Source organism: Chenopodium quinoa, unplaced genomic scaffold, assembly GCF_001683475.1.
Source record: "Chenopodium quinoa cultivar QQ74 unplaced genomic scaffold, ASM168347v1, whole genome shotgun sequence".
In the NCBI taxonomy this organism is placed as follows: domain Eukaryota; kingdom Viridiplantae; phylum Streptophyta; class Magnoliopsida; order Caryophyllales; family Amaranthaceae; genus Chenopodium; species Chenopodium quinoa.
In genome coordinates, this window is record NW_018745323.1 from 1,019,862 (window position 1) to 1,090,708 (window position 70,847).

At 38.2% G+C, this 70,847-nt stretch overlaps 7 protein-coding genes across 11 annotated transcripts; all 7 read right to left on the bottom strand.

The window, feature by feature from the left end:
- Positions 1-1,470: 1,470 nt before the first annotated feature.
- Positions 1,471-4,955, bottom strand: LOC110712577. Its single transcript, XM_021891045.1, has 2 exons — positions 4,084-4,955; positions 1,471-3,446 (listed from the first exon to the last, which is right to left on the bottom strand). The coding sequence occupies exons 1-2, from the start codon at positions 4,786-4,788 to the stop codon at positions 2,151-2,153; spliced, it is 2,001 nt and encodes a 666-aa protein (XP_021746737.1). The 5' UTR covers positions 4,789-4,955; the 3' UTR covers positions 1,471-2,150.
- A 12,367-nt stretch (positions 4,956-17,322) lies between these two features.
- On the bottom strand, positions 17,323-23,098 carry LOC110712384 (pentatricopeptide repeat-containing protein At3g04130, mitochondrial-like). Of its 5 annotated transcripts, none has more exons than XR_002509572.1 (3): positions 20,526-22,610; positions 17,830-18,104; positions 17,323-17,698 (listed from the first exon to the last, which is right to left on the bottom strand). XR_002509572.1 is itself a non-coding variant. In XM_021890842.1 (3 exons), exons 2-3 carry the CDS (start codon positions 22,096-22,098, stop codon positions 18,073-18,075), a joined length of 1,605 nt encoding a protein of 534 aa, XP_021746534.1. In that variant the 5' UTR covers positions 22,099-22,329; positions 22,673-23,098; the 3' UTR covers positions 17,323-18,072. The 5 variants fall into 5 exon arrangements, 3 of the variants coding, with proteins under 3 accessions (XP_021746534.1, XP_021746533.1, XP_021746536.1); XR_002509573.1 differs by having other exon boundaries at positions 17,323-17,743; XM_021890842.1 differs by adding an exon at positions 22,673-23,098 and having other exon boundaries at positions 17,323-18,104; positions 20,526-22,329.
- Positions 23,099-24,556: 1,458 nt separating this feature from the next.
- LOC110712403 (UDP-glycosyltransferase 89A2-like) lies at positions 24,557-26,200 on the bottom strand. Its single transcript, XM_021890863.1, has one exon. It carries the CDS (start codon positions 25,714-25,716, stop codon positions 24,703-24,705), a length of 1,014 nt encoding a protein of 337 aa, XP_021746555.1. The 5' UTR covers positions 25,717-26,200; the 3' UTR covers positions 24,557-24,702.
- Positions 26,201-29,244: 3,044 nt separating this feature from the next.
- Positions 29,245-32,182, bottom strand: LOC110712474. The gene is made up of 2 exons (XM_021890939.1): positions 31,901-32,182; positions 29,245-31,806 (listed from the first exon to the last, which is right to left on the bottom strand). The coding sequence occupies exons 1-2, from the start codon at positions 32,180-32,182 to the stop codon at positions 29,245-29,247; spliced, it is 2,844 nt and encodes a 947-aa protein (XP_021746631.1).
- Positions 32,183-33,671: 1,489 nt separating this feature from the next.
- Positions 33,672-36,991, bottom strand: LOC110712417 (glyceraldehyde-3-phosphate dehydrogenase, cytosolic-like). Its single transcript, XM_021890879.1, has 12 exons — positions 36,879-36,991; positions 36,731-36,760; positions 36,289-36,389; positions 36,069-36,184; positions 35,807-35,906; positions 35,446-35,592; positions 35,277-35,337; positions 34,982-35,079; positions 34,718-34,860; positions 34,539-34,622; positions 34,331-34,420; positions 33,672-34,235 (listed from the first exon to the last, which is right to left on the bottom strand). Exons 1-12 carry the CDS (start codon positions 36,880-36,882, stop codon positions 34,187-34,189), a joined length of 1,023 nt encoding a protein of 340 aa, XP_021746571.1. The 5' UTR covers positions 36,883-36,991; the 3' UTR covers positions 33,672-34,186.
- A 1,274-nt stretch (positions 36,992-38,265) lies between these two features.
- Positions 38,266-40,420, bottom strand: LOC110712416 (probable mannitol dehydrogenase). Its single transcript, XM_021890878.1, has 5 exons — positions 40,264-40,420; positions 39,724-39,852; positions 39,116-39,629; positions 38,820-38,973; positions 38,266-38,734 (listed from the first exon to the last, which is right to left on the bottom strand). Exons 1-5 carry the CDS (start codon positions 40,359-40,361, stop codon positions 38,532-38,534), a joined length of 1,098 nt encoding a protein of 365 aa, XP_021746570.1. The 5' UTR covers positions 40,362-40,420; the 3' UTR covers positions 38,266-38,531.
- A 22,968-nt stretch (positions 40,421-63,388) lies between these two features.
- On the bottom strand, positions 63,389-65,233 carry LOC110712475. Its single transcript, XM_021890940.1, has 4 exons — positions 64,643-65,233; positions 63,900-64,559; positions 63,606-63,749; positions 63,389-63,520 (listed from the first exon to the last, which is right to left on the bottom strand). The coding sequence occupies exons 1-4, from the start codon at positions 65,231-65,233 to the stop codon at positions 63,389-63,391; spliced, it is 1,527 nt and encodes a 508-aa protein (XP_021746632.1).
- Between the last annotated feature and the right edge of the window lie 5,614 nt (positions 65,234-70,847).

A 70,847-nucleotide genomic window follows, 5' to 3' on the forward strand; every position in this document is an offset into this window, starting at 1 on the left:
ATAGATCAGATGATCCATACTCTGATTCATATGTACATCAAAACAAATGGACCATACCAAAAACCTAGGAATGCCTATATAGCTTGTGCAAGAGATCGAAGGCATAGCAAAATAAACTTATTTGTTTGATTATATTCATATATTTTTAGTAATAAAAAAATCTTGTTTGTTTGATATAAATTATAAATAACGAATTATATATACATAAAAGGAAATTGTAAATAACCACCCCTCAAATCACCCAAAATTGATTTTACCACCCCTTTTTTTCTTTATTATAAATAACCACCTCTGAAAGTGAAAAACATTAAAAATCACCACTTTTAGCCAAATTTTAATTCAACTACGACAAAAAGTGGAGAAAGTACACTAAAGAAGGAAGAAGAACCTTCAAAAATTAGCTTATAAATAGTCGAAAACATGATCGGACCAATGCTAAAAGGTGTTGATTTCTAATGTTTTTCACTTTTAGAGGTGGTTATTTAAAATAAAGAAAAAAATAGGTGGTAAAATCAATTTTTGGTGATTTAAGGGGTGGTTATTTACAATTTTTCTGTATTCATAGTCCAACAAATTCAACTAATTTTCAATAAAAATTAAGAAATTGTCCATCTCTTGCGTGGACCTGGTTCACAATAAAATTATTGTGGACCTAAGGTTAATTCACTCGTAACTGACATTATATTCAATATAGTGACCCTTATTTTTAACATAGTAACCTTATTTTTAACATAGTAACATTTTTTAAAAATTTGAGTGACCTTTAATGTATTATGAACTTAAAATACGACATTATGTTAATTAGTAACCTAATTTTAACATAGTGATCTTTATTATTCATATTGACTATTATATTAAAAATTTCATTAAAAAAAATTAACCTTTTATAGCTTTTATAATGTCACACTAACTTTTATTTCAACATAATAACCTTTATTTTAATATAGTGACCCTTTTTTTAATTAATAAAACAATCATATTGTCTCTAATGTTAATAGTCTACAATCATAACTATATACTAAAGGCGAATAAAAAATGACACGTGGCAAAATCTGGTTAAATAATTTCCCTCCACTTTTTTTTTTTTTTTCCTTTTTTTTTTGTTAGATTATCTTAGGTAATTTTAATACACTATAATATTTTCTTTCCTACTTAAACACAATCTTTTCGTCCCAAATTCAATAAAACATTTTTGTAACAACTTATAGAAACTTTAAGCAAAATAATATTATTTAAAAAGATTTGCATAATTTTTAATATAATTAGTAGAATATCGAATTTTTTCATACTTATTACTGAGTATAAAAAAAATCATAAAAAATTTGTTGAAATAAAAATATTTATAAATTTTGGTAAATCCGTGCATTGCACGGGACCATAAGCTAGTAAATTAATATGAACTATGTCCATTTAAGAATTTGTACCATCTCTTTGGTAAATATATATTCCATCCATTTCATCAGCTTTATCCAATCTTTTAGATGTATGATCATAGGCGGATCTATGAAGGGGCCTGGGTGGCACCGGCCCCCCCAAATTTTTTATTTTTTATTTTTTTATTTAAGTAAATATATAAATTTATAGGTTAAATACATTTTTTATGCAATAAATAACATCAAATTAGCTTTGTCATAGTGGTAATGCATTGAGTTTGGACTAAAAGTCTTAGGTTCAAGCCCAATGATAGAATTGAGAAGATGGATACCCCATATTAATTTTATTGGATTTCACCACAAAAAAAAAAAAAAAAAAAATAATTTTATTGAAGCAATGAAGTTCTCCGCATACATATATTACAGGCAGGGTGTTGAGTATACTTCTTTTTTTTTTAATAATGATTTTTACTACGAATTGGCAAACGTGACAAAACATGTCAAAAAAGAATTTTAGTTAACTATGAATTGACAAACTTGATAAAACATGTCAAGTTAAAAAAGGAAAAAAGAAGTGAAAGTAATCAAAGTATTATGATGAACTAACGATTAATTAACCACAATTTCAAGGAAATTGGATCAAGGGAAAGGTAAAGGTTTCCAAATTTAACTTCATCCTTTTTAACTCTATTAAAAATTTTACAGGAAAAGTGTAAAGTAGGAAGAATTTCCCAACCTAAAATCATGACATCACTTAACCCTAATGTAGCTCAGAAGTCAGAAGACAAGCCTTCTGCAACTGCTGTTTGTTCTTTTGACTGTAAGTGAATCTTCCACAGCCAACCCTTGAGCCCCAAAGCAGAAGTACTGATTCATCAAACTCTTGTTGAAAGAGCTTACCCTTCTATGCTTCTCACCCATTAATGGCTTTCCACCACTTAAAGGCCCGCTAAAAAATGAGGATCTTTCAGGACTTTTTCTGTCATAGTCGCCTCTCAGCTTATCTACTGCAGTAGGGGAAGATGTCAATGATTCAGTGATTGAGCTTGAAGGAGAATATCGAGCCAACGATAAACAAGATCTGGGCGGTGTTGCTTGCACCACTCCTTGCATTAGGCTTGCTGTGAATTTCTCCCGGGCAGAAGGGCTTGGAACTGCCCTTGAGAATTTTTGCCTGAGTGGAGTTATACTTTCATCTACATTTCTGCACACCTTAAACATTCCAACATCATTGTGCTCCTCCACCTTAGTACTTGCTAATTTATGGTGTGGGTTGGGTGATTCAATTTGTGTAATCGAGCACATGGCAGTTTTGTCGGGTCTTCGAAGAAACTTTAGCCATCTTGAAGCTTTCTCGTTGCTCTCTAAGCCAAAATGGCTTGTTACTTCGCTAGAGCAAGAGCTGAGCCTACTACTAGGCGGTTCACAATTAACCTCAGAGTCATTCCCATCTCCTGCATATGGGAATAACTCGGCATCTGGTAATCTGAAAGAAGTCCCAGGACTAGTTCCAATGCCCTGAATTCTCAACTGTCTAGCCAGAGCACTTCTTGTAGAATAATCTTGACAATCAGAAATCCCTCCAGCTGATGTAAATTGCTTGATTAGAATATTAGATGATGCTGTATTAGGGCATTGCTTGAGGAGATCCAGAGGGGTTAATTCATCAATATCACGAATATTCAAATCGATTGAAGGTACCCTCATTAGGAGCTCCACAACACTGCACTGAATGTTCTCAGCAACAGCTACATGCATTGCAGTTCTACCTTCTTTGTTTCTAATATTGATGATGTCTTCCAAGCTGACAATTTCTCCACTTGCTAGGCATTTGATGAGCTGAAGCTGCTGGTCGATTCGATGGAAACCAGGGGACCGGAACCCAGCCACTGCCATGTGTAGAAATGTGTTACCATCATTGTTTCTCGATGTGGTTAATGAGGGTGCCTCTAGGACTAAAACCTCCACTATAGCAGTGTATCCTCTGTATGCAGCAGTATGTAATGCTGTATTCCCTTGATTATCAGTGGAGCTAATGATACTACTATATGTTGCTATTAAATCCTTAACCACCTGCATCCCAGAACAACAGGTTAGCGAGATAATTAACCACAAGCAATGCAGCAATTATTAAGTGTAAAAAACTACTTTATACTCCGTATTTGTTTTTGATGTGGAGAGAAAATTTTACAAGAAAAGCTCCATGGATTTTGTTTTTTTTTTTAATAACCACAGTATAATACTTTCTCTAACTCACTATTTTCCACGTTTTCCTTTATTGAATTTCTCAAATCATTTGCACACTCGCCTTTTCAAGTAAACTCTTGTACTTTTCTCTCTAAGGTCCCCCCCCCAACACTCCCCCCTCTCTGTCTATCCACAATTCTTAATCTTCATGCCATGGATAAGATACAATATGATGTGAGACTTCATAAAAATGCTCTAAGAGGATTTTCGAAAAAAACCGTTCTACTAAAAAAAGGTTAGACAAAGGTAAGATTATACAAGACAACATGAGAGATTTATACTAGGCGGTGGTTGTAAATGGGAATGCAGTAAACAAAAGGCAACATGTAAGTTATTAGATCTATGACAAAATTCTTGACATATTCAAGAACCAAAGATAAGCCAATAAATCTAAATCTAGTAAAACATAGAATAATCATGATCAATCAGACTAATTATTTAGAATTAAACAAAAAGTTCTCACCTCAAGTTGGCCTCTTCCAGAAGCAGAATGCAAAATGGTGGATCCTTGACCATCTCTATAACCCGAAACATCAGAACAATCCAACAAAAGTTCCTTAAGAATCTCTAAGTTCCCTCCTCTAGCAGCAGCATGAACTGCCCTATTCATCATCTCCCCTACAAAATCCTCTCCTAATTCGCCACTACCTTTATTCACATTCATAGCAGATTCAAGCAAGAGCCTAAAAACCTCGGAATTCTTGCTCCGAGCAGCAGCGTAAAGAATATCAGTGACACCATACTCACCTTCTCCAACAACAAGAAGCGGATCTCTCTCAAGCAAGTCCTTAACAAACTCCATATCTCCTGCTGACGCTGCGGTGTAGAGGAGCCATCCACCATAGCCAGCCCTCATCAGAGAGTTACGCTGCAGCCCTTCACCATGACTGGGTTCACAGTCCATGAGGAGAGCCCGGGCCACACGAGCCCTACAATGGGAAACCTCATCATGTGGGCTGGCTTCTGCTTCGAGGCTGTCCTCCCAGACAGTCTCAAGGAGGCGTGTTCGGCGGAGGGAGGTTAGCTTGATGAGAAGGTTAGGGTCAATGCGGAGGAGTTCTTTAACTAAGTCACAAAGGCCATTGGCTGCTGCCCAATCTATGGGGGTTGCATACCACCATTGGTCTCCTGTGCTCTCCCAACTAAGAGGGAAGTATGGGGTGGACATTTTTTTTATCTACCAAGAAAGAGCTAAAATTTAGAGATAAAACACCAACAAGAAATGGAGGGAGTTACAACTAGAAATCTAAGCAATATATAAAACGAGAAAAACAGGTACATTGTACAGGCATTTTCTTGCAGAAACTTTATTCCAAAAACAGAACAAGGATAGTATTAAAGATTCTCTAATGCCTGTAAATAGTGCACAAAGGGTCCAACTATGTATGAAAATGACAGTAAACTGTGAGAGTAAAAGAAAATGAAATTTAGTTGGTCCCACTAATATGACTCTAATCTCTATTAGATCACGAGGAAAAAATTATAAAGGGTAGGTGTGTCATTTATCAACATTATTTATTTTTAAAGTGAAAAGTGGCATGAGAAATACTGGAATACTATTCCAAAGAAGTACTATAATTTAAACATTACCTGTACATTCAGAGAATAGCAGAACTGAAATCTCATTTACAAAGGTTTCTGGCTTCATCTTGTTTATTAAAAAGGGAGGGGGCAAGAGGCAGATCTTAATTTTCTCCCTTTATCATCAGACATTTTCCTTTCATTAAAAATTGATTATGGAGTACTAATCTGTTTAAGGATAAGACTAACAAAAATTTACCATTTCCCATTTCAAATTTACAAAATTACAAACATTCCAATAAATTTAGTCTGATAAAATTCTCCAGCTTCATTTTCTCCTTGGTGATATTCCGCTTAGCACAAAATCACATACTAACATTTTTAGGCGAAAAAGTTTAACATATCAAATAGTAGGCAATTCAATCTACCACCAGTAAAAATAAGTAAAAATAATAATAATAAAAATAAATAAAAAGTAAGTGAAATACACGTCAAGGGTCAACAAATGCGGCAGATCCACACTAATTGCAATATGATATAAATCTGATGATAAATTAATAATACTACTTGTATTATAAATCTAGCGGAAACTGTTAAAACTTTTATCTGACATAACGAGAATCTAATATGGAAGAGCAATTATTTTGGTAGGAAAAAGTAATAATTAAAGGATTTTAATTATCATTATGCTCATCCAAAAAAAGACCCCATCTTGGATCAACTACGTTGGGCCCACACTGCACATGGCAGCTTGGTAGAAGAGAGAGAAAATGAATTTTCATGGTGACAGAACAATGTATACTACAAGAGGGGGGGTGAATTGTAGTATATGTAGACTATGGTAAATTTTGCGGAATTAAATCTACTACTAAGAGAAAAGACACTGAGATAGGCAATGAATAAATTCACTATGTAAAAATGATTTACAATCACTAATACGTTGCCTAGACTCAAGTTCCGTGAGAAACTCAAGTTACCCAACTGTGATTCCTCAATCACAGTTTCTCACACTTTGTGATTCTACTCCGAATCACTTGTACAGTGTAAACAACTCTCTCAAGTCTCACACTTTACAACTCTCACAACCCAAACCCAATTACACAATGATTACAAGTATTTCCTAAAGAACTTAAGAGACTAAGGATGGAAGGAACTTCTCTTTTAAACACTTTAAAACTCTATGTTCTGAATACTTAAGATTGTTTTTCCACGCTTTCAAAACTTAACGTTGATCTGTTTTTATAAGGAGAATATTCAAGCTTCCATCAAATTCCCACTTCCCCCTTAATCCCACGTTCTCTTTGGCTGAGAAGTTGGGATGTAGGCAGAGGAAATTTAGGAACATGATTTCCTTAGCTTGACTCCCAAGTTCAACGTTCTCCTTAATACTAGGAGCCAGTATTTACCAAGTCAAAAAAATCAGTTATTCAAAAAGATAATTATTTAATAAAAAAGATAATTATTTATTTATTAATTAAAAGATAAATAATTAATTAATTTAAAACTTATCTTTTTAAATTAATGAATTATTTATTTATTTATAAAATCTTTTTAAATCTTTTTCAAAACTGATTTTTATCACTTCCTTAAATTAAGGGATATGAAAACTGTTTTAAAACTTTCGTTTAAAACTTTCTGAGTCAATCGTCAAGTTCCTTCGGGAACTACAGGTTCCTTCAGGAACTTCGAGTTTCTTCTTAATTCCTTCCATTCCTTCCAACACTTTTGTTTCTTAAGCTCGTACACTGAGTAACTAAGTATATAGAGTTGTGAGGACATCTTGAAAGCTTGCATTCATCATCAAGTCTTCCAAACTCTGTTGTTCCTACTCCGGAACATGTATTTGAGTACCTGAATTTTTCTGTTCAACCAAGACTCATAAACATCATTAGTCAGAGTTTGTTTTATGTAAGTCAATCATCACAATATTAAGGTAGTCAATTCAACAATATTCCCCCTTTTTGACGATGACAAACAAAAACAAACTCGGTTAAACAAAACAAACATCCAAGCAATCAGAGTAACCAATACTTAAATAAAACAGTTAAATTATTTAAAGCAATAAAATAAACTAAGGATAAAGAAGTCTGCATCATTCATGAAATTTATAAATTGTGAAATTTATACCTTTACTTAAATGATGAAGACTTGAAGGGAATCGGTTTGAGTCCAGCTTTCTGAGTTTGTTCTTCTCTTCCCCCTTTTGACATTATCAAAATGATAGAAAGAGCATGCTATATATAGTACTAAACCACGGAGGGAGTAGTAAATCTGAATTCATGAACGATTAAGCATGCGCACACAGTTCATATGCAACCAAAATGAAAACATCAATTTCAAAGACAAACTTAGCCAGTTTAATACAAACCGAAATAAAAACAAAATAAAGTGTTCAAAACAAGCCAAACAAAATAAAATTGAAGGACAATATCACTGTTTAATAAATCACAAGAAAGAGTGGGGTAGGTTTGTTTTGCAAAGGGCTAGGAAATGGTAGCAGCTTCATGGTAAGGTAACATCCTTGATCGCATCGAGAATGGTCTTGTAACAACTTTGCTTCACTTTAGCTTTGAGTTCCTGAGCCGAGGAGTCCATATGAGCATTTACTTTATCTTCCAGAGAAAGCATCTGAGTTTGCAGCCCCTCAACTTTAGTAGCCAGGTTATCCACTTTAGAAGAAAGGTTAGTTATACTCTGTGTAAGTGTAGTGGACAAAAGCTGAAGTTCCTCCTGGATTTGCAAGGAACTTGGACCAGAGCTAAAAGCACTGAAGCCGAAACCAGAAGTACGAGGCTGTGAAGCAGGTGGAGAAGGTGTGGTTTGGTGAATAGAGGAAGGAATAGGGGGTGGTGATGGAGTTCCTTCAGAAACAAGGGAAGACGGACCCTGAGGAACTTGGGTGGAAGTTCCTTCAGAAACTTTAGATGTATCATCATCCAATTGAACAATGATAACAGGCTGAGATCTCAGTGTTCTGGGTTTAGAAGAAGCAAGTTTAACGCTTCTCCTTTTTCTACCTGTTACAGGGACAGTTTGTTTAACAGAGCCTCCAATTTCCTTGAGTAGCTCTTTCACTAACTCCTCTTTGTCATCTTTTTCCTCCTTCTCACTCTCTATTTCTTTCTCTTCTTCTGTTTCCCTCTCTACTACACTTTTTCTCTCTTTTTCACTCTCTTTTTCCTCTTCCTTTTCACTCTCTGTTTCCTCTTCTTTTTCATCATTTTTCTCACTGTCTTTCTCTTTCTTTTCTTTTTCTTTCTCACTGTTTTCTTCCTCTTTTACTTCTTCCTTCTCACTGTCTTCCTCTTTTACTTCTTCCTTCTCACTGTCTTCCTCCTCATCAATGCTTTCCCTCTCATTCAGTTCCCCCTCACGTTGATCTCCCTCTTCCTCAGATTCCGAGTGTACATCGGTAATAAAACAAACTTTTCCACGAACAACTTTAAGGCTTAATTTTGAGAGGGATTTTTCATGGAGTATGTTTTCTGGTTTCAAGGGGTGGGTTTCTTCCTTGGTTAGAGGAACTTTGAAGGTTGGAAGTGGCGGTTGGTGTTTTGGGGTTTTTTGAGGTGAGTGGGTGCGTGTGGTAAGTGAGGTGAGAAGATAGGTGACGGTTGAGAGTTTAGTGGGATAGAGAAAAGGTTGTGATTTATTTTGACAATGATAAAAATTAAAAAAAAATAAGATAAAATCTAATTGAGAAAAAAATCTTTTTGTTGTTTTTAAATTTATAAGATAACAAAAATAATAAAAAGATAAAAATAAAAATTGAAAAATAAAGAAAAATAAAAATTACGAAAGAAATTTTTTTTCCAGTAAGTTAGTTCAAAGTAAAATACTGGTTAACATGTACAGAGCTTTACAAAAAGGAACTTGGAAAATAATATGGCTTAATTTGTCTTCTTCATCAACATAATCACATGATCACATACTCATTAGAATTACACACTCTTTCATTGCAAGATTCGAGATTATGTTTTTCACACCAAGGTTATATATAGCAATTGCTCAGTCGTTTCAGTAAGACATACCTTGGGGTTCCAAGAAGAACTGCTCAATTCAGCTTTATCATTCCGAGTTCCAATCGCATCTTTTCGAATTTTTCTCTACTCAAAGGCTTTGTTAGAATGTCAGCAATTTGATATTCAGTTTGTACAAATTCTAGTTTAATAGAGCCTTTTTCCACATTGTCTTTTAGAAAATGATGCCTAACATGAATATGCTTTACACGTGAATGATGTACTGGATCTTTTGATATGCAAATAGCACTTGTATTATCACAGTATATTGGAACACATTCAAGAACTATGCCAAAATCACGTAATTGTTGTTTTATCCACAACAGTTGTGAGCAACATGCAACAGTTGCTACGTATTCTGCTTCTGCTGTGGATAGAGCAACTGTATTCTGTTTCTTGGAACTCCAAGAAACTAAACAAGATCCTAGGAATTGGACCATACCTGATGTACTTTTTCTATTCACCAAATCCCCAGCATAGTCGGCATCGGCAAATCCAGTAAGATCATATGTGTCACTTCTTGGGTAGAATAAACTCAAGTCGTCAGTTCCTTTGAGATATCTCAGTATTCTCTTGACGACTGTTAGATGCAATTCTTTGGGGTTTGATTGGAACCTAGCACACAGACCAACACTAAAAGAAATGTCAGGTCTACTTGCAGTTAAGTATAGTAAGGAACCAATCATACCTCTGTACTTTGTCTGGTCCACACAAGTTCCTGAGGGATCTTTGTCTAACCTAGAGTTAGTTCCCACAGGAGTGTGGTTAGTCTTTGCGCTGTCAAGGTTATACTTTTTCAGGAGTTCCTTGACATATTTTTTCTGATGTATAAATATTCCTAATTCTGTTTGTTTGATCTGCAGTCCTAAAAAGAAATTGAGTTCCCCCATCATGCTCATTTGGAACTCACTGCACATCAAGTCAACAAAGTACTTGCACAAAGATTCGTTAGTTGCACCAAATATAATATCATCAACATAGATCTGCACAACTAAGAGATGAGTTCCTTTAGATTTTAAAAACAAAGTTTTATCAATTTTTCCTCGTTTAAAATCATTTTCCAAAAGTAACTTGGACAGTCTTTCGTACCATGCTCTTGGAGCCTGTTTTAGCCCGTAGAGAGCCTTATCAAGTTTAAAAACATGGTTTGGAAAATTTGGATTCTCGAATCCAGGGGGTTGATCGACGTAAACTGTTTCTTTTAATAAACCATTCAAAAACGCACACTTTACGTCCATCTGATACAGTTTAAAACCCATAAAAGCAGCAAAAGATATTAAAATTCTAATAGCCTCAAGTCTAGCAGCAGGAGCAAATGTTTCCTCAAAATCAATACCTTCCTGTTGGTTATATCCCTTTACAACCAACCTAGCCTTATTTCTTACAATTGTACCATATTCATCAAGTTTGTTTCGAAAGACCCATTTTAAACCTATGACCTTTTTATCTAGTGGCTTAGGTTCAAGATGCCATACCTGATTTCTTTTGAATTCATTAAGTTCCTCTTGCATGGCTATAATCCAGTCAGGGTCTTCTAAGGCTTCTTTATGGTTGCGAGGTTCCAAAGTAGATAGAAAATCATTGAAGGCACAGAAGTTCCTCATTTGCGATCTAGTCTGAGTTCCTTTGCATAAGTCACTAATAATTTTGTCTAGTGGGTGTGACTTTTGGTGCTTCCAAGGTTTGGGCTGGAAGGTTTGGATAGTAACTCGACTATTCTTATTTTCTGAGCCAGTTGCTTCTTCTTCAGTGATTTCCTCTTGTGTTATTAGTTCCTCGGCAGGTTCTTCAATCTGAGGTTGTTCTGTCGAAGGAACTTCAGTCAGTATGTCGAGTTCCTTCTCCGGATTTTCATGATTTTCATTTACTCGAGTTGGCTGCTTATTTGGAATTATTGCATCTTCTTCTTGTTCTTGAGAACGTACTAGACCAATTTCAAAGTCATAGTCCTCATGTTCCTGTGTACATGGAAGTGGATTAGTTTCATCAAATATAACATGCGCACTTTCCTCAACACACATAGTACGTTTATTGTAAACTCTATACGCTTTATTGTTAGTAGCATATCCAAGAAATACGGCTTCATCACTTCTTTCATCAAATTTCCCTATGTTTCTTTTACCATTATTATGCACAAAACATTTACAACCGAATGCTCTAAGATGAGATATGTTCGGTTTTCTGCCTTTCATCAGTTCATAGGGTGTCTTATTTAATATAGGCCTTAGCATGACACGATTTATAATATAACAGGCTGTATTCACGGCTTCTGCCCAGAAGTTCCTTGGAAGATCGCTGGCTATTAACATGGTTCGAGCCATGTCTTCTAAGGTTCTGTTCTTCCTTTCCACAACTCCATTTTGCTGTGGAGTTCTTGGAGCTGAGAAATTATGACTTAAGCCTTGTTCCCTGCATAAATCATCAAATTTAAAATTCTCAAATTCAGTGCCATGATCGGATCTAAGGTGTATCAGTTGATAACCTGTGGACTTTTGAATTCTCCTGGAAAATGTAACAAACTCGTCAAAAGTCTCATCCTTACTAGACATAAAAATAACCCATGTAAATCTAGAATAATCATCAACAATTACTAAGACGTACTTCTTTCCACTTCTACTTTGAATTCTCATAGGACCACATAAATCCATATGAATTAACTCTAAGGGTTTCGTGGAACTCACCATCTTCTTGGATTTAAAGGATGTCCTGACCTGCTTTCCTTTCACACAAGCGTCACAAATTTTGTCACATAGGAACTTGATTGAAGGAAGTCCCTCTACCAAGTTCCTTGTTCTTAACTTATCAATCAAAGAGAAACTTGCATGACCAAAACGTTTATGCCACAGTAAAGGATCATCCTCAATGACACTGAGGCAAGTTAAGTTGTTCCTCGGAACTGTATTGAGATCCACTGTATAAGTGTTTCCTTTCCGAGTTCCTTCCAGCAAAACTTTCCCAGTGTCATTCTGAATGATGCTACATTTTTCAGAATCAAAACTTACAGAGTTTCCTTTATCACAAAATTGTGATATGCTTAATAAGCTGTGTTTGAGGCCCTCGACTAAAAAAACGTTATCAATAGCTTGGGAACTTGACCTTCCAACCTTTCCTACGGCAACAATGCTGCCTTTCTTGTTATCACCAAAGGTCACAGTTCCTCCTGTATAGGCCGTCAGTGAGAGAAATCTAGTTTTGTCTCCTGTCATGTGCTTAGAACAACCACTATCGAGGTACCATTGGTTGTTCCCCCTCACTTCGACCTGCAAAAGAAACTAAGGGTTAGATTCAGGAACCCCATCTTTCATGGGTTCCTTTGTTGATACAGCAAACTCATTTTTCTTTTGCCATACATAAGCTATATTTTTAGTGGACTTAAGTTCCTTTCTTTTGCAATCAGTATCTTTGTGTCCTGACTTGCCACAGAAGGAACACACAGTCTCACTAGGGAGTTCCACGTACTTTTTCTTTTTATCATTGTTCTTCTTTTTGTGGTTGAAACCCAAACCCTCTGTCCTTCTGGTTTGAGCTTCAGATATCCACTTTGGAACTCCCATGTGGATTGCACTTTTGTTGTTTCTAGCTCTTTCTAAATCCTTTTCAAGGGATTCATTTTTGTCTTTAGTAACCTGCAATTCTTTTTTCAAATTTTCAAGATCATCATTAAAGGTTACTAAAGGCAATTGAAGAGCATTATTAGAATCAATGTTAGTGCATAACAATTTATACTGAGTCAATTCAACATTTAACATGATATTTTCATTTTTGACTCTTTCCAATGTTTCCTTTAGCATAGAGTTTCTATCTAGCAAATCAAAGAATCTTCCCTGAACATCTGTTCTTGAACTATTCAAATATTTCATATGATCCTTATAGATTTCTAGAGATTTTTCATTTTGTCCAAGTTTAAGACATGTTTCTTTATATTCATCCAAAGTTTCTATGAGCAAAGAAATTAATTTGTCTTTTGACAGGGATTTCAGAAATTTAGGTTTGAGATTTACCTCCTCTGACTTTTTAGCAGACTCACTGTGTTTAGCCATCAAACACAGGTTTGCCGTCTCTTCTTCTGTGGATTCTTCTTCATCCTCGGAACTTGTGTCTCCCCACGCAGCTATCATGGCTTTCCTGTAATCAGATTTTGAAAAGTTTGGAGTATTAGATTTTCCGTGTTCCTTCATTTTTCCTTTTCCTTTTTCTGATTCCCAGAGAGGGCATTCCTTGATGAAGTGATCTGTGTTCCCACATTTGTGGCATCCTCCAGTTTCCTTGGAATATTGGTTTTTCTTGAAGTTCCTTTTCTTTTGGTCACCAAACCTTTTGTTGCGGTACAACTTTTTTTGCTTCCTGACTAGCATGGCAGCTTCTTCCTCTCCAGATTCGGAATCCTCTTCACTTGGTTGGACAACCTTTAGAGCAATTCCTCGGCTCTTTGAACTTTCTTGGCTTTTGTTTGATAGGTGAAGCTCATGAGTTATTAAGGAACCTGCAAGTTATTCAAGGTTGAAAGTTGTAAAGTCCTTTGATTCCTGCAAAGCTGCCACTTTGGATCTCCACCGTTCATCTTCAGGAAGACTCCTTAGAATTTTGCGTACCTGTTCATCCATAGGAATAACTCTACCAAGAGAAACTAATTCATTAGTAATATTTTTAAAACGAGTAAACATTTATTGAATAGTTTCTTTTGAACCCATTTCAAAACGTTCATATTTAGAAAGCAGTATATCAATTTTAGAACGTTTAACTTCATGAGTTCCTTCGTGGGTTATTTCTAGTAAATCCCATATTTCTTTTGCTGTTTTACATCCCATAACACGAGTGTGTTCATCTGGCCCTAAACCCCAAACTAAGAGTTTTTTAGCAGTAGCATTAATCTCTTTCTTCTCAAAGTCGCTTCTATCGTATTCAGAAATAGGTTTAGGAATTACCTCGTTTTCTGCATTGGTCTTTGTTACCTCGTAATCTCCTACCTCGATAGCTCGCCAGACTTGATAATTCTCGGACTGTATGAACATCTCCATCCTCGTCTTCCAATAGGCGTAGTACTTCCCATTGAAGAGTTGAGGTCTTTGTGTAGAATAACCTTCAGCTAGTCTCTCGTCCTTCGACATTGTTCCTCCAGGAACTTGACTCGACAGGGCTTCCTGCTTTTACGAGTTCCTTGCTCTGATACCAATTGATAGAACAATGTATACTACAAGAGGGGGGGTGAATTGTAGTATATGTAGACTATGGTAAATTTTGCGGAATTAAATCTACTACTAAGAGAAAAGACACTGAGATAGGCAATGAATAAATTCACTATGTAAAAATGATTTACAATCACTAATACGTTGCCTAGACTCAAGTTCCGTGAGAAACTCAAGTTACCCAACTGTGATTCCTCAATCACAGTTTCTCACACTTTGTGATTCTACTCCGAATCACTTGTACAGTGTAAACAACTCTCTCAAGTCTCACACTTTACAACTCTCACAACCCAAACCCAATTACACAATGATTACAAGTATTTCCTAAAGAACTTAAGAGACTAAGGATGGAAGGAACTTCTCTTTTAAACACTTTAAAACTCTATGCTCTGAATACTTAAGATTGTTTTTCCACGCTTTCAAAACTTAACGTTGATCTGTTTTTATAAGGAGAATATTCAAGCTTCCATCAAATTCCCACTTCCCCCTTAATCCCACGTTCTCTTTGGCTGAGAAGTTGGGATGTAGGCAGAGGAAATTTAGGAACATGATTTCCTTAGCTTGACTCCCAAGTTCAACGTTCTCCTTAATACTAGGAGCCAGTATTTACCAAGTCAAAAAAATCAGTTATTCAAAAAGATAATTATTTAATAAAAAAGATAATTATTTATTTATTAATTAAAAGATAAATAATTAATTAATTTAAAACTTATCTTTTTAAATTAATGAATTATTTATTTATTTATAAAATCTTTTAAAATCTTTTTCAAAACTGATTTTTATCACTTCCTTAAATTAAGGGATATGAAAACTGTTTTAAAACTTTCGTTTAAAACTTTCTGAGTCAATCGTCAAGTTCCTTCGGGAACTACAGGTTTCTTCAGGAACTTCGAGTTTCTTCTTAATTCCTTCCATTCCTTCCAACACTTTTGTTTCTTAAACTCGTACACTGAGTAACTAAGTATATAGAGTTGTGAGGACATCTTGAAAGCTTGCATTCATCATCAAGTCTTCCAAACTCTGTTGTTCCTACTCCGGAACATGTATTTGTGTACCTGAATCTTTCTGTTCAACCAAGACTCATAAACATCATTAGTCAGAGTTTATTTTATGTAAGTCAATCATCAAAATATTAAGGTAGTCAATTCAACACATGGAACTAAGCTAATTTCAACAATCCCTTTGTCTCTACCTTAGTGTCCTATCATTTGGTAGATTATGAAGTGCCCTTAAATCAGATTAAGAGAATTGATTCTTCATCTTTTTCTTTTTCTTTGTTTGAAAACCTTACCAAACAAGCCTCATGTCATGTGACAAAAGAAGCCCTGAACAATATGAAAAAAAATGCAGGTATCCTAATCCTATGCAAAAAAAAAAAAAAAAAAAAAAAAAAAAAACGAAAAACCACAACATTAAACAAAAAGATATCTGAGTATGACAACACTTGCTTTAAGTTCCATCCAAAGTAATAGATTCGGTTGCATCACAGCGATTTAAAGAATCTTGGGCTTACAACATTGATCGCGATTGCATCCGAGATATAAAACCCTGGTTTAGTCATGCCAAAGTTTAGGCAGGTCAAAATAAATGTAACTGTATATTTGTAACTAAAATCACTTTGGGAAGAAAAAGGAAATAATAGAAAATCAGAAGTCTGACAATAAGCCACCGACTAAAATCAAAATTTTCAGGCCACACCTAGAAATTTAATGGAAAAAATGTAGTACTAGAAAAGAAGAATGACAGATGTCCAGATACTCCACACCACAAATCCTTTGACTCTGCCGAAAATTTAGTCATTTGGCCTACATATATTTTTTAGAAGAAAAATGAGAAAGATCAGAAGCTGAATGTGTTAAGAATAGAAACAAGATAATAATCCTGCATTGAGTATGAAGAGCTGTTTAAATCTACTAAATCTACTTCGTAAAATTATTTATCATAACCAATATCATATCATGATATGAGATGAGGATGATGATAATTAGTAGCAAACACTTAGGAATTAACAACCGATGTTATAAATCAAACTAATACTTTTTTTTTTTTAGGATGCCCACCCGGTTTACCAAAGCTTAGCTCCGACTATATCCGGTTTCGACTCGGGTAGCAAACCTGGCTTATGGTGGGTGAGTCTCCTGACAAGAGTTTCTGCATACGGCGAGACTCAAACCCGAGATCTCCCTTAAGCGACATCAAGTAAGTTGCTTACCACTTGAGCCAACTCTTGTTGGTAAATCAAACTAATACTGTATATAGACTTGTGATCTTGAGAGTTGAAAGAATCACTGGATTGACAAAACTAAAGACTGATACAAGAAGCGATAATAGTTTGAGGGATTGGATGATATCGGCTTCATTGATAAGAACAGACAACAAAGTTTAAGCATTGAAGTATTGTTGAATGGATTATCCAGAGCCTAACAAATGGAAGAAAAGCAGAATACTTGCTGTTGGGGGGAGTGGCAATTGCTAGAGCATGTCTTTTAGTGCCAAACTTATCTATCAATTAGATAAGAGAAAAACTGAAAAAGACATGCAATGCCTAAAAATTTTGGTGTTTAAGTTCCAATCAAAATATCATCCAAAAGGCCCTGCATACATCATTTGGGTGTACACTACACAGAAATTAAAATCGCAACATTTTGCTACAAATTAAGGCCACAATTCACGAATAAGAAAATATAGAAGGGGCAATTATTATTATTATTTTTTAAAATCATAAATCTAATTAGTATATTAGGAAGAAGTGTTCAAGTACTCTCACATCAGCTAATTTTTTTTATCTCAACCATCAAATAAAGCAGACAAATCTAATAAGCTATGAGTTTAATTCTTAATTAGGTGGAAAACATAATTTTTGGAGAAGAAATCGTGTCATGAAACAGAGAAAGATGTTAAATATCTTTAAGGCAACAATTATGCTACACTTAAAGAGGTTCATCTATGATTATCTACTATGAACTGGAAGACATATCATTAAAAACAACATGCATTCAAATCAAAAAGTTAGAATGAATTTTCAAGAATACCTTTTGCAGTAATTTCAAGGCATGTCTGCTGCATGACTATTCTTGCAGTCAGCTTAACACTGTCATTGGAATCATTCGAATTCTCCTCTCTTAAATTTAGCGTGTTTTAATAGCTGTAACAAAAAAATTAGGATACACAAATAACAAAGAAGATTGTCTGTGTCTCTCAAGAGCAAGCAGTTCAGCTTCCCTGAACCCTTTATTTCTTTCAGACAACATGTATTGTTTCGGAAGTAGAGATTATAAGCAACTTCTACATTCCATTCTACTGCATCAGCTCTGCACGTTTGCGCTCATTTCATCAATAGGGAGTTGGAGTTCTGGAAGTCCAAAACATAACAATATAAAGCTTTGACAACATTTTCCTGTGAATAAAAACAGACTTATTCCTAAATTCTATAGTTGGTACTTTGTATAAATATTCATGGAAGGATTACTACTAGAAACATACATAAATTTGAGGAAGTGAAGCTCAGGTCAGACATCAGAAATCAGTGACATAAGGCACCAGGCACATACAGTGATGCAATCTACTACGTGGCTCTTAATGTAGTTAGCAATACACAGGGGAATCTTATAAGGGATTGTTGGCATCGATTGTATCATCTCCATCACCAAGACTGACAAAGGGCTATTACAGCCTTGTACTACATGGTGGGCATCAGTGTCCAGGGACTCCTGGCAGCTGTTATTTTTAAATAGATACATTGCTTCCTCTAGAACCTGCTGAGTAATGAAAAGAATATTAAACAGCATCCAACTTTAGAAATTTTGCGCGGAATTCAAGATTGCAGCACTTGAGATCATTAACAAAAATTACAAGCTAAAATATGGCAAAATGTACTTCCTTAAAGACAGCCTATATACGATATAAATACACTAAGTCACTAACTAGGGCAAAATGTATTCCTCACAGGCCTTAGGTGAGTTTTATCGAGAATTCAGGTACAGTGCCATCCATCAGTTCATGATTTGAGTGTTGAGTGAAGACTAAAGACCCCATGTGACCTAAGAAGTTGCTTAGAGAACTAGGAAACTTTGCCCACATTCTTTTCTGAATTTCAAGTTTTCTCCATATCACGTACAAGGTCTCATGGACAAGACAATCAATCATGGGACATCATTACATAATATTCAGGGACATTGGATAATGAACAGAGTCTGAAACCTGCACATTCTAGTCTCTACCAACATGGCCTACAAACAGTTTCATTGGAAATTTTTACTTCCGTTCAGAAACAGTCAAGAACCCACACAAGTATACATGAAAGGATTAATACACCATATAAATTTTGAAGGCTGTGATTCTCAAGTAGGATACAGAAGCAACAACATACAGCATGCGATCTACTAACAGGAGAATATCACGGAGAACTATATAGTATCACCAAGCCAGAAAGCAAATCCCACTACAATTTCCCCAAGAACTGAAACCAATATTATCTTGACAGCCTTAAATTGAAAATATTCTTGCTTTCTGAAACTAAACTTCACCACAAATCACCTAATCATAGGAATCTGAATACTTACACATATAATAGAAGAAAGCAGCACTTCGGAAACAAGAAAGAAACTGTACTACCTGAAACAGAGCAAGAGTTCCATGATAAAACATAGCATTTAGAGTTTTAGACATTGAAACCAACTAGACATGTGTCCTGAGAATCCATCTGACAAGCAAAAGTGCTGGACTTATGAACTTCCTCATGGGCAATTGACTAATTGATTTAGGATATACTGTTACCCAATATCTATAGTCTATTTGACATTGAAAGACCAAAGGAGGCTTCCATATAGCAATAGCCAAGTCCAAGACTCCAAAATAGTCACATAATTATAGCCTTTTGCATGGGTTTTCACCAGATGATTTCTTATCAGTTGTCATCAGTAGTTTAAGCAATCCAAGGAGGCTGTTTCAGATTCTAGGAGACATCCTTCCACTACTGTCAAAATATTTCAACATCTTCTAAATTACATATTGCAATTATAGAATTTGTTAAAGATAATCAACATTCACTCAGAGTCTCTTCTTTTACCTGTGCCTTGGTGCTATTAGAAGATTGATAAAACTTCTGTAATGTGCAATCCAAGTTTCATACAATGTTTCTTAGAATTGCCATCAAGCAACAAAAAATTTAACAAGCATAAATGCTTCAAATTAGGAATTAAAAGGAGCCCCTTTAGTATGGTGTGACTTTGGGGATTGAGCAGCTTGGTACTTTGGGAGACTTTCCTCTAGTACTTGGCCCTTAATGGTTTTTGGTAACTTCTCCAAGATTTAGTCAAAAATTTCCCTAAGTCTATGGGCTAGTGGGCTACGACCTAAGTCAAAGATATCTAAGAGTAAGACCCATTATATTATTTGAGTGCAACAATCTTAGGTCTGAAGTTATATGGTTTTGATGGCCTTTTCTAAAATTTCATTTCAGATTAATCAAACACTCTTAGTCATAGGCATGACCGCATGAGGTAAAATATTCACGATATTTCTGAATTTGGGTACAATGTGTGAATAACTTACACTATTATTCTTCTAAATTACCATAAGAGTATTTGTAATCTCAATTTAGGTCAAGTTTTCATCTATCATCCTAAATTTTGGAATAATTAGAAACCAAGAATGGAACCCTAGGAAGTGGGAGACAGATACATCCCTCCGAATCAAATTTACAACTAGAGCAGGATTTCAGGGGCATATATTTTGGGTTGCACCATATGGCCATTGCAGCCATTAGTGGATCTGAAGAGGATCCCCTGGTGCTTCATTAAGATCTTTTGTGGCTTCCTAGATGATTTTACATGCATGGGTTGTGAGCTTGTAGCCAACAAAATTGAATTCACCTTGCCAACTATGCATAATAACTCGTACTAAAATTGACAGCATCCATATCATAGGGAGCACACATCATAATATATTGATGTCTACAACCAATTCTCTATCAGTCTATCCCAAAAAGACCAATCTGTCACCTCGATTTTCTCATAAAACGCCTCACATAAAAATATAGGTTGAATATAAAAAGTCTAGTAATTTACACAGGAAATTGTACTCGTCACAAACTCGAAGATATATAAAGGACATCTGTAAACAGTGAACCAAAAAAAAGTGTTAACAAGATATATGTTGCCATTAGTGATGATTCTGACCTGGAAAACTCTGCCTAAAAGAAGCTTTGAATTTATCAAAATGAAGCTCAACTCTTTCAGCAGCATCATACATGTTCTTTTGTCTAACTTCATCTAGAAGCCGACGAAATGTTTGATGCCTTGGTACCAGCTCCTTACAAATCATCTCCTCGAATAATTGGAAAGCCCAATCACATCTGTCCACTCTACAAAGACCATGAATCAAAAGTGAATATGTTGAATCATCAAGACTAAGTTGATGCTTGACAGTCATATCATCCAGTAGTCTGCTCAAGCAATTATCTGGCATCCTCAATCTGAAGCACGATTTAAGCAATGGATAGAATGTCTGAAGGTCCGGCTTACAAAGTGCTGCCTTTTCCATGTCTTCCAAAACATTGAAAGCCATCTCTTCTTGGCCATGCCGACAAAACATGCCAATTAATGTATTGTAGGTACACGTGTTAGGATGAACACCATTCATTGGCATCTCTACTTTAAAGATATCAAAGGCTTCCGTTATGCGTTGAGCTTTCCCAAGGGTATGAATCAATGCATTATAAAATTGAATGTCAAATTCACATCCAGCTGATTTTGCTTGGTTAGCTATTTGTAGAGCATCTTCAACTTTATCAGCCTTTGACAACAAAGACATCATAGTTGTGTAAGTAACAACACTAGGTTGGCAGCCCTCAGATTCCATCATCTCAAGTAACTCATACGCCTTATTCCAATTAGAAAGTCGGCAGTATGACTGAATTATAACTGTATAGCTTATAACACAAGGAGTGAAACCATGGCCTTTCATCTCTTGAAGCGTCCAGTAGGCTTCTTCAACCCGCTTAATTTTGCACCAACCATGTATGAATATATTAAAGATGTGCACCGTAGGAGGAATATGAGATTTAAGGTCCAAAAAGATGCCACGAGCCATCTGTACTTGACTCTCTTTGCAAAGAGTATCAAGCAACAAATTCATGGACTCGGCATTCTTCTCCAAACCATAAGTAGGCAACTCATCAAATGTTCTCACAGCATCGTTCCATCTACGAGCACCAGCAAACCTCCTCATTATTTTAGACATAGTTCTAAGAGTGACCAATTTCCTCTCAAGCATTTCACCCTTCAACTCACTCATCTTATCAAACTGCCTCGCCTTTCCTAGTATGTCTACCATTAAATCATATGCTCCAGGCAAATGCTCAAAACAAGACCGCGAATCAGCCCACCTAAAAACGGCATAGGCCGATTTCCAATCGTCTCTAAACCGATGAAGCAACATATCAACAAGGGCATGGCTAACACTAATTCCCTCACAAATTTGATCATTTAACAATGAACTCAAAATCTCCTCCTCACTACTACCAACACTAACCTTGTTTACAACTAATTGAATCTGCTTAGATAAACCTTCAGCTAGATTATCAAATTCCCCAGTTGATGTCGAAAATTTTGCATAATCATAACCCTTAACATAACTATCATTCTGCAAAAGCAAAGGTACTAATGCAATAACATGTTTTGAAACTCTTTCATTCAAACAATATCTAACTAGGGTTTTCAACAACAAATTCTGCATTCTAATTAGAGGCATATTCAAGCAAATTTGAATTCGAATGAATTAAGCAATCAAAGTAATTGAGGAAACCCAGAAATTGGCTTACCTAAGTACGAAAGAAAGAACGAACTAGGGAATCTGGGTTGTTGAATTCTGGAAAAATTTAATCCTCAAATTGAATTGTACTTTGTAAAACTTTGGTTGTATGTGTACTTCTTTGTGATTGTTGAGGGACTAGAAAGTAGAAAACGAAGATGCAGAGAGAGACTGAAAATTAGGGGAAGCAATTAGTACTTCGTGGAGGCGGATATACCATGGGCATGATGCATCCGTTAAAAATAAAAAACCGGAAAGAACATTCTATAAATATGTAAGGAACATTAAAGAACCTAATAATTTGTGTCAAAAAAACAACCTAATAATACTATCTTATAAAGAACCTCGTCTTCAACCTTTGTCACATTATTCTCAAATTCAACATCTATATCCAGATTCATCAAATTTTAAAAAGGAAAATAAACAATGAATTTTATGATTACAAAATATTCTAATTCATATCTAAAGTAACACAATTAAAGAAAAATGGATACAAAATTTCATTCAAAATTACCTTCGATCTTTGACTAACAAATTCACATATTCACCTTCAATTCATTAAAAATCACTCCATTAACAAAACAGTGATTAAAAGCACCACGAAACTCGATCTAAATGCTCGGCCATCGTCTTCTATTAGAAAAATTTCTTTTTCTCTATAAATTTTCTATTTCTCTCTCTTAAATTTTTATTCCTCTCTCTAAAAAAATCAAACTAGTGAAATTAAATATGAATAAATATACAAATTTCTAAATTGAGATTGGGAAATAATTACCAAAACTCTTCAATTATGGAACAAATTATTCATTTAAAGATTGAAAAGCTAGATGTTCTTTAAAAAATACTATTATGTTCTTTTCTTTTCTTTTTTTTTGTTTTTTTTTGTGAAAAAAATAATATTCATTACCTTATATTATCATGTTCTTCATTAATATTAGGATGTTCTTTAAGTATATACAAAGAACATAAAGCTTGATGTTTTTTTAACAAAATAGTTATATGTTCTTTACAAAACAACTATATGTTCATTACAAAACAACCATATGTGTTGTTCTTTGAAAAACAACTATAAGTTCTTTACTGAATAACTATATGTTCATTCCGCCTTTTTTTAAGGAAAATCGGATGCACGGAATATGGTTCATCCGCCTCCATGATAAAAAATTTAGCTTTTCATCGCTAATTATCTTTCATTCCATGATGAAAAAATTATGAAAACTACATATATATAAAATACACATTATAACAAATCTAACAAGACCCCACTTGATATATTTTTTCCTTATAGATTATCGTACACTTAAGGTCAAAGTTTGGTCAAATCAAACAATCAGATCAGATCAGACCAGACCAGATTTGACCACAGTAGATCAGATAAATTCAGCTAAGCAAAAATAAGGTGAACCAAACGAGGCCTAAGTAAACCCAATTTGATTTTGTGGTGTTGAATTTTAAATTTTCAATTATCTTGGATCAGTGAATGAAAATTGATTTGTAAAGGATGTAACGGAGGTAGTAGTTGGTGTCGGAGAAGTGGTGGTGGTGCAATGGCAAGAACGATTAACAAGGGAGAAAATTGGGTATGTGTCGATGGAAAAGCTAAGAGGGAGATGAGGATGAAGAGGAGAGTTAGGGCCTATTCTCTTTAGCTTAATTTCAGTTCAGTTTAGCTCATAATTTCCTTTTCTCATAAAATATTCATTTCAGCTCTATTCAGTTCAGTTAAGTTTAGCTCAGCTCCAATTAGTTCAGTTCACCAGTAAATCAGAATAGACCTGTTTTGGGTGTTTTTGGTCCCTTGGGAGAGTTACTTCACCAAGACTGGTCCATCGCTGTCTGTATTTGCAAAACACGGAGACTCCAATTGGTAGGAGCTCCGCCTTCGACAATCAAGTTAGTATTAGTCGTAGAAGATGAAAAGATGCGGAAAAGGTAAAACGGAGATCTTCTCGGATTTCGAGATTAGGTGTTTTCTTTGATGTGTGAGAACGTAGTGTTATTGTAATAATTATCGGCGTCCCCTAAATAGGGGAATCTCCCTATTTATAGGGTCATTGGTGAGTGTGCCCTTGAGTAGGTCACTCTAACCTAATTCTGATGGGCTGCGCCGCATTTCGACTTTCTTGAGATTTGGGCCCTGAAGGCTGTCTTTTCTCCCGAGCTCTAGGAGTACCATGTGTCAAATAGGGATAGGTCCACTTTGGCCTTATCATGGGCTGACACATGTCGTCTATTGGCTGGACCACGTGGCATGGGTAATTTTTACCCAAAACAAGACCATTAGTTATTTAACGAATATTTTTAACTAAAAACTTTCATTAATGTTATTTATGTAAAAGTAAAATAATATATTAAGGCAATGATAATTTGAAAATAAATAAATAAATAGCTCCCATTATTGATATTTAAATGTAAAAATACAAAACTATTATATATTTTTAGACAAGTAAAATTGTTTTCCTGTTTTGGGATGGACATACAAAGAAACTTCACACACACATTACAAATTCTTATTAAAAAAATGATATGAATAGTTTCATAGATTTAAGTTTTTAATGCAATATTTTGGCTCAACTCTTTCACAAACTTAATCACATTAGATGATGAGCTACCACCAACTTTCACTGCCTCTAATGCCTTTTGTCTCATCACCTTAGCATTTTCTTTCTGTGGTACATTCTCGTTGATCGACTCTCTAATGATCCAAGCCAATTCATCTGAGTCGGGCACCGTGTGTTCTCCTTCACATAGATGAACAGCCAACCCTGCGTACTCCACAAACTGCTTTGCATTGTGGAACTGATCAGCTGCCATTGGCCAAGCTAAAACCATAACTCCTGCTATTATACTCTCTAGTAACGAGTTCCATCCACAATGACTCATGAACACACCCACTGCTTTGTGGTTCAGTATCTCAACTTGTGGTGCCCACCCTTTAATCACTAAACCTTGATTCGAGACTCGCTCCTCGAACCCTTCTGGTACCAATTGGCTACCCTCTGCCTTCATCACCCACACGAAACGTGTCTTGCTTCGTTCCAACCCTAATGCAAGAGCTTCTATTTGGGGAACTGTTAGTAACTTTTGACTCCCAAAACAGACATACAAAACACTCTCATCCGGGCATCCATCAAGCCACTTGAGCACACCATAACCAGCATCAGAATCCGGGTTAACCCTCTTAGGTCCACTTACTGACCTTAATGGACCTACACTAAACACCCGATCATGACCCAAATCTTTTTTCACTTGATCTATATACTCCCCTTCTAAGGCATAGAAAGAATTGAAAACATAACACCAACTTTTAGGATTTGTAAGAAAACACTCTTTGACAATCCTCCAATCAGAGTCATTCTCCTTATAGTTTTTGAATAAAGAAGGTTGTTGCTCCTTGTGCAAGGAAGGAGATCTAGGAATGTCTTGCATTTGTATAATGTCTAAATTACGAAATTTTTCCATGTTTGTCATTAGACGTTGAATAAAACAAGTAAAGAATGCTCCCGAGGTGAAGAAAGTAATTGTTGGTATGTCGAGTTTTTCTGCCCAATATTGCATGAGGAGGAGAAGGATGAGATTTAAACCATTGTAAAATCTCTCCTTCTAGTTTGCTGAAAGTTGCAATAATAGGAGCAACTCCGACATGTCCTATATCTTTTACATTTTCAACACCTAAAGGGAGTTTGGTGTGAGTAGGGAGAGGTAAGACTAATGTATGAATTGAATTTGGGTGAGTTGAACGAAGTGGGATTATGATAGGTAGGTTTTTAGGAGTGACTAAAATGGTGATATTTAGTCCTTTGAGTGCTAGTTGGTGAATGAAGTCGAGGAAAGGAAGCATGTGGCCTTGTGCCGGGAATGGAAAGGCTAGTACGTGGATGTTGTTCATGGCGGGGGTGGTGGTGGTGGTGGCAACGATGGGGAAAGAGGAAGCCGACATGGCTTTTGGTTGTGGTGTGGTTGTGTATGGATAGAAATGAGTGGCACATAGATGGTAGATGGGGTGGCTAAAACCAATGAATGTATAGTTTTACTTATAGTGCAAATGGCGTCCTTGATAAATTGTCACACCAATCTTAGCTTGTTGTGCTTAAATAATTATTGATTTCTTGTACGTTTGTATTACACTAAATGACCTACGATATTTAATTTGGTGTCCCTATATTTAATGTACTAGCTTCATTATTTTGACAATATAATCTAGGTGTTTAAATTCATTGCCTTTTAAACGATTACATTGTTTGACTTTTTATGATTTTCAACTCATGTATTAAAACATTAATATTTATATCTCTAATTTTGTACTTCCTCCGTTCTTTTTTACTTGACCCGCTTTGACTTTTACACTATTCACCATTATTCCTTTGACCGTCTTTTGTGAATAATTTATAAGGAAAAATATGTTCATGTTGGATATTTTAAATTCGTTTCAAGAAATACTTTCATAATATATAACTTTTATAATTTTTACTTATAGAGAATTAAAGTTATTAATCTTTGAAGTTTTGCATTGGCAAGCGCGATAAAAGAAATAGGTCAAGTAAAAAAGAACAGAGGAAGTATGCTTTAACAATATCAAAATTGTTTTATAAGTATACATAATATAGAAGCAAATTAACAATATTTCACATGACTTTTTTTTTCCCTATGAATTAGTGGTTAATTGTGATCAAACTTTAAAAATTTTGACTCAAAAAATTTCACTGTGACAATTTTAGAAGGATTTAGAGAGTATTGTACAATGAGTTGTTATGGAGTTTGTTATGAGTAATAAAGGGTCAAGATCCACACTCTGTTAATTTAATAGTTAGTTCCCTCTAGGTTTTCTCCTTAGGAGGGTTTTTTTGGTTCCCTCTAGGGTTTCTCCCTTGGGAGGGTTTTTCTAGCCTTCATTGCTAGATTTTCTCTACTTTTTTTTGAAGGTTTTCCTTCAATCTTCTCCTTCTCTCTCTTTCTCTTCCATCTCTTTTCTTCTGATCTCAATTGTAAATTTTTGTAGGGGCTTCCATCGGTATTTTTACCGGTGGTAAGCCCCAAAAAACTTTTTAATTGCTTTCAATAAAAGATCACATCTTTATGATGGAGTTTGATCTATTAGGTTTATTTTATTTGTTTGTTCGTCTGTCAAAGTTTAAAGATGTAGGGTTTCACAATCTCCAAAAGTATCTAGAAGGCCATATGAGTTTTTTCACCCAAACAACTATTCATATGTGGATCTCAAGCCGAATTAGTGCTAACTCACAGATTGTATTGCTTCAGATGAAGATTTTTATAAAGGCGATCGTTGATCGAATCTGCGATGTAACTAGTTCTAAGGTGAATTGTATTTGTATTGGAATTTTAGATTTCTTCGGAATTGTTTGTAAGTGTCGTTTGACTATCTTTCATTAATGAAATTCTTTCTTGTTGAATTGCACAAATTCACAACCTAACTTTCATTAATTGGAATAATCACCAATATATACAAAGCTTATTCCCAGTGTTACCTTAATTAGGTTGCTAGAAATAAGAAAACAATATAAAAGATAGAAACAAATATATTCTACCAAATTTTATCCTCAATACCCCCCCTCAAGTTGGAGCACTAGGATCATAAATGCCCAACTTGGACAAAATATTATCAAACTGTGTCTTCCCAAGAGTCTTCGTGAAAATGTCGGCCAATTGAGTAGTCGTAGGAACGTAGGAAGGAGAAATCAAGCCTTCTGTAATTGCATCTCGCACAAAATGACAATCAACTTCAATATGTTTGGTCCTTTCATGAAAAACCGGATTCTTCGCAATGTGCAAAGCAGATTGACTGTCACAAAACAACTTGATTGCCTTAGGATGATGCACACCTAAGCTTAGCAACAAACTCTTAAGCCACTTTAGCTCACAAGTAACTGCCTACATAGATCTATACTCGGCATCACAAGAGGATGTCGCAACAGTTGGTTGCTTTTTAGTCTTCCAAGAAATAGGAGAATGACCTAAAAACACCAACCAACCTATGATAGAGCGACGAGTTAGAGGACAAGCCGCCCAATCCGAATCACACCAACCCTCCAAGGTAAGGTCACTAGTAGCACTCAACAAAATACCCTGACCCGGGGTACCTTTCAAATAACGAACAACTCGAAGAGCTGCTTCCCAATGCTCAATGCGCGGCTCTTTCATAAACTGAGACAAAATATGAACGGAGTATGCTAGATCAGGTCTAGTTACCCCTAGGTAAATCAAACGACCAACCAACCTACGATACACCTCCGGATCCTCAAGAAAAGCCCATGTTGCACGACCGAGCTTGTGATTTTGCTCCATGGGAAAACCACTCGGCTTTGCCCCTAACAATCCTGCTTCACTAATAATATCCAACGTATATTTTCTTTGACATAAAAATAAACCTGAAGCACTACGAGCAACTTCTATGCCCAAAAAATATTTCAAAGGACTTAGATCCTTCATCTTGAAACAATCACTGAGATAAGCCTTGAAACCAACGAGTGCAGCGGAATGATTACCAGAAATAATAAGATCATCAACATACACTAAGACATTAATCTGAACGGTGCCTTTAGTGTACGTAAAAAGGGAATAATCATAGTAAGATTGAATGAAACCATACCCTTTCAAAGCCGTAGTTAGCTTTGCGAACCAACACCTCGGTGCTTGCTTCAACCCGTACAAAGACTTGTCCAAGCGACAGACTAATGTAGGATCCTCACTTTCAAACCCGAGAGGTAATTTCATGTCCTCCTCATCAAGATCACCATGCAAGAAAGCATTATGCACATCCATTTGATGAAGTTCCCAATTCTTTGATGCCGCAATTGCAAGAAAAGCTCGAACTGTTGTCATCTTTGCAACCGGAGCAAACGTTTCACCATAATCTATGCCTTCCTGCTGATGATTACCAAAAACTACCAAACGAGATTTGAGTCGTTCAATATCACCATTAGACAAATATTTTGTCTTAAACACCCATTGACTCCCTAGTGCACGTTTACCAGGGGGAAGATGCACTAAGGTCCATGTACCGTTGTCTTCCAAAGCCCTTATTTCTTCTTGCATAGACTTCCTCCAACCGTCATGTTTCATGGCCTCCTAAAAGGACTTCGGATCATGACCACCAACAATAGCTGCTAGAAACTTACAATAATTCACAGAAAACTTGTCACAATTTATATAATGTGCTAAAGGATAAGGAGTACCTGAAGGAGTATTGGAGGACGGAGTAGAGGGAGACGGATTGTTAGCAAATACGGAGTGAGTCACAAAATCCCGATGGCGTACATTCGAAAATTTTTCTCTGAAACCACGCCCCAAGAGCTCGGGAGCTGCTGCCCCGACATCACTAGTGGCGTGGCTGGAACCTGGCTGCTGCACACCCTCGGTGCTGCTAGCAGTAGCCTCTGCACCCAGGCTGCGGTGTGTGCCTTCTGGCCGTGGCCTGACTGCGGTGTGGTCTGTCCCCCGTGAGCTGGGCTGATGTGCCAAGGTGTCCACACCCGCAGCCCCCCCCTGCGGGTCAGCAACAGCAGGGCTACTCGCAGGGGCTCGTTCACCCAATTCTTGTGTGTCGTTTGACACATCGTTGACCACAAAAACATCACCTTCCTCAAATTCAACAAAATCATCATGAACATTATAACCCGAATCATACACATGAGGCTCAATATTAACATCTTCTGGAGTAGCAAACGGGAATACATCTTCAATGAACTTAACATCTCGAGACACAAAAAACACCTTAGCTTCAAGGTCATACAAACGCCACCCTTTCTTCCCAAAAGGATAGCCCACAAACACACACTTCCGACTCCTACTTGCAAACTTATCCCCATTAGTTTTCTGATTATGTGCAAAGCATAAACAACCAAAAGTACGAATAGCATCAAACATAGGGGGTTTATCAAAGAGAATTTCAAATGGGGTTTTATTTTGGAGCAACGGAGTTGGAGTGCGGTTAATAAGGTGAGCCGCGGCTAGAACACACTCTCCCCAAAAATAAATGGGTAATTTGGCCTGGAATCTCAAAGCTCTCCCAACTGACAAAATTTGTTTATGCTTTCGCTCTACCCTCCCGTTTTGTTGCGGTGTACCCACACAAGGGGTTTGGAAAATAATACCCGTAGCATCAAAATAATCACGCAAGCAATTAAACTCCGTACCATTATCACTTTGCACAATTTTTATGGTTTGTGAAAATTGTCTTTCCACCATAGCAACAAACATAAAAAACATACGAAAAACCTCCGTTTTATCATTCATTAAATAAATCCAAACGACTCTAGAATAATCATCCACTATAGTAAAAAAATAACGAGCACCGCATGACGAAACATGTCTATACGGAACCCACAAATCACAATGAATTTTTTCAAAAATTCTAGATGCTTTATTGTCACTCAAAGGAAAACTATCTCTAGGATGCTTAGCACGCATACATACTTCACATCCTTTATCTAAACATGCTTTATTACTAACTGTAGGAAGTAACTTAACTACTTTCTCGGAAGGATGACCCATGAGACGATGCCACAACACCAACTCTGAATTCGCAGCAAGAGCACTCACATGATGTACCAAATCCGTTTTGCTAAAGTAGTACAATCCGTCCCTCCTAGTTCCCGTTCCAATCAGCTCCTTCGTTTGGTCCTGTATAGCACAAATATAAGAGTTAAATTGGACAGTACAATTAAGGTCATCATTGAGTTGCGAAACAGAAATCAAATTACAACTCAAATTAGGGACATAAAGTACTCCGGTGAGAGTAATCTTGTCCGATAAAGAAACAGAGCCAATAAGGGAAGCTGAGACCGTGTCTCCATTAGGCAAACCAACGGGACATTCAAAACTTTTTGTATCAAAAATCCAATGTTTTTCTCCGGTGACATGATGCGTAGCTCCTGTGTCAATAATCCAAGAGGTATCATCAAACTTACCACTCAAACGATTATCGGAAAGTGTAGCATTACCCATCAATCCCGTGATTGCCTTCCATTGCTCACTAGTAAACACTTGATTAGAAGAAGAATTGGAAGCACTTAGCGAACCCGGACCCGAACCAAGAACACTTGCTGAGGTAGCATTGGCCCGCACCTGACCTCTGCCACGTCCTACCCCATTAGGCCAGCCATGAAGATCATAACACCTATTTTCCTCATGACCCTTCTTCTTACAGTGAGTGCAAATTTTATCGGCCCAACACCTACTAGATTCGTGTCCTACTTTCTTGCACCTGTCACATACCGGTGGTTTGTCCGACCCACCACGACCACGGCCAGCACCTGCTCGAACCGCAAAACCAAGCACCAAAGACGACGGTGGTTCTTCCTTAGCGCGAGAAATACCACGAACTCGCTCATCTTGGGAAATTTGCTGAAATGCTCTGTTCAACGTGGGAAGGGGTTCTTGGGATAACAAGGTGGAACGAAGTGGAGCATAATACTCCGAGCACAACCCCAACAAAAACTGCTGAAGACGATCAGCATCCCTCCTATCCGCATGTTGTTTGCCAATATTGCAAGTGCATTTACCACATTTACAAGCAATCAAAGGTTCATGTTTATTGAGCTCATCCCACAAAACAGAAAGTTTACTAAAATAAACAGCCACCGACATACTTTTCGGTTGTTCACAAGCATTAATTTCAGATTTAATTTGCTGAATTCGAGGTCCATTAACAAGGCAAAAACGTTCATGTAAGTCATCCCACAACCTCTTAGCATTATCATAGTGAGAAAGCATCGACTTTTACCTCAGGGTCAATGGTATTCATTAACCAAGAAACAAGCATACATTGAATAGTAATCCAGTCATCCTTCGTACAGGGAGGAACATACGTGGGAATACTGCCGTCCAAGAAACCAAATTTGCGGCGAGACGACAGAGCAATTCGGATTGCATGAGCCCAGTCATTGAAATTATCGAGTTTCAAACGTTGAGAAGTGATAAAATCACCCGGCCGATCTTGCGGTCCAAGGTAAAACGGGGAATTTACCTCAATTTTGGGTGGTGGAGGAGGTGGTGTATCCCCCATTGTTCACGGTGAGAAAAGAAACAGGAAAGAAGAAAAAGAAGAGAAGAGAAAAAATATAAAAGATACCATGTTGAATTGCACAAACTCACAACCTAACTTTCATTAATTGGAATAATCACCAATATATACAAAGCTTATTCCCAGTGTTACCTTAATTAGGTTGCTAGAAATAAGGAAACAATATAAAAGATAGAAACAAATATATTCTACCAAATTTTATCCTCAATATTTCTCTTCTTGTCAAAAAAAAAAAAAAAAAAAGATCCACACTCTGTTAAATGTAATTAATTAAAATCTATATTCATCAATTTATTTAACTACCTCAATTCTTAATTAATTCTGTTAAATGGTTAACTAGGAATGGAGGAGTGTTTAAGAATGAAGGAGGTTATTTGGTAGACAATTTCCGGAACTGTGACTCTACAATGAGTAATCTTGCGATTTTCCTAAGCCAGAGGTGAGAGGTGTTAGTACCATGTGCGAGGGGGGTTGTCATGATGCATCACCGGGTTTTACAAGGCTCAACCTTGGTATAAAGGACGGATCTCCCTAGTGCTCCTTTAGACAGGGGTGTAAAGGTGGTTATTATGGTGGATGGCTCTTGGAAAAATGAGTTGGGAAATGCAGGTTTTGGATGGGCTTACTCTTTGGATGCTATATACTTGTTGTGGGCGCGCGTCCCCTTAATTTGGCAAATGAACTGATTGGAGCTGAGCTGAATTGAACTGAGCTTAAGCTAAACAGAACAGACTCTAAGTGTCTGTGTAGACGATAGAGGTAAATATACATTTGTTTCACATACATGCAAGAATTGGATTTTTAATATTAAAAAATAAAAACACCCAATTTAGAGAAATAAATAGCCACAAAGGAGGGTGATGAAAACCAATCCCAAATTCTCTTGAAATCGAGATGGAAGCTCTAACCACTTGAGTTATCCATCACTCTCAATTTATTAGTATAGGTAGCCTAACAGTAAACAATGGATGAATTATACACTAGTGTTTAGCCCGAGCGATGCCCCGACTCATATATTATATCTTGTTGTATTATAGTTTTCATGTATTATACTTATAAAGATGAATTTGTCTAGTCTTTCGTTCCTAGGAGGTATGAGATAATAGCTACGTTGAATACTTATTGAATTTATTTTTTGAGTATCTTATTTTTTTTTTACAAAAAATTGAACCTTATGCTTTTCAATTATATACTTTTTTTTTTTATTATTATTTTTTTATTTTTTTACATATTGATAACGTGGTTGGTAATTTGCTTAGACGGTTAAGTACTCATCCTTGTTACAAGAGTTTGGGTGTTCAAATATCTAATTTTATCTAGTCTCGTGACTTGGCTAAAAGTTTAGCTTTACATATTAGTTATATTTTTTTTTATATGATATAGATTTATTGAACAATGAAAGTCCTCATACCTTTTAATTACAAGTCTACATCAAAGGTTCATAAATGTCTAAGAAGAAAGTTCACATCAATTTTGAGACGGACAAATCTACATATATAGAAGGTTGAAACTTAAGACTCTACAATGTTATATGGAGTACAAGACTTTCTATCAATGACGTACACTCTTTCTATTCTTAATCAAATTAAATATGAAATACTCCCTCCGTCTCTTTATTAATGTCCACTTTAATTTAAATCTTCAGAAAGGTATGGATAGCCTTTGAATCATCTTACAGAACAACCGAGTAAGCAAGTTGTCTCATATGCTTCATACCAGTGCCAAAATCACAACCGAATATAAATTGAACAAAAATTGAAAGGACACTAGTAAGCAAAAGTGCAATCGATATCAAACTAAGTTCATAAGCTTCCATCAAAACTTATGTAAGATATATGTGAACTAGCATTCCATCTCCTATGGAAACAGGCAAAAGCCTTGAAATTATTCGCATTTCGATCACTCCAAAACTCGAACAAACATCAATGCAACCACAAAACTATTCCACTCCATTTACTTATGATGAAGCTAAGCCAGAAAAGGAGATCAAGCTTGGACAGAAGCCATGTACACGATCAAGTCGACCACTCTAGAGCTGCAAGATATAATAAACACAAATTTAAGTGTAAGTTTCGGTCATAAATAAGAAAAATGAACGACTTTTGTAATGACTAATGAGCCTTGAATTACCTGTATCCCCATTCATTGTCATACCAAGAAACCAACTTAACAAAGTTCTTGTTCAAAGCAATACCGGCTTTTGCATCAAAGATGCTTGACCTATATTTTACAAACCAATCCAAAACAAAGTTAAATAATCAATAATCTAACAATGTGTTACAGCTGAGAAATAACTTGAATCTACAAGTTTGTCAAAGAAAGGTTGAGGTATAATTACCTGCTATCACCTACAAAATCTGTGGATACAACATCATCTTCGGTGTAACCCAAGATACCTTTGAGGTTGCCCTCAGATTCTTCCCTGTTAATTTAAGGTAAGAACATGAACATATTTAGTCAAGCGTCAACACAATCAGAAATAATTCAACCAAAAACCTCTAATTTGTTTTTACTCACTTGATAGCAGCTTTTATTTCATCATAAGAAGCATCCTTTTCGAGCCTGACAGTGAGATCAACAACCGAAACATCAACAGTTGGAACACGGAATGACATTCCAGTTAGCTTGCCATTCAATGATGGAAGCACCTTGCCCACAGCCTGTTAAGCTCAATGTTAATAAGGATTTAAAATACGAAACAAGCTAAGGGTATCTAACAATCCTGAAAATTTGTATTTAGCTTTGATTAACTCAATTGATCAGAAGAGTAAATTGTACTACCTTAGCAGCTCCAGTGCTGCTAGGAATGATGTTGAAGGAAGCCGCTCTTCCACCCCTTCGATCTTTAGCAGATGGCCCATCAACCGTTTTCTGTGTAGCTATACATTTACACAAAAATAACAAGAAAACAATGATTTTAGAAAAATCTGTTACAATGATCAAAGCTAGAGTAGCAAATGAGAACAAGTGAACAACACTAGACAAAATGTCGAAAACTTAACACGTTTTTTTCTATTGTTAATAGCCTAACTAGCTAAGTAATGAGACATTTTCATAGGAAAATTATAATCTTTACCAGTGATGGAATGGACAGTGGTCATAAGTCCCTCTACAATGCCAAATCTGTCATTAATAACCTGTATTTTTTGAACAAAACTCTATATTATTTACCAAAGAAACAGCATATTATAACAAGGGACTCAAATCAAAATTTAAGCTTCAGAACTGTTTAGTGATCAAATTACCTTGGCTAAGGGAGCAAGGCAGTTGGTAGTGCAGCTAGCATTGGAAACAATGTCGGTTTCGGGTGTGTATTCCTTCTCATTGACACCAACAACAAACATTGGTGCATCTTTGCTTGGAGCAGAGATTACCACTTTCTTAGCTCCACCCTTCATACAACATTTACAACATCAGATCAAACCACATATTATAGTCCATAATACTATAAGCTATAATGCATAGATTTGAATAGAAAAAACTAATGTCAACCCCATTTAATTATAGTCTTCTTTATAAATTACCGTATAATATAGTCTACACATTAAAATTACAACAATAAATTTAATTATAAATGTAATATATTAGGTGGGATAAATTATATACCTTCAAATGAGCAGCAGCTTTTTCTTTATCAGTGAAAACTCCAGTAGACTCAACAACATATTCAGCTCCTGTTTCACCCCATGGGATCTCTTCTGGATTCCTATAATCAAATTTAGCAACCCCAACAAAATTATTTGTAATTTCTAAAAATTCCACAAAAAAAATTTGTACTTTGCTTAAATAATCATGTTCTTTGTCTTAAAATGAGACCGTCTGATATAAGAATTTGCGTAGAGGTAATAATGGGTTACGGAAAAGTTACCTAGAGGCAAAAACAGTGACAGATTTTTCACCAAAAAGAAGGGTGTTTGAATCCTGAACCTTCAATTCATGGTGCTTCCATTGTCCATGTACAGAGTCATACTTAAACATGTATGTCTGAACCAAAAATCACATCAAATTCAATAAATAAAGTGTACAAAATTTGATTTTATTAAGGAAAAATTTGGTTGTAAAATTTGATGATAAAAATTACTCAGTACCATGTAATCAGTGGAAATGAAAGGATCATTAATAGCAACAAGCTCAACATCATCTCTTTGAAGAACAATTCTGGCTACCAATCTACCAATTCTTCCAAATCCTATCATAAAAATTTCCCAAAAAAAGTTTACAAAAAAAAATTCAACCCATGATAATTATCAAACAACTATTCCGTCAATGTTGTCACGTTACAACTTTTCATTGTATGTTGTGACTAATAATTGGAAAGAAAAGAATATATCAACATTATCATTAACCAATAACTTTTATCAATTTAATGTCACGTTATCAGTTCAATGTACATTGTAACTATTAATTCGGGATGGAGAGAGTAGATCATGAGTACAAACATCAATTTAGTTGTCACGTTACTAATTCAATGCATGACAATAACTAATTCAGAATATAGAGCGTAGATCATTAATCCATAACCATACTTACCATTAATTCCAATCTTGATCTTGTTTGACCCTGTTACAAAATGGATATCATAAACAATATAATCATCAATCATCAAGATTTAAAATAAGAACAAGAAACAAAAATGTAATCAAAATTAACTCAAATAAAAAATAATTTAAAGAATTACCCATGAATTCAAATGACAAATGTGATGATATATATTGAACAAAAAAAAATGTTTCTTTTAGAGAAGGGTTTAATTTTTTTAAGAAAACGCGATGAATTATGTTTTTGAAAGGGTGTTATTTATAATAAAATGAGACTTCAGCGGTTTTGAGTAGCTGCTGATTTGGTCGATACCAAGAGCCAAAAAAGGTGAATTTCTTGAACAAAAAGAAAATGTCTTTCTTGAACCAAAAGACACTTTTTTTTCTAGAACTTTACTGGGTTAATTAATTATTTTATTTGATAAAAGTACATTATACGGAGTAAACCATTCACAAAACACTTTCCTGAAAGAATACTTCGTACGATTACTAATTAAAAGTTGAAAACCAATTACGACTAGTGATGAGCCAAATGTTTTATAAAAATACTATTTTGGGAGAATATGCCAAAGGGTTGAAAGATTGAAACTATTGGCTTATTACATAGGGCTATATGCAAGACTGCATTGCTGGCATATCAATGGTGAAAATACAAGTTAATCTGTCAGATAAATAAATTTTTGTTAAACTGATACCATTTTTTGTAAATATATTGAAAAAGCAGGGTCATTTATTCAGTACTTTTGGTGAGCTGTCCAATTACTGTTTGCTTTTTGCTTTTGTTGTTTAGTGAGGAAATTACGCATATATTCCTCAACTAGTACATGAAAAGGCGCATATACCCCTCCACTGGTACTTGAAAAGACAATTATACCCCCAGATAAACAAAGGAATTGACTGGGTATTGCTCATACCAATGTTTAATTTTGACTAACGATATCTTTAATTATCAATATATATAAATCATAAATATTAGCAGATATTTAGAAACTATGTGCAGAGGCAATTTAAACAAGTACCCCTATGAATCATGACTATATTTAGTTGTATGCATAATGCACAAAAAATGATCAAAGTGGTGTATGTGAATAGTGTCAAATTCAAACTAGGACATTTAAATAAAAACGGATTAGAGGGAGTACAATTATAAATTTAGGATTTTATGACAAAAAAACACACACACACACATAAATAAGTGTAATTTTTTTTTTTTCAAATTTTTTACTTTTTAACATTAGTTCATTGAACTACACATGTTTTTAGAAAAAATAAGCTATTTACACTATCTACGCATGTTTTTGTTGCTTATATTAGTATAATTCCCGTGCTATGCACAATTTACAACTTAATATTATTAAAATTTTAGATAGTGTAAAATAAATTACCTGTAATTTTTAACTTTACTCATTTTGACTTTTTTGTTACTATATATTCAAGGATAACACTTTGATATACTCTTTTCAATTTCAATACTATATATGAAAACATTAAAGTGTATTCTCTTCACCTCAAAAATAAAATTTCAGGTTTAAAGTTTAAATCCAAATTTTGCTGGCGTACCAAAGTAACCATTGCAGCATTACTAAATTGATTACACGACAAACCAAAGTACCATACCAAACTTACATTTAAGCAAATAAGTAGTAGTATTAGCATTATTTTTGATGGATAAGACCATCACAATTCACAAGTACAAGGTGTAAAATCATAAAAGATTGATTCAACTCCTCTAGCTCTTAGCCAAGGATCGGAATGATGACTCCAACGTAACAATGAAATGATCAAACTCGAACTCATGTAGCTTTCAGTGTGTTGCCAATGTCAATGACAAATCGATACCTAACGTCTGCCTTGTGTACACGCTCCATGGCCGTGTTTACATAGTCCATTGGAATAACCTCAATATCCGCTTTTATATCATGCTTAGCCGCGAAATCAATCATCTCTTGTGTCTCCTTCATGCCTCCAATCCCACTTCCACCCACCATCTTTCTCCCTGTTACAATATAATGATAGTGTTACAAATCAAATCCGTTGATTCAATAAGATGTACACGAAAATTAAACAAGATAAGGGCTTACCCATAATCAAAGGGAAGACGGGCAACTCATGTGGTTTGTCTGGAGCACCAACTGTGATCAATTTTCCCTCAGTTTTTAGCAGACTGATCAATGGTAATAGTGGATGGGGTGCTGAGACTGTATCGATTATTCCATCTAGTGTCCCGGTAGCTGCCTATATACAAATGCAACAAACAGTATTACATAAGAAATTGTCATGTTCACTACCATAGAAAAACAATCAGCCTTCCCTAAAGAAAAAAAATAAAAAAAATCAGCTAGAGCTAGAACAAGGTGGCATGGGGTTTGTAAGCTACCTGCATTTGTTCAGGATCGCGACTGACCAAAAAGAAATCAGCACCAAGACGGTTGACAGCTTCATCCTTCTTATTAGCTGAGGTACTAATAACAGTAACCTTAACCCCGAGAGCCTTAGCAAATTTCACAGCCATGTGTCCTAGACCACCAAGGCCTACAACACCAACAGTGAGTCCAGGTTTGTCGAGCCCATAGTACCTCAAAGGGCTATAGACAGTGATACCTGCACATAAAAGCGGGGCAGTAGCATCTAGTGCCATATTCTCAGGAACATGAACAGCAAAGTGCTCGTCTACCACCATGATATCGGAGTAACCTCCATATGTAGGGGTGCCATCATAGTAAGTAGATCCATAAGTTAGCAACATCTTAGGACAGTAATTCTCAAGATTGTTGCCACAGTTATCACACGAACGGCATGATCCAACCATACATCCCACCCCAACTTTGTACCCTACTTTGAATTTTTGCACCTTTGTCCCAACTTCAGTTACCACCCCTACAATCTCATGCCTGAAAATACCATAAAAAGACATATTAATGTTCATGTACAGAGTATGTCATTCATGAATTATCGAAAACTATATTCTAAGTATAAGAAAATTACCCAGGGACTGCAGGGTAATTGGCACTAATGAAGTCACTACTCCCCCATTCATTCTTAACATAATGAAGATCAGAGTGACAAATTCCAACATACAACACTTTGAAAGTCACATCCTGCTCTCCCGTTGCCCTGCACATCAAAAAAAAAAATTATATTTCACCTTGTCTCGATCAATTGTCAGCAAATAGAGGCTAATTGTTAGAGATATCGGAAAATATCCTAATTAATATTATTCTCTTAAATGATATCTACGAAAAATATATCACACATATATTTTCCTATATCTCTAACACTAATTTTTTTTAAATACTCGGTAGCAAATTCAACAAAGACATAATTGTACGTACAATAATATCAGTAAAAAAAAAACGGATTTTCCAAGACCACCTTATCAATGTTATCATACATGATCATGTACAAGTGTACAACCCCTCATGAAAACAAAAGACGTGTTACATATGTACAACAAATCAGTAAAAAAACATAGATTTCACCGGCCACCAAATTAAACGTTATATATGTTGTACATATAAATCGTACCTCCTAGAGAAATGGAAAGGGGAGAGAACTCCAGAAGAGTCTCTTGCAGCCCATCCGAAAGCCTTTTGTGGGTGAACGTCTTCAGGTGCTCGTGCCATAATTTTTATTGAGTAGTTTGATATGTAAACTTTCAACACTTAAGTATAAATAGAGATTAGAGTATGTGAAGTGGTTATGTAATATGTACTTCCTATATATATAGGAAGACGTCCCAATTGTGAACTTACCCTCAAAGCGAGGAGCATTAGTGACGTACTCAATGATCAAAGCTCTAACCATAAACTCAAAAACCAATTGAAAATAATTGAATTGGTGGAATGACACGAGAGCTTCTAAGTACTTTTTAATAAATTAACAGCTTAACTTCCACACATGTTACAGTGTCACTTTGTACCAATTGGCTGTTAGTGCAGTGGTTATTATTGGGGCTGCACTTGGTAGGAAGGTCCGCGTGCTTTATCCCCCACAACAACAAACCTAACCACTTTGAATTGAGTTTTGAATCCGGATTAGGCCAAAGGGTGAGCCGGATATTAACTACATACTAGCTAGACCATTATCAATATAGTATGCCTCAACTTTTTTTTTCAAGGGAATATGACGTTAGGAGTGATATCAATCATATCACATTGAAAGTCTATGTTCTATGTACCTTGTATTAAATTATTGTATTGGTTATCATTAGTGAAATATATAATTGGTTATGATGAATAATGAAGTGATGAACTATGTACGTTGTAGATTTGTTTTCATTCTTAGGAGAAAAAAATGAAAAGAATTGAAAAGGTTTTGCATTTCACGATTTACAAATAAATTTAGGCAATAATGGGCCTTTTTGGGGAACAAATTGAAATCTAAGGACGTTAGGTACTGAATAATGGACTAAAATACTTTTGTACTTCGTCAGTCTAACGTTGTTGTAGCAATTTCCTAGCCAAATATTTGTAGCTTAGCTTTCTTCATTTGTCGTATTGTAGTGTTGTTTTTTTTGGTTGTTACACCCGATTCATCATTTGGGCTAATCCGGATTGTGGGATCAATTTTGGGTGGTTAGGTTCCAATCCCCTCCCAAATATTGTTGTGAGGGATCGGACATTGGTCCTCCCTATCAATTATAGTTCCAACCACCACTACACCAACAGTCAATTGGTCGTATTGTAGTATTGCACATGTATAAATACCAAATGAGAAAGATCACACCTTCTAACTTTGAGATTAGGAGTTCAATCTCCACTAGAGACACTTTGAGAGTCGGGTAGGATTGGTTCCCTTACCCTTTCCCCTCACTCTCAAAGTATCTAACGCGAAAATATTACTGGTTTTTGATCCATTTCATTCTTTGGGTGTGTACCCACGCGTGTATCTTAGACCAAGATCTAATGAAGTAATGAGTACCTCTAACAATATATTCGGCTGATGAGAGTGAGGGATAGCTCAAGTGGGTAAAGCTGATCGATTCTCACCTCGCCTTTGTGGCTCTCTAAATACCAAAAAATATATTCGGCTGGTGAATTAAATTTGTAATATATAGAAACAAGGCAACACTTCAAATCATACATGAACTTTGTATATAAATTATAGAGAAACAAGCTAAGGGTACATTTCAATTATCCTGAGAGACCTTAATCTCAATCAAGATTTGATACAAACTTGTGACCCTCAAAAATTCATTCCCTATTATTTCTAGCTAGCCTTATGCCAACATCTCTACAATCTTCGTAATGAAGTATGAAAAAAAAACGTAGGGTGTTGAAATTCTTGAGGTGTGAAAAACTAATAACCAACAAAAAGTAATTTAAAACACTTATATTACCTCTGTTTCATATTATTTGCAATGGTTTGACATAAAGTGTGAATAAAAAATGTCTAATAGTTGCAAATAATCTGAAACGGATGTAGTATTAATTCATCACCGAGCAAACTTCTTATGATTCTGGTAGCGGAGAGTAGCTCAAAGCTCAAAAAGAAAAGATGTCATCAATTATGAAGTCATCAAAAAGAAACTCAAAGCCATCCATAAATGGTGAATTATTAGTTACCAAGTTCGGGTCTGAAATCACTTCATTGGTGTTACATTCCGAGGCATGTGTGGTGCGTCCAATGTGGGCATCAGTAGCTTGGGCCGGGTGCAATGCCGCTGCCGCCTGATGATGGTTAGTCTCCAGGGTTATTGGTGATCCAAAAGCAGGGCCATTGCTCAACATGCACTCCTTACTAAGGTGAGTGAGTTGAGGTGAATGAGATATAATTAGTTGATGTTTGTTCATAATTCTCTGGCTCTACTTTAAGGGCTTTTTCAGGGCTTAGGCCCACATGAATTTCATGTTGATTTGGGCTTGGAATAATGGGCTTTGATTGGGCCTTTACTGCTAGATGGACTCTTTGACCACAACTATGTTTACCTTTGTACATGATTTGGTAAGTGGACGGGTCTTCATCACAACGTTGGACTTGTTTCGTGGCATCACAACCTTTGATGTGTCAATAAGTACATCTGTAATAGCCCCTGCATAATGTAACACCTTAGCAATATTAGTCGCAACAATTATACGTGATTGGGATTTTGGGTCATGATGCTAGAACAATTATTTAATACTTCCTCTGTTCTCTTAGTGGTATAAAAATAAATGAAATTCATATAAATAAAACACTAGAAAAGAAAATGATGAAAACGAAAAGTAAGTAACACTTAAAAAGTCGTATTAACTTTAATCTAGGACATAGCGAGCTTAAGAGATATTCGTATGGAAAGGTTTGAAATAGGCAAGAGAGAGAAAGATATAACAAGATAGTTGGATGTTGGGCAAGTGCTAAAAAGCAAAGTCATGGAAGCAAATGTTAATTGTGATTAATCCCACAAATCAACCACTAACCAAAAAGCATAGTTATGCAAACTCTAATGTCCCCCACGAGAAACATAAGTACTAAAAAAAGTTAGAATGAGAACTCCAAGACTCCAGGTTGTAATTTTTTTAATAGAAAAAATATATTAAAACAAACCCTAGATACCTTCTCCATTTGTACTATCTCTTTTAAGGAATTAAAGTTGATTTTGGGTGTTCTCTAATTCTATGACTCAAATCCAAGAACGATATTTATCAAAATCATGCATACTACTTTGTTAGAGATATCGGAAAATATATGTGTGATATATTTTCCGTATATATCATTTAAGAGAATAATATATTTAGGATATTTATGTTAAGATATTATTTTGAGAATATATCATTAGGATATATGGTATATCTTATAGGAATATTGTTTCCTATCTTATGAGCGTAGGTTTTGTATAAATACTCAACCTATTGATGAATAATAATCAAACAATACAAAAGCCATTCTATTCTCTCCTCACCCTAATTTGTCATGGTATCAGAGCAGGTTAGATCTTGGGAGGGTTTCACAAAAATTTCCTCCTGCCGGTGGGTTAGAAAATTAAACCCACCGGTGGGATAACACTTTAACCAAAGCTATAAATTTCCAATATAATAATGGGAGGAAGTTTTTGTTGAGTTTGTGTGACGAGGTGAAAACAAGGGTCTCAGCTTTGACCCATGATTTAATTGAAAAAAAAATAAAAATCGGCTCCCTTGTGTCGTGAGACAAGATATATTTGGTTCTCCTTGTGCCGTGAGACAAGGTTTGTGAGTTGATTCGAGCATTATTTTGCTCCTTTGGATATGAGTGTGGTTTACTCTGAAAAACCAATAAAAGATTTGAGTGTGGTTTACTCTGAAAGACCAAAAGATTTGAGTGTGGTTTACTCTGAAAGACCAATAAAAGATTTGAGTGTGGTTTACTCTAAAAGACTAATAAAATATTTGAGTGTGGTTTACTCTAAAAGACCAATAAAAGATTTGAGTGTGGTTTACTCTGAAAAACCAATATTTGATTAGAGCTCGGTTTTGCTCTGGAAAAACCAAAAATTGTTATTTACAAGTTCGAAAAGAATGACGTTCCTGTTTGATTGATGACTGATGAGTTCAAAAATATGAACGTTCTCATCGTTGGAAAAAAAGAAACGAAAAAAATTGAAGGCGGCATCACAAGAGTGTGCATCTCGGCTTCAACAAAGTGAAGAATTTCCAATCGCAATGTTCGTGTTACTGCCGTTACGATTGCGGGAGAGTGTTAGAGATATCGGAAAATATATGTGCGATATATTTTCCGTATATATCATAGAGAATAATATATTTAGGATATTTATGTTAAGATATTATTTTGAGAATATATCATTAGGATATATGGTATATCTTTTAGGAATATTGTTTCCTATCTTATGAGCGTAGGTTTTGTATAAATACTCAACCTATTGATGAATAATAATCAAGCAATACAAAAGTCATTCTATTCTCTCTTCACCCCTAATTTGTCATACTTCCTATGCTTTTTTCAATTGTAGGGCATCTCATATTCTCATTTCACATGCTTTTGTGCGTATTTTTTGTGCATATTTTTAATCACATGTACTCCTTCGAAAGACAAGGTTTTATTTGTGCTTAATTTGGTCTCCGGTTGTGCGGGGCTACTATTGAATATAACTCGATTTCGGGTTATGGAATCAGCACAAGAATTTACTTTCGAAAAGGTTTTGCGTGAAACCGTTTCACGTGAGTCCGGTTTATAATGCACACACTCATCCCCACTCCACTAACACTTCTTAGCCACTTGTCGGCAACCAGCAACCACCATCCCCATCCCCATCCCCAGGCTTATAAATTGTTTTTTTTTTTTGTATGATCGGACTCACGTGAGTCCGTTCTACACAATACTTTTCCTTTACTTTCTCACAACATTGTGAAGTGACGACGGATCCACTCAAAAAGTTGTATGAAATAACGAATCGAGAATATGCCGAATTGTTATATTTTTGTATTTAGATTCTTAGCCCTTCCCCGATTAATTCTTGTTTGATTTTGTTAAATTCGTTTTCATTGTCAATTGTAGATGTCATACGGCTTATATTAATGAAATTTAGTGTCTTTTAGAACTTCTTTCAAAAAAAATATATATATAAAAATTGATAATAAAAGTATTATAAATTAAGACAAATCTAACAAGATCTCATATAATTATACTCTAGTATATAAGCTTATACTCTTTATATAATTATTATAGAAAGAGATACCTATTCCACGATCAACAGTCATTTCATTGTCTTTAAAAGAGGAAACTTTGGACATTAACTAAGTCCCACCCAAAATTTATGAAAAATGGCATCGTTACATTGTTTCAAATCTTTTTCTTTTTTTATTATCCATTATTACTTACTCTTAGGTAGTATTGGGATTGTTATTTGGGAAATTGTATGTGTTTATACTTTATACACTAACCCAATGTCGAATATATATATACTTCCTCCAATTTTATTTTATTTTTATAATTGTAGCATAAATGGCATTTTTGCACCAATAATGTTTGAAATAATAATCTTCATTATTCTACCTTTTCTATTACATACATCTCTCTACATCTATGTCGTATATACTTCCTTTTTCTCTTTAACATTTTTATTTTCGAATAGTACATTTATGTTACTTTATAAATATTTTTAATTATATTTAATCAATTATAGATACTAGATATATGAATAATGTTCTTTAAGCTAATTGAGAATTTGGCATTAGGTTAAATAATTAATTTTCCTCAAAAATAATTAATAGTGTCCTATTGGTTTTTTTTTTTAAATAATAATAATAGTGTCCAACCATCTTTAAATACTATACAAATAAAAAAAGACCCTTAGTGACAAATTGGTAAAAAAAACTTACTCTGGCGACAATTTGGTAAAAAAAGCTAACTATATGAGACAATTTGGTAAAAAAAAAACTCCGGCGACATTTAGCCCAAAAAATCTTATTTTTGTCGACAAACTCTTTAAAAAATCTTAATTTAATTTGTTTTTTGTGTTTTTAAATTTATTTTTCCCATTTAAGATTTTGAATTACTATGACACCCCCTTTTAATTTTGCTAAATCCTAATACCAATTTTTTTAACCCCTTTTTAAAAGAATTTCGTTAATAAGGGGTATGAAACTTAAGTGAAATTGATACTACAACATTTTTTTTTCTTGAAATTGTTATTTCCATTAAAAGGGTTGATAAAAAAACATGAAAAACGAACTAAATTAAGCATTCATAAGTACCTTGTCAGAAATTTTTGTATTTTTTGGGTTAATTGTCGCCTGAGATTATTTTATTTACCAAATTGTCGCTTAGGGTTTTTTTTTACCAAATTGTCGTTAGAATTATTTTTTTTACCAAATTATCGCTAAGGGTCTTTTTTATTTACCAATCTGGTCAATTGGCCAATACTATACCCTAATTTTGTTCCTTAGTTGCTTCTTCAATACAAATATTATTACACATTATTAGCGTTTTCAAACATATTTACGAAGTATATAATTAAATACTTTATGACATTGTACACGCATTTCTTATTATATAAACCATTCACTTAGCTATTTTTCTCTTTTATATTTAATTACAATACATCTTTATGTTGTTATTTACCCCAAAAAAGGTGTCAAATAAAATAAAATGGAGGATTTGCAACATAACTATTATAGCTAAGTGCCTGTTAATATTTTATCACAGAAGAAAATTAAGAATTAAACTGAACTGAACTGAAAATAATATGAAGAGAACAGGTCCTAACGCTGTTTTCATAGATAAAATTAAGATGATATATATGTTTTTATCTTTAATATCTAACCTTGGAAATTTAGCTCCATGAATTTCTTTGTTCCCATATTTTCTCCAACTATACCCATCGTCAAGAACTCCCTCTAAGCCTTTCACTTCTTCATCGCCAACTTGCACGGTTTTTGTCCACCTTGGCAACGTCGATTTCCTGCATTACGGGGTACAAAGTATATCTTTAATTTATCAATACACATAATTATTGTTTCGGATGAAAACAATGGGGCCTTGCCGAAGGCCCACTGAAGTGGCTGAAGACTGGTTCGGTCCAATTAATGCTGGGCCGAAGGTTTCCTGCACAACTAAAACACGTAAACTGGCCTCGGGGGTGGATCCGAGGAAGACCCCTCCGATGCCGAAGTCAAACAGTGTTCAGAGAGAGAAAGCTATGCAAGAGATTTAGTGCTTGAGGCTTTTGTGTGTATATGTCATAAATGAATGAATTGAAGGCTTATATACCTTTGCATATGAGGAGAGGAGAGTAATTGGGCCCTTGAATAGTCATGGGCTGACTATGGCAATTCGGACCAAAGGACTCTTGGTTGACTTGGCTTGATTGGAGGCTTGGGCCTTGACCTTGGAATATTGAATCATTTAGTGACCAGGCCCAATAAGATAATTGGACCCAAATAAATGACTAGGCCCAATTAGATAAATTGGACCCAAACAACTTGCCCCCAGACCCGATTTGGAAGGATGACGGGTCGGGTTTGAATCCAATAAGAAATGGAGGGAAGTAAATGATTTAATTAAATCAAAAGATTTAAATTTTTAAACAGTTATTAATTAAATAACTGTTATTTGGATAATTAATAGGAAGTGGAGTGGATAGTGGGCGGTTAATCAAGAGAGAGAGTGTTTAACGGTTAATTAAGGAGACATTTAAGAGAAATTTGAACTTTCTGACCTTTGGAATTCTCCTTCCTGGAATTATAAGGTCTGATTTGCATTTCTGCCTCATTTCTTCACCAACTTACACTCGAGTTCTCGAAATAACCCACTTTCGCTTTGAATCCTTAGCGCAGTACCCCCGAATCCGAGCTCGACACTCAAATTCGACGCTTCCACTAATTTGACCGGCACATTCCGGCCAGTTTGAAGGTAATTTTCTTCGAGTTTTTTCGATTTTCTTGCCTTTTTTAAGGAAATTCTTCTTCTCCCTTCTTTCTTCTTTGAATTTGATTATGGCTCGAGAAAGGAGGCGTCAACCGGGTCGACGGGGTCAGGTTAGGGATCCCCGTGACCGCGCCGACGTTTGGAACGGGGAACGAGCCGGTGAAGACCCGGAAAGGGGGATTCCGGCAGTTCCTTTAAACGCCGCGCTGCCTCAGCAGGACGCCGAGGCTGGCGAGGCGGAGCAACCTGAGCAGAGAGAACGGGCTGGGCAGGCTGAAGATTTGCCCCCTGTGCTCTGGGACCTGCTTCCTGGGCATGCTGAATGGCAGGACGCCATGGTGAGAAATACCCCAAACTCATGGTGGGTTCGGCATGCCGAAACCTACCGGTTCGCCGAGCAAATTGAGTTGCACTACGACATTTTTGAAGAGGATGGGCACTGGTGCCGAATGCCCTCGCCGACTTACAGGATTCACCGTCCCCTTCCTGGGTATATAGGGGTGTACACTCGGCAATTACAATACGGGCTTCGGTTTCCTTTGGATCCCTTCGTCAGGGACATTTTAATAAAGTACAAGATCTCCCTGTGCCAATTAACACCCGTTATCATTCGGCGGGTGATGACTTATCTCTGGGTGTGTCAGTTTTTTGTTGTTGAGCCGAATTTGCACTGCTTCCGAAAGATGCATCAGCTGGTGCAAAACCTTCAGAGCGTATACGGCCAACATGGGTCTTCAGGCTGGTGGCGAATAGAGAGTCGCCCCCAATATCTGACTATGTGGCCGAACGATTCCTCGGACAAGGATTGGAGAGGTCAACGGGTCTGGGTGAGAGTTCCCGCTGATCCAGAGCATCCCTATTTTTTCGGGGCTCCCTGATACCTCTCAAGGCCTGATCCGAATATGCAGGATTTGGGCCCTGAGGACCCTGATGCCGCTCGTCATCCCAGCTACGAGCAAATGAGCTTCTTCGGGAAGCAGAATAACCCTGGGGGAATTGGCCGAATGAGATTTATCCCGGCCAGATGGCTTCCAGATAACCATTACGTCTTCCAAGAGAAGATGTTGGCAGTTGTCGGCCTCAGCCGAAAGTACAGGGATGGTAAGTATGTTCGGCTGGGGCCGAGGACTTTGACTTGTTTAATTTTCCGCTTATCTTTGATGCTTATTCCCGTAGTCTAACCTTCGTCTGTTCTTTTCAGAGCTGAGCGAAGCTACTTCGGGGGTTGACTATAACAGGCTTGGGGTGAACGCTGAACGAGTCATTTTAGACCGGGCTCCAGCGATCACAGCTCCCAAGGACCGTCCGCTGCATCTGCACGAAACGGGCCTTCAGATCGAGGCTGCCGCCGAGTACACCAAGCAGAAGCCTTGGTGGGAGAAGCGAGATCCCCTTCGGCCTCTATTACCTGAGGAAGCACAGGCTGCTCAGACAGCAGCTGACGTGTCCCGAGCAATCGACTCCTTGGAAGGAGGTGTTGGGACATCTGGTGCTGCTGAGAGGGATATCCCTGCGTCTGGAGCTCAGCCGAGGGTTCTAGTAAGTTCACGAGTTGCTTGGGTTTTTTTTTTTTTTTTTTTTTTTTGCTACCCCCCTTTCTGCAGTCTGAGGAAGGGAGCGAAAGGAGAGAAGGAAAGGCGCCTGCTCGTTCTGAGGATCCATCTTCGTCTGAATCTGAAGAAATGGACGAGCAGCCCTTAGCAAAGAGGAGGAGGAGGTTAGCCGTGCTGGGGCCTCGTCAGTTTCAGACGGGGATGAGGCCTACTGGGGGCATCCTCATACGGGAGCCTGATGAAGGTAGATGTTCGCCGAGGGCTCCCCCTCCGCCGGAAGCTCTGTGTCCTCAAACCCCCCCTCCACCTCCCGAAACTTAAGAGACGGAGGTGGACCAAAGAACCCCTGATCCGAAGGGGGGGTTCAGGACCGCCCTGCTGAAGAACCTGAGAAGCTCGCTGAAGGCTTCTCAGATGATATTGATAGGGAGGTTGACGCTCTTCTTCGTCAACCTGATCTGGGGGAGGAAGCAGAGGAGGTCGTCGTTGCTGACCCCGGTGGAGACCAACTGGGCTCCGTCAAAGGAGAAGGTCGTGCTGAGCCTGAGAAGATTCAGGAGGTTCCCTCTTCTTCCTTCCCTTCATTCCAAACGCTAAACTCTGGAGATTTGGGTTTCTCGGCCCCCCGCATCACAGTCCCAGAACCTGTTTGGGAACGAATTTGGGGCCAGAACCGTGAAGGGGTTGCAGGTTACTTCGGCGACCTATCTAGCATGTCCGAAGTGGACCGAGCAAGGGTGTGGTCGCTGAAGGCCACGACTGGGATGGGAGAATCCAGCCAAAGGGTCCCTGACTCTGCAAGAGACAACCAGCGTTTGCTGATGCAGGTACTTAACCTTTTAGTTGCTTTGCTTTCATTCAGCTCTTCTCCTCCTTTCTGGCTCTTTCCTTTTTTATTATTTTATTTATTTTAACTGATGTGCCCCTGCAAGCAGGTTGTGCACAATCAGACTTTTACTGTAGAGTTGATTGACACCCTCCAAGACAAGCTGGAGCATGCCTGGGAGGATGCAAAGATTGCCCGGGAGGAGGCGAAGCTTGCTGAGCTGAAGCAGCAGGCTGCTGAAGAGAAGCAACAGCAGAGCGAAGAGTATGAAAAGAGGGTTGCTGAAGCCATTCAAACCTTCTACTCGGCTATGGAGAAGGAAGTTTTTCCCCCGCTGATGGAAGGGGAGAAATTCCTTCAGGAGCAAATGGGAGTGGACATCTCCAAATTTAAAGCTGCCATCGAGAGCCGAATTCAAGAAGGAGCTGCTGCACAAGCTGAAGTGCAGCAGAAGCTAGAAGCTCCTGAAGCCAGCAAGATGGTTGCTGAAGAGGCTCTACAGGCTAGGGATGTTCACCTTTCTGCTGCCCAAGCTGCTGCTGAGAGCCAGGACCAGAAGCTGAAGGAGTTGGAGGATCAGCTGAAAGTCAAGGGAGATGAGCTAACCCAGGCCAAAGCCGAAGCTTCCAACGTCCAGCTGGAGCTTAATGAGCAGAAGACTTCTTCCTCCAAACTCTCAGAAGAGTAAGAAAAATCTAAAAAGGATTTGGAGGAAAGTCAAAAGAGATTGGCTGACGCTGAAGCCTTGCTCCAAGTCCGCCTCTACACCCAAGAAGAGTACGAGATGGGCTACATAAATGGGTTTATGGTGGCTCGGAGGTTGGCTCTCCATGCTGAGCCTTCGCTGGATTGGTCTAAGTGTGCGCTTTGGGCTCAGGACCCCGAGGATCCACACATGTTGTATACCACTCCTGCTGAGCATGAGATCCTTCAGGCTGAACAAGTCGAGGAGGAAGCTGAGCGGCAAGAGTTGGAGGCTGAACAGCGAGCCGCTGAAGCTCAGGCAAGGGCCCAACCTGCCTCCTCTGCTGCTGGAACCGAGACTGCTCCAGGGCTAGGCCCGGCTGATCAGCCTGATCCTTTGACTGAAGCATAGGAAATCGAGCAGTCGTCTTCAAAGTCTTGCGGATCAACATGTGCTTAACTTCAGACTCGCCGCTTTCTGAATCTCTTTTTTCCTTATCTTTTGCTTCAGCTTGCCTTGATGTACAAACAATTTATTTTTGTTTCTGTACGTATTTCGGCAGCTGTTATTTTCCGCTTGTGGGCGGCTGCCGATATAATCTTTTAGTTTATTTGAACTTTGTAGCTCGCTTTCTGAGCATTACTTTCATTAATCTGATGCTTTTTCTTCAATTGCTTTGTCTTATTTTGAATGCTTTACTGTTTCTGAGCTTGAGAAATTTTCGCAAAAATTTGCTAAGTACAAAGCTTTCATCTTGAAGAATTCTGCTGAAGATAAACTTGCGCTGATAGTGCCTCTTGCCCCCCCAGAAATCCGGAGGCTCAAGTCTTTGGATTGCTGAGTTGGGTTTTGATTCTCTAACTTTCAGACGAGGCTGAATAAAAAATTTCTCTATCTTTTAAAAATGGATATCCGAAACACAGGGCCAACTGAAGGCAATGCTTCGGATAATGGCTTTCTGGGATACAAGGCTCAGTTAAGGCAATATCCCAGACTTGCCCATGGACTCTTGTCTTTAGAGAACAAGTCTTACTGAAGTTTGACTTCAGCTGAAAGACCAAAGTTCTTTTAAAAAGACGAGTTTGTCAGCAATCTGAAACCCAGTTACCCGGAGGCGAAGGTTTCAGACGAGGCTGAAATAAAAAATTTCCAACAGTTGCTGTTATCCTTGATTTTTTGTCTATCTTTTAAAAATGGATATCCGAAACACAGGGCCAACTGAAGGCAATGCTTTGGGTAGTGGCTTTCTGGGATACAAGGCTCAGTTAAGGCAATATCCCAGACTTGTCCATGGACTCATGTCTTTGGAGAACAAGTCATACTGAAGTTTAACTTCAGCTGAAAGACCAAAGTTCTTTAAAAAGACGAGTTTGTCAGCAATCTGAAACCCAGTTACCCGGAGGCGAAGGTTTCAGACAAGGCTGAATAAAAACCCTTAAAGAGTAGATAGAATAAAGAAAACTTTGAAAGAATAAAAAGTTGCAAATACTTATATAAATGATGGATCCAAGGCCTTTCATTAACGATTCAAAATGTACTTACAAAGATTGTTCTGCCCCGAGAGGTTTACACATGATATTTCTTAAGTACATCAGCATTCCAGTGATTTTTCAGCTCAGTTCCATCTAACTGACGAAGTCGGTATGTCCCTGGTTGAAGCTCATCACAGATTTCATAGGGTCCCTCCCATGCAGCTGAGAGTTTCCCATGGATTCGACCTTTCTGAACCGCAGCAGCATTCCAAAGGACAAGGTCTCCAATTTTGAGAGGCCTTGCATGGACCCTTTGGTTGTAAAATTTGCTGATTCTCTGCTTATAAGCGGTCATTCTGTCTCTGGCTGAGTCTCTTACTTCATCGAGGAAATCGAGAGATTCCTTCATCAGTTGCTCATTCTCAGCCGAGAAGTGGTGCACTCGTAAACTCTCAGAGCCGATTTCCACTGGAAGAACGGCTTCGGCACCATACACCAGTTCAAAAGGTGAATAGCCCGTTGCCTCTTTTTCAGTTGTCCGAAGGGACCAGAGGGTTCCTGGGAGCTCCTCCAGTCACTTGGACTTTTGATCTTCCACCCTCTTTTTGAGGGCGTTCAGGATCTGTTTATTTGCAGCTTCGGCTTGTCCGTTACTTTGCGGGTGGCATACCGCTGAATATGCCAGTTTGATACCGAACTGATCGGTATACCGCTTCGGCGGCAAGTTATCGAAATGCCTCCCGTGATCGAAGACAAATACTTTCGGGATGCCAAAACGAGTGATGATATTCTTCCAAATAAACTTTCTGACAGTTTGCTCTGTAATGTTCGAGGCTGCTTCGGCCTCGATCTATTTACTGAAATAGTCGACACCGACTATCAGCCATTTTTTCTGATTTTTAGCATCTGGAAATGGTCCCAGTATATCCAGTCCCCATTGGGCAAACGGGAGTGGATTAAGGATCGGCTGAAGGTCTCTAGCTGGCTGATGGATAACTGGTGCGAATTTTTGACATTTTTCGCATTTCCGGACCAGCTCCTTAGCATCTGAGATCATGGTGGGCCAGTAATATCCGACCCTCAATGCCTTGTGGGCTAAGGTCCTTCCCCCGATGTGGTTCCCGCAGATGCCGAGGTGAATCTCCCGAAGGATATAATCTGCATCTGTTGGTCCCACGCATTTCAGCAATGGGGCTGAGAAGGACTTTTTCAGAAGCTCCCCTCTGAAGACAATGAACCTTGAGCTGGTTCTCTTCAGCTTGGAGGCCAAAATTCTGTCTTCGGGAATTTTTCCCCGAAGCTTGAAAGCTAGGATGGGATCCATCCAGCTGGGCTCTGGGTCAGCGCAGCACACTTCAGGTGCTTCGTCGACACTTCTTTCTCGACGCACTTCCACATATACAGATCTGTTCAGCTCAGTGAGCGTTGAACTGGCAAGTTTGGAGAGTGCATCGGCTTGAGTATTCTGACCCCTTGGGATCAACTGAACCTCAAAAGTTCTCAGCTTTGCAATGACTGATTTGATCTTGGCAAGATAGGCTATCATGGAGGGCTCTTTGGCCTCGTAGCTGCCACTGGTCTGATATGCAACTAGCTGAGAGTCTGTTTTCAGACAGACATGCTCGGCTTCCAGAGAAATGCATAATTCTAAGCCAGCGATTGCTGCCTCATATTCAGCTTCGTTGTTCGAAGCCTTAATAGAAAATTTTAGTGCATACTCAAAGGATTTTCCTTCGGGAGAAGTTATCACTACCCCTGCCCCTGAACCATTTACGGTGGAGGATCCATCCGTAAACATGGTCCAGACTTTCTTTTCATTGTCTAGCGTCTCTTGGTACGAGCATTCGGCCAAGAAATCCGCTAGAGCTTGAGCCTTGATGGCAGCCCTCAGCTGGTAGCTGATGCTGAATTCGGTGAGCTCAAAAGCCCACTTGGCCAGCCTACCAGATTTTTCAACTTTGCCGAGAACTTTTTCCAGCGGCTGATCAGTTAAGACCACTATCTGATGGCAATCAAAATAGGGCCTCAGCTTTCGAGCAGCTACCACTACTGCAAAGGCGACTTTCTCGAGTAGAGGGTAGCGAGTGTGACTGACGAAGTAGATCGGTTGCTGAATTTTGTTTTCTTCCTTCAGCAGCACTACACTGATGGTGGCTGCGCTAACAGCCATGTACAGATACAAAGTTTCTCCCTCTGCTGGGCTAACCAGCGTTGGGAGTTGAGCCAGATGCTCCCGAAGCTGCTTGAAGGCCTCTTTTTGCTCTTCTTCCCAAACGAGCTCTTTTGTTTTTGGGAGTTTCAGGGCTTTGAAGAAAGGTAACCCCTTATCCGAGGCTCTGGAAATGAACCTTGAGAGGGCTGCCATTCTTCCGGTGAGCCGCTGAACATCCCGCTTTGTTTTCGGCTCAGGAAGGTCGAGCGCTGCTTTGACTTTGGAGGGATTGGCATCAATCCCCCTCTTGCTGACCATGAACCCAAGGAATTTCCTTGACTTCATGCCGAAGACACACTTCTTCGGATTTAGCTTCATTTGGTGCTTTCTTAAGGTGGCGAAGGTTTCAGCCAGGTCCTTAACATGGTCCTCAGATTTTTTGCTTTTGACGATTGAATCGTCAACATAGACTTCCATGTTTCGGCCCTTTTGATCGGCGAAAACTTGATCCACCATCCTTTGATAGGTTGCCCCCGCATTTTTCAATCCGAAGGGCATCATTTTATAATTGTACACCCCGGCGTTCGTGACGAATGCCGTCTTTGCTCGATCGTCAGGGTGCATGAAGATTTGATGATACCCCGAGAATGCGTCCATGAAACTAAGCAAGGCATGGTCACTCGTCGAGTCGACTAGCTGATCGATCCTCGGCAAGGGATAGAAATCCTTCGCACAAGCCTTATTTAGGTCCGTGAAGTCAACGCACATTCTCCAGGTACCATTGGCCTTCTGAACATCACCACATTTGCCAGCCATTCTGGATATTGACAAGGCTCGATGAAGCCTGCCTCCATCAACTTTTTGACCTCGACTGCGATGTCTCGGTTCTTATTAGCGGAGTAATTCCGCTTCTTTTGCTTAATTGGGCGACACGTTGGGTCAACGTTAAGCTTATGGGAGATGAGGTTTGGACTTATCCCGGGCATATCAGCTGCCGAGAAAGCAAACACATCTCTGTTGTCCCGAAGGAGTTGAATAAGTTCACAACGGGTGTTCGGATCAAGGTCCATCCCGATTGTTACACATTTCTCAGCGTCTCCTTCGCCCAACTCGACTGTTTCAGTCTGCTGGTCCATGTCCATACCTGATGGACTGGACTCTTCACAATCTGGTCTGCTGTCTATGTCAGCAGGCGTCCCAGACTTTTTCTTCTTCGGCTGGCTCTCTGAGTCTTTCGGCTCAGATGAAGAGCCAGCCCTTTATTTTTCTGGCCCTTTTTCTCTGGGCACAGAACCTTGGGCCGAAGCACTTAAACCTTTCGGCTTTTTTGTGCTTGGCTCTCTTTCTTTTTCTTTCTCCTCCTCATCCTCATCGTCGTCATCTGGGCGACTAGTGGATGGCTTGAGGTAGTTGCACCTTCGGGCGTCTTTTTGGCTGCCCTGGATCCTTTCGGGGAAGCCGGCGTCTGAGACGTAAATCATCAGCTGATGATAAGTTGAGACGACCCCTTTGATCTCGTGAATTATGGGTCTCCCCAAAATCACGTTGTACACTGAAGGAGCGTCAATGACCAAAAATTCAGTCATGACGTTCCTGGCTGCCTCATCGCAGCCGATGGTGACAGGAAGTGTTACCTTCCCGTCTGGATAAGTTGAAGCCCCGTTGAATCCGGATACCGGGTAGGGTACCAGCGTAAGGTGCTTGGGCTTCAGCTTAATTTGATTGTAGGCCTTTCGGAACAGAATGTTTGCTCCGCTGCCACCATCAACAAGGACCTTGCTGACGTCGTGGTTGGCCACCGTGGCGATGATCACCAGCGGGTCCTCATGAGGGAATGTTACCCCCCGGCAGTTGGCGGCTGTGAACGTCATGTTCAGCACCGGCGACTAAGAAGGCTGAATATCAGCAGTGTTCACCTGGTGGGTCAGAGCCCTAAGGTGCCGCTTGTGTTCCCTCCTAGAGCATATTCCTCCCGAGATAACATTGATTGGAGAGAATTTTCCCTCCTCACTCTTGCTGTTCTTCCGGGGGAAGTCAAGGTCCTGCCGAGAGTCCTTTGCTGACTTCTCGGCCTCTTTTTTCTAGCGGTAATCCGCGATGTATTTTTTCAAGTATCCCTTCCGGACCATGTCCTCGATCTGGTCCTTCAGCTGGATACATTCCTCGGTGTTATGTCCCGGTGATTCATGGAACTCGCACCATTGGTTTTTATTTTTTCGCTGATACCACTCTGGGAGTGGTCTCGGCTTTCTGTAACTCTGCTCCTCCTTCGTCACGCTGTAAATTTTGGCGCGTGGAAGAGAGAGTGGAGTGTAGGACTCATATCTGCCTGTGTATGGGGCAGATTTTTCCTTTTTCGGCTCGTTGGCCGAAGATTGTTCCGAGGCCTTAGCCTTTCCCTTTGTCTTCTGGCCTTAGCCTTCAGACGAGGGTGTTTGTTTTTTCTTCCCTCCCCCAGATTGAGGTTGGGTTTTTGTTTTGTTCCACTCTTCAGCTCGGATGAACTTATCCGAAGTATTCAGCGCCTCCTCCAAGGTCTTGGGTGAATTCATGACCATGAAGTCGGAGAACTGCCCTGCTCTGAGGCCGTGCTGAAGGGCGAAAACTGCTAGCCCGTGGTCCAGCTGAGAAATGCTGGACGACTCGTTGCTGAAACGGGTCAGGTAGTCCCGGAGACTCTCAGTCTCCCCTTGCTGCAGACCCATGAGTTCTGCAGTAGTCTTCTCTCGGCGATTTGCCGTGGAAAACTTGCTCCTAAATTTGGAGGACAGATCGTCCCACCCAGCGATTGAGCCTTGTTTCACTCCTTTGGAGATCCACGCTTGCGCGACCCCCTTGAGAGTGGTTGGAAAATATTTGCACCAAGTCGCTTCGGACCTGGGGCAAAGATGCATATGAGCCCCATACGAGGTAATGTGGTCCTTCGGATCCGAAGTCCCATCATATGTGATGTGCGACGGTATCTTAACCGTGGGCACGTGCTCTTCCAGTATCCATTGCTCGAATGGGGAACTGGTGGGTAGCATAACGGCCCTGCCTTTGTTCCTGGCCGAAGGGACCGCGCTCCGCCCTCTTAGAGAGGTAGGAGTGGTTTTCGTCCCTGGCTGGGAAGTCTGGGCCTCGGCTACAGGGAACGAGAGGCGACTGTGCACGCTCGGCTCCCTGCCGCCGAGTCGGTCGAGTACGCTTCGGCGAACAGTCTCAGGTTGCTCTCGGCGAGCAGATTCTGGCCGAGAGGTTGAGGATCCTCTGAAAAATTGAGGGTTCTTTTTCCTCTCTCTTTCAGTTCTCCAGGTATCCTCTTCCCACTTTTCTAGTTCCCGGAAGGAGGGAGGTTTCTCCCCATCGCGGTCTAGCTTCCTCCGCTGATGCCGGGTATGCGGAGGAGTTCGAACGCGAGGCGGAGGCATATTTTGTGCCCTCATTGCCTCCATGAGCACTGCCAGCGCTCTCGCCACCTCCTCCGAGCTGGGCCCCGTCAAAGGGGTCCTCGACTGAGTGTGGGAATGAGTGCGGATGGTCGATGGTTGGCTTTGGGGCACTGAATGAGTCCTATTATCGGACTGACCTCTGTTAGACCGAGAGGGACTCGACTTATGATGAGAGTTGTGAATTACGGGAGAAAAGGAATCCTCCCTGTACGATCCTCCCCTTGAACTGGCACCCTTGGGAGAGTTCCGGTCTGGTGAGGGTGATGGTGTAGGAGTTTTGGGCCTTTCGCCTGCTCCTTGACGGAGGCTTTTGCTCTTGCGGTTCTTAGCCATTGCTACTAAGATGATTGCAAGATGATTTTTATTAAAGATTTGGCTTAAAGATTTTTGAAAGTCTTCCCCACAGACGGCGCCAAATTGTTTCGGATGAAAACAATGGGGCCTTGCCGAAGGCCCACTGAAGTGGCTGAAGACTGGTTCGGTCCAATTGATGTTGGTCCGAAGGTTTCCTGCACAACTAAAACACGTAAACTGGCCTCGGGGGTGGATCCGAGGAAGACCCCTCTGATGCCGAAGTCAAACAGTGTTCAGAGAGAGAAAGCTATGTAAGAGATTTAGTGCTTGAGGCTTTTGTGTGTATATGTCATAAATGAATGAATTGAAGGCTTATATACCTTTGCATATGAGGAGAGGAGAGTAATTGGGCCCTTGAATAGTCATGGGCTGACTATGGCAATTCGGACCAAAGGACTCTTGGTTGACTTGGCTTGATTGGAGGCTTGGGCCTTGACCTTGGAATATTGAATCATTTAGTGACCAGGCCCAATAAGATAATTGGACCCAAATAAATGACTAGGCCCAATTAGATAAATTGGACCAAAACAATTATATATTACGAAGTGATATTTCACATAATAACGAACAATTATGTTACCTTTTCTTAGACTTAGAAGGAGAGGTATCATTATTGTAAAAATGTACACTTTTTGGGCTACTAAAGTTCAAAGAATTCGGGGATTCAGAAGAACAGGTTTGATCATGATTAGGATAAGAAATGACATTGGAGGTATTTTGTGGGATTTGGATGCTAAGCATCTTGGCAATTGTAATGGTTTTATCAAATGATGATAACATTTGTTCAAGTAACGATTTATTAAGGGCTACTTGATTATCAACACTTGATGAAGATGATGGTAAACATGGATTTGTTGGGTTCAAAATTTGGTTTCGCAATTGCTTTGCGAATTCCATTCCTTGAAGTAGCTCATTCATCAAGTGAGTCTTTCTATCATCAACACAACCCTTCATTTTCTCCATCTCAAGTAAATCAAATCACCACGTACGTATGTACTCTTTAGTTTTCGTAAACTCGAAAACTAATTCTTGTTTAATGGAGTAACAAATAATTTTTTGGTAAGGCAAGTTTGGAATGAATGACAAATTTATAGTACAAAAAACGGGTTGTTAATAACACTAGGATTTGATGAAGTGCACAAGGAAATACACATGAACTTTCGAAGAAAACCTTTACAAAAAACTAGAAGAAGAAAATATTGGAAGAAATGAGTTTTTTTTTTGGAAGAAATGAGTTTTTATGAGAGAGGGAGAAAAAATGGTGTAGGGGGAGCTAAGGAGAGAGAGGAAGGAGGTTTTTGACTAAGAAATAGTGTGGTTTTATCATTCACTTTTCATTTAATTATTAATAATAGTAATAATTATGGATTAATATAGATTAATTAAATTGATAGAGTATAAAACATATATCTGGACCTCAACCATCAGCTTTTAATAGAGTATAAAACATATTCCTTAAACTGATGGTTGAGGTCCAGGAATATGTTTTATACTGTATCATAAATAAGTATGGTTTAATTAAATTAAATAAGTATGGATTACTATAGATTAGAATGATTGCTATACTTTATATTCATGACAACGTTGGAGATCGAATTGTTTAGTATTATTGGTGCTCCCATGTTGTTTAATAAAGCCTAATCATGTCTTAATAAGCATATAGTTCTTTACCAACCTTTAATTGTCTAACTTAATAAGGTAAAAACATACATGATTTAAGAATAATAAACAAATATGAAAGGGATGTTTTACATTATTATATGGTCAAGGAGCATAAGTATTATGGACTACTGCGTGTCTGCGTATTTAGGTATGAGGTCATCAACATTTGTAATTCATATTAATTTCCTTTAATTGAAATTAAATAGAGTAATTTAATTTCTTAGACCTTATGTTGGAATCCTCCATTTCTAAAAACATGTAGTATACAGAAGGCCATTGGTCATGTCGTACTAGTGTGACTCGTGTTCAATTGATGAGCCAAAAATAGTTGTGTTGTGTTAGGTTTATGGAAAATTTTCAAAAATGATGCTCATGCATGCATTGTAGTGTCGTACCAACGATCAAGGGACCCCTTAATTATTTTACGATAAACAATATTTTGGTAAAAGATAAGCTAAGTCAATATTGAACCAACTAGTCATGTTCGTGTCTAGTTCATGGAAATTTTTAAAAATGATGTCCATACATAGTCTCTCGTGCGTGACATGTGTATGGTCATAGTTTAACTCCACTTTTCCGTTCTTATACTTACTAATTTTCCTGAACTATCTCATGTACGTTCAAATCATTTTAAATTAAAGTAATTAATTTACAAAAATATATATACTTCAAGGTTTACACTTAATAAAAACGGAATAAGTACTTCAAAACAAATCTAACTTAAAAATCACAAGCAACCATGGACAAATTAAGATGACTATTTCACTTAATTCTTCGTGAGCACGGAGCAGTGACTGGTTTAATTTGACTAGTGTCAAATCAAAAATTCATCGCATTACAAAAGAACAAAATCATCTGCTCTGTATAATCTTCGTTGCCTTTTAGGTTAAGCCAATAAAGTTATTGGAAATGATAATTTCGAAGATCTAAAATCATTTACTAGGTATAACCGAATAACCCTAGCTTCCTTTTAAGGGCCTGTTCCGATTGACTGAACTCAGCTGAACTGAACTGAACTTATTAATTAGTGATTTTTAACTATGGATTAGTGATCTTTGATTATTTATTGATTATTTATTACTATACATATGTGTATATACAAATGTACATATTATTAATTATTGATTATTATTATTATTATTTATTGATTATTATTATTAGTATTATTATTATTATTATTATTATTATTATTATTATTTATTGATGATTATTATTATTATTTATTGATTATTATTATTAGTATTATTATTTCAATTATTATTGTTATTATTATTATTATTATTATTTATTGATGATTACTATCATTATTATTTATTACTTATTGATTATTATTATTATTATTATTATTATTATTGTTAATATTGAACTAACTGAACTGAACTGAACTGAATTTCAACGGAAGAGAACATGCCCTAAGTTAATATTTAGTTATAGGATATTTTGTGAAAAACTACCTTTTAAACTTTAAATTTTGAGAAAAACTACCCTAAAAACAAAATGTTGTAATTAACTACCTTATAAAGTATAAAATGTTGTAATTAACTACCTTATAAATTATAAAATGTTGTAATTGACTACCTCCCACCGAAATAACACATTTGATTTTTATTTTCCGGTGTTGACCATGTCATGTGAGGGTCACATGACCCTTTAATGACTTAATTTCCCCCTTTCTCCCAAATTTTCCCACTTTATACCAACTATTTTCCTTAACAATACGATTATTCATATTTTATATTGTTTATTTAAAACCCCTTTGATAATTATATGGGCTGAATTGGTGTAAAGCAGGAAAATTTGGGAAAATTTGGGGAATTAAGTCATTAAAGGGTCACGTGACCCTCACGTGACATGGTCAACGTCAGGAAATAAAAGTCAAATGTGTCATTTCGGTAGAAGGTAGGCAATTACAACGTTTTATATTTTATAAGGTAGTTAATTACAACATTTTGTTTTTAAGGTAGTTTTTCGCAAAATCAGGAGTTTAAAAGGTAGTTTTTCACAAAAAAAAATCCTTAGTTATAATTTATGTACATTCAGTATAAAATAGATGAACAGTGGCAGAACTAGAAATTTATTATTAGGAGGCCAAACTATGAGTAATATATATCTCATGTATAAAATAATACGAAGTATATTGAAACATCTTTAATAAACAAATTAATATATCAATTTTTATAAATTTATAAACATGTAGCTGAAAATATACTACTTCATAATAGAGTAAAGTATAAAGTCACTCCCTAAACTTAGGCCAAAGTTGCAGATCACTTACTGAACTTTCAAAAGTTGCATTTCACTCACTCACCTGAGTTGTGACCTTCAGTAACAGGTAAATTCCATGAGCTCCCTAAACTTTATGACAACTCCTTAAACTTTCTGATATAAATGCAGGAACTCCCTAAACTATGTTTAGAAATCTGTTATTTTGCTTCCAAAAAAAATAGCCGTTATACAATACTGTTTGATCAAAAACAAAGTACGGAAGCTCTATATAAACACCACAACATCCATAACTTCTGCACTTCAAATCTGCAACAAAATTCATAAAAATAAAATAAAATTAACCCTCTCAAAAATATTAATTCTGCAATATGTCTAGGAATAGTTCTGGAGTGAGTCCAGGGGAAGGAGGTGTCATTGTGGTTTGTTAGTGTCGAAGAGTAGGGCTTGGACTAAAGATAATCCTAGTAGAAGGTTTTATGCATGCCCTGACTATGATGCTGAAACTGAAAGGAGGGGTTGCAAGTATTTTAGATGGGTTGATGGTGAAGATCCCACATCATGGCAGATTGATGTGATTTTGGGATTAGTGGAGGAGAAGCAGGATCTGAAAACTGAGCTTATGAGCATTAGGCATGATATGAAAGGAGCCAACAAGAAATTAAGGAAGGTTGAGGGTGAATATTTGATGCTGAAGTATAAAAGGGCAGCAGGCTTTAATTTGGGCTTCAATTGTGAGCTGTGGAAGCTTATTTTGTTTTTAATTGTTGTTGTAACTTGGTTTTTATTTAGATGATAATATATAAGTTAGTGATAGGGAATGTACCTTAGGGATGTTCCTAGTGCTTGTCATGCCTCCTTTCCCTTGCCATGTTCTGTTAAATGAAAATTTAAATAAATCAAATGAATACTAAGGTTGTTTCAATTTACAGATGATATATAAAATTACCTACAATGTTTGGCTTGATATTGTCTTTTGATTGTGAGAAGGCTGGCTGGACAATGGATACTCATCTTGGCTGACAGAGTACACTGTCTGCTCACCACCCCCATTGTCTCTGTAGTAAGCTCTCTGAACAGGCTACACATTTTTTTTTTATTATTGACATTAGAATTACAGTATAGGATAATATGACTTATAATTTGATTAAATTGAAATAACTTACTGTTGACAATCTTTGAAAGCCATTAGGGTAGGTATATAATCCAATCCCTCTCATGTGCATGGGAATAGGATTTTGTCCTGCACCATGGCCCTGCATTTGTGGCTGCTGAATGTTATCAGGTTGCTGTGCAGTGTTGGACTGACCCTTGTTGTGGGTAGGACTACCTTCAGACACATTCTTGCACCCTTATTTATTATGTCCTGGCATCCCACGAAGGCTGCAGTGCATGGTAACTCCTTTCTTCCTTAGTTTCCCTGTTGTTGTGACCTCCCCCTGGTGTAATCTCCTCTTCACCTGAGGTCTGTGCTGGACTTTTTTCACTTTGGGTGGGAGCACTACATCATCAGACCTTGGCCACTCTTGTGGACCATTAAGAGGTTCAAGTAAAAAATCATAGGCTTTCATATAGGTGGTTTTTTTGAAGTAATCATTGACATAGTTTTCAGGTTCATCCACCTTGTTCCAGATTGCAACAATTGCATGTTTGCAAGGTATACCACTGACTTGCCAAGTCCTACAGCTGCAAGTTCTATCTTGCAAGTTTACTACAAATTTTGTTTGGGTTGCCCCTCTCCTAACTCCATAAGTAAACCCCCCATCCCAAAAGACATTCCACCCTCTTGCCCAAACCTTGTTCTTCTCCAATTGTTGCTGAATCCTAGGGCATAGCACCACATCTTTTTTTCCAATTTCATCCCTTTTTGTATGTAACCTTTCCATCAAACTTTCTCTTATGTCTTCCAACATAGTTATAATAGGCTTATGCCTTGAGTTCAAAATATAGGCATTAAATACCTCACTCATGTTGTTGTCCACAGATTCACAACATGAGACAGTGATGTAAAAGGCCCTACACCATTTCATGTAGTTTCTACTCATCAAATCATCTGCTGCATCCTCTGATATCTGCCTCATGGCATCCATATTTGCATTAAAGTAATTTTCTGTTGAACTCTTAGAAATAATCCAGAACTGCTAAATTCAAGACTACCCCCAAACACACCCCTGAAATTGTAATAAACATGCCTAGCACACACCCTGGTCTCTGCTTCTGGGAACACTACATCAACTGCAGCAAGCAACCCCTTTTGCTGGTCACTCATGAATGTGTAGCCAGCCCCTTGCACAGTCCCTAAATCATCACCTAGCAAACTCAGAAACCAAGTCCAACTGTCTGTACTCTCCACCTCCACAACAGCCCATGCTATTGGGAACATTTGGTTGTTCCCATCTCTCCCTACAGCTACCAAAAGCTGCCCCCCAAATGGTCCTTTCAAAAAGCAACCATCTAATGATATGAAGGGCCTACAACCAGCTAAAAATCCCTTCTTTAAGGCATCAAAACATAAGTACAATCTTTGGAAAATATTAGCATTCAATTGCATCTTGACTGTGTTTGCCCTGTTTGACTTCAGTATTTCAGCAGCATATCTTGGGAGAAGACCATACTGCTCCTCATACTCACCAACTATCAGGGCCTGGCCCTTCTTCCTTGCCCTGTAAGCAATGAAATTGGTCACCCTTATTCCCCTTTCCAACCATATTGTCTGCACTATGTCATGAAGTTTCATGTAAGGATTGACCCTGAACTTGTTGGCATATGTGTTGGCAATCCAAGTTGCATTCATTCTCTTTACCTTTGCTGACCTACCACATGTGTGCTTACCTATGTGAGTTTTAACTTTAAAATAATTTTTGCCTTGATCCCAGGAGGCCCAGATCTTCCAAGGGCAACCTTTCTCATGATGCTTACACCTGGCCCCAACTCTGTCCTTGTCATTCCCGAAGCTCTGTTTTTAGGCGAATAAAGGAAGTGAGAAAGCTTCTGTCCAAACCTTAGTTATAAAGGCTTTTGGCTTTCCCGCTCATTGAGTATTGTGACAGGTAATGATGGCATCTCGTTTATTAAGGAGCCCTTCCATTGGCTGTTCAGTTTTGATTAGATTTTACCAAAGTAAAAAATTTAATTTTAATAAAAAGTTTAGGGAGTTACCTGTCTTTACCTGGAGCAACAGGTAACAAACGAAAAGTTTACCTCCGGTGACCAGCATAGTGAGTAAAATGCAACTTTTGAAAGTTTAGTGAGTGATTTGCAACAAATGCCTAAGTTTAGGGAGTGACTTTATACTTTACTCCTCCATAATATATCTTTTTCAAAATATGTATTGATAATTGTACAAAAAAAGATAAATGAGACGAACAAACAGATGGATGGATTGCTATTATATTACATTAGTGTTTTTCAAATTAAATGTCCTTTAGGTATGAATGTAAGAATTATAGATAGAAAATATCGTTGAAAAGTGATATCATACTCCATATGATAATTGATATTCACTCCATCACATAATATAATTTCGTTTTTCATTTTTTATTTGAACGTTAAGAGAACTTGAGTAAATCAGATAAACCTAATAGAGTCCAATAATAAAACAGACATTATAATACAAGGCAAAAGATAATTCAAAAATGAAGAATTGGGCGTGAAAAGTCAAAAGTAGAAGACGAGAAGAAAGAATCTTTAAGGTTCAAATTTCTATTTCCGCGTTTCTTTTTGTTGTCCAAAATGTTGCTACAAAATGCTTTAAAGTGATGGACATTTATAGAGACATCATCATTAAATTAATAATAGAGTAACAGTGGATTAATTACAATAATTAATTACATGTTGAATACTCCCTCGAAAGAAAGGGCGAGAACTACCTCGAGAGAAAGGCGAGCGCTTCCTCGAAAGAAGGGCACGGCTTCGGTCAATCATGGCCGACGATCTGATAAACGAATTAATGATTTGGAGAACGAGATAGTGGACATAGGCGATGTTAATGATAGTGAATCGGAAGATCGAGTTTCCCTAATGCTGGTGGGGAAATTAATCTCGGATCGGACGATTAATCTAGAGGCTTTCAAAAAGACTATGATTCATGTGTGGGCAGTCTCTAAGAGAATGGTAATTAGGGTAATTGGGGTTAACTTGTTTGCATTCCAATTCTTTCATTGGAAAGACAAGGAGAAGGTGCTCGAAGGGCGCCCCTGGTGCTTTGAGAATAACCTGTTGCTATTGAAGGAGGTCGAAGGGGATGAACAACCGACGGAGGTGGTGCTGACTCATTCTCCGTTTTGGATCAGTTCCCTTTAATAAGCGTTCTAATGCTGTTGTCGCTGCGCTCACTGCGTCTTTGGGCGAATTGCTAGAGGTGGAGGACGATGATTTAGGACTTGATAAATATAGAAGGGTGAAATTGAACTTGGATGTCACTAAACCTTTGCGTCGTTTCTTGAATATGAAAGGAAGGGATGGAAAGGTCTGTCGAATAGGGATCAAGTATGAACGTTTGCCGTTTTTCTGCTTACTGTGTGGAGTGATGGGACATAGCGAGAAAGATTGCCTTAACGTATCAGAGGAGGAACAGAATCAGGGGTTGAGGTGGAGCCTAAACCTGAGGGCAACTCCTAGAAAGGGTAGACAGAAATTAATTGAGGAAATTGAAGAGGTGAAATCTCGTAGGAAGGTGTTATTCGTGAGCAAGAAGGCTGGAGTGAGTGGAGGGAAGGAAGAGGGGAATGTGAAGGAGATGGTGCCGGTGTGTGTGGAAGGTACAGATGGGGGGAGTGTGAGTAAGGAGGGGGAGAGGGGGGCGGGTTTCATGGAGGAGCAGGGAGAGCAAGTGAACTCGATGCTAGATAATGAGCACATGATCGAATCCTTTAATAATGAGAGGAGTGATATGGAGGTGGGATATGATGATGGGAGTGGGATAGAGAACCAAATCCTTCTTGGGGATGTTACGTCCTCCTTTGTGTTTGAAGCAGGGGAGGGGGGTAGGAAAAGATTGGCGAAAAAAGGTGTGAAGCTGAAAAAAGATGAAAAAGGAAGGGTGTGTTTGGGGGAAGGTGAAGGTGTTGGCAGGAAGAGAAAGGAGAGCCTGGGAAGTGATCTATTGAGTGGAGATGACAACAACAAAAGAGCTCGTGTGACTTGTCCATTGGCTGAGAATACAGTAGCGGGTGTTGGAGACAACCAACCCCGCGAACAACAATGAAAACGCTAAGTTGGAACTGCCGGGGATTGGGCAATACCCGGAAAGTTCAAAAACTCCAATCATGGTGTTGGAGAGAGCGCCCAACTTTTGTTTTCGTTATGGAATCTATGATTGATAGTGGTAGATTAGAGAGTATTCGCAATAGATGTGGTTTTGATGCGGGGCTATGTGTGAGTAGTAATGGGAACTCGGGGGGGATTGGGGTTGTGGTGGAGGGATGTGAATGCTCATATTGTTTCTTACTCCATTCATCATATTGCGGTGGAGATAAGGAATTCTGATAATACACCTATTTATGCAGCAGTGGGGATGTATGGCTGGCCAGAAAGAGAGAATAAGTTCCGTACCTTTGAGCTAATGAAGTCCTTGAGGGAATCGATACAGGTTCCTATGATTTTCTTTGGGGATTTTAATGAGATCTTATGTGAAGAAGAGAAGTATGGAGGAGTTAGGAGAAGTGATAGGAAGATAGATTTATTTAGAGATGCTGTCGAGGTGTGTGCTTTGAATGACTTGGGGTATCGAGGGAATATGTATACTTGGCAAAGAGGGAATGACCCGCAAAATGTAGTACGGGAGAGACTGGATAGATTTTTGGCCTGCGATGATTGGTGTAATTTATTCCCAAATTCTTCTGTTCGGCATTTCCCTATTTACTTATCGGACCATGCCCCTATTTTGTTACAAACTGAAGGAATTTTGAGGCGTCGAAGAGGAGGTAGAAAGTTTCATTTTGAGGCCATGTGGTTGGCAAAAACCGAGTGCCAAGATGTTGTAAAGGCAGCATGGGAGGGGAGTTCGGGGCTTGCTGTGAGTGTAAGAATTTCTAAGTGTGGTACCTCATTGGCAGAGTGGGCGGCTTCTTCTTTTGGGAGCACTAAACAGATAATAAAAGAAAAAGAAGAGGACTTGGGTGAGTGGCAGAAACGGGTTGCCGATGCAACGATGTTGGAGAAATGTAAGGGAATTGTGGCTGATTTAAATGAGTTGCACAGATATGAGGAGTCCTATTGGCATGCGAGAGCTCGTGCAAATGAGCTGAAAGATGGTGACAGAAATACTTCCTACTTCCATCACAAAGCAAGTCATCGACACCGCCGTAATCACATTGGGCAGTTGGAGGATGAAAATGGGATTATGCGGGATGATGAGACCGAAATTAAGAGGATTATAACTGACTAATTTTCAAATATTTTTTCCTCTTCTTTCCCGACAGATTTTGATGATGCATTAGCAGGCGTTGAGCAAATTGTTACTGATGAGATGAACCAATGCCTTCTCGATGAACCATCGGCGGAGGAAATATTTGACGCCCTTTATCAAATGCACCCAAACAAAGCACCCGGAGTTGATGGTATGTGTTTCGGGGTTTTCTGATGTCCTGCGGGAGAGTTACAATTCCGAGACTGGAACCGGACGCCTGTACCTGCAAAATAACGGAGACTCCTGAGAGCTCCGCCTCCAACGGTCAAGTTAGTACCTGATTAAGGAGTAATTAATACGGAAATTAAAGTAATAAGATCTCTCTAGGTGAGAGTGCTTAGTGTTGGTAATCTGCGTCGTTAGCGAGATTAGCCGGTTGTTGGTGTTCCGTAATATTTCTGTTCTTCTCTGCTTGATTTCTTTATTTCTCGATTCACCGCTCAATTAATGAGGATTAATTGAGTATTTATAGCCTTGAGAAGCGTGCCACTCTCTAGGTTTAAGGTAAACCTAGGGCTGATCGGGCCTCTAGACTGGATTGGGCCTTGATGGCCGGTTTTCCCATTTGGCATGGGTGGACACGTGGCGTGTCTAAATTGGTCCGTAGAGGACGTATCTGTGATTGACACGTGGCAGGCTCCTGTTGGCCTTCGTGAAGGACACGTGGCGGAACCTGGTTGGTCCACTTGTCAGACGGTGATTGGTGGACAAAAATCCCCTAATCATTTGCCCCTCACAGGTGGCACGTGACTGGTCACGTGTCGCCTGTGACAGGTGTCGCACGGTGACAGGCGACGGCATGTTACAGGTGTCACCTTGCAAACGGCCGAGAGATTTTCCCGCCCAAATTTTGAATTTGGAAGCGACCTTTCGCCTTCTCACCTTGCCTATATAAGGAAGTGCTGACTTCGGTCATTTTCACATTTGAGAACTTTGCGAGAACATTCGGACCCCTGAACTTGCTCTGACATTTCGGACCTTTTCTGCCTACCGCCTGTTCTGACAAGCCGACTGCACCGGACTTCCAGAACTTCATCAACCGTCACTCGTTCAGGTAACTCAGTTCTCTTACTCTTTAACTTTCTTTTTATTTTTTGAAATGGCACCACGGAAGCACACGACACGACCTAAGTTAGTGATCAGCCGGTCACCGGGGACGGCTGAATCTAGGACTAGGAGTGCCGCCTGCCCTTTTCTGGACCCATATTTGCCCTTTATACAAAGTCCGACTGTATCTGTGTCTATGCAGAACGTGATGGCCAGAACAAAAAAGACTGCTATGATATCAAACTCAGACGGCTCCTCCCAAAGGGTGCTCCTTAGTGAAACATCTGACCAGGCGCCAGATGTAGAATTGAAACGAGGCGACTGCCAAGCCGACAGTTCTGAGAGAGGGGCCAAGGTGGTTCCTTCCCATCTTACCGTTGACATGTCTAATTTTCCTCCTGCTCCTTCTAAGGGAGAGGAGGCGGGCCCCTCTGGGAAAGGGGAGGAGTCGACCTCTTTGGACTCGTCAGAGGACGAGTCCGAGTCCAGCTCTTCTGGCCACAGTTCTCCAGGCTCAGAAGAAAGACATAGCCGCCTACAAGAGGCGAGACTTTCTCATGCAGTTGAGAAGGGGGACAATTGGGCGGAGCCGTCCGCCTCTTACAGAGAGGAAAACGCCCCCTACTATTGCATGGTACCCCGGGGCCGGATCGCAACCATGCAAGACAACGTGGCGAGCTTTATTGCCAACCACAGAATGGGCCCGGAATTTTTACTGTTCGTGCCGGATCCAGAAGACACTGTCGTCTGGCCGGCTGGTACCAGCTATGGTGACGGCTGCTTTGGCTGCTATGTGGCGGCCATCAAAGCTGGACTGCGCTTCCCATTACATCCGGCTGTTCAGCGGATTTTAGATGGGTATGATCTGGGGTTATGGCAGTTAGCCCCCAACTCTTGGGTAAACGTACTCGGCTATGTGGCCGGGTGCGAAATGTACGGGGTGGAGCCAAGC

Coding starts and splice junctions, on each gene's coding strand:
- LOC110712577 (XM_021891045.1), bottom strand. CDS start 4,788: ATGTCCACCCCATACTTCCCTCTTAGTTGGGAGAGCACAGGAGACCAA. Junction 3,447..4,083: donor CTGGAAGAGGCCAACTTGAG/GTGAGAACTTTT, acceptor TCTGGGATGCAG/GTGGTTAAGGATTTAATAGC.
- LOC110712384 (XM_021890842.1), bottom strand. CDS start 22,098: ATGCCTCTAATTAGAATGCAGAATTTGTTGTTGAAAACCCTAGTTAGA. Junction 18,105..20,525: donor TTTTAGGCAGAGTTTTCCAG/GTCAGAATCATC, acceptor TTCATTACTCAG/CAGGTTCTAGAGGAAGCAAT.
- LOC110712403 (XM_021890863.1), bottom strand. CDS start 25,716: ATGCAATATTGGGCAGAAAAACTCGACATACCAACAATTACTTTCTTC.
- LOC110712474 (XM_021890939.1), bottom strand. CDS start 32,182: ATGGGGGATACACCACCTCCTCCACCACCCAAAATTGAGGTAAATTCC. Junction 31,807..31,900: donor TGAATACCATTGACCCTGAG/GTAAAAGTCGAT, acceptor CCTCGAATTCAG/CAAATTAAATCTGAAATTAA.
- LOC110712417 (XM_021890879.1), bottom strand. Junction 35,338..35,445: donor GCCTTGCTCCCTTAGCCAAG/GTAATTTGATCA, acceptor CAAAAAATACAG/GTTATTAATGACAGATTTGG. Junction 34,421..34,538: donor GATTTTGTAGGTGATAGCAG/GTAATTATACCT, acceptor TGTAAAATATAG/GTCAAGCATCTTTGATGCAA.
- LOC110712416 (XM_021890878.1), bottom strand. CDS start 40,361: ATGGCACGAGCACCTGAAGACGTTCACCCACAAAAGGCTTTCGGATGG. Junction 39,853..40,263: donor CCTTTCCATTTCTCTAGGAG/GTACGATTTATA, acceptor TTTGATGTGCAG/GGCAACGGGAGAGCAGGATG. Junction 38,974..39,115: donor GCGATCCTGAACAAATGCAG/GTAGCTTACAAA, acceptor ATTTGTATATAG/GCAGCTACCGGGACACTAGA.
- LOC110712475 (XM_021890940.1), bottom strand. CDS start 65,233: ATGAATGCAACTTGGATTGCCAACACATATGCCAACAAGTTCAGGGTC. Junction 64,560..64,642: donor TCCCAGAAGCAGAGACCAGG/GTGTGTGCTAGG, acceptor ATTATTTCTAAG/AGTTCAACAGAAAATTACTT. Junction 63,521..63,605: donor GCTTTCAAAGATTGTCAACA/GTAAGTTATTTC, acceptor AAAAATGTGTAG/CCTGTTCAGAGAGCTTACTA.